Raw genomic sequence first — 72,089 nt, 5'->3', positions numbered from 1 at the left:
ATGACTCTAGAACCTATTATATTTAAAAGAGATGAAAAACAGGGAAGAATTTGAGAGAAGGGGAAAAAGTTAATTTAAAGAGAAGAGGAGATCTTATGAAATACTAAAATGAAATTCCTCAATGAAAAATCAAACAAAAAAACCACTGCATCTGGAACTCTCAATCTTCTGAAAACCAAATACATCTTCAGTGCCATAATCTCATGTAATACCATCAAATCAAACTTCAGTTTTAACCCATGATTTGAAAAAATAGAGAAAAAACAATACCCTTTAGTATAAAGATTTTCCTCTTCACAAGAATTCTTGATAACAGCTGTAAAATTAACAGGGAATCCATAAAACCGATTCTTCATATTGGAAAAGACTAATTACACATACAGGCCAAAAATATAACAGTAATTATAATTATAGACGAAATGTATAAATGTATAAATTAATTTCCCTAGTCTCTATAATACTTTTGGAAACTGCAATAACAGGGAATCCAATGGGGCGGGTGGCGGGGGGGATAACCAGCTTTCAGTAAAATCTATCTCTTATAACTAAGTTCAACCTAATAGCTTCAACAAATAAATTCACCTATATGCCTTTAAAAACAGATTTCCCTATTCACCAATATCATACATTTGCTATTTCATCAGAGGGAATAAACTGAATATGTTCATATTAGATAAGCATATAATAATAGCTAAAATAACAAACTAAACATATTAGTATAAATTGTGATAACCTAAATGTATACATTTTTATCTTGAAATAAAGCAATAGGAATTTAGAATCTCATTAGTGTAAAAAAAAAGGATAATAAAAGTAATGGATTTAAAAGGGGGGGGGAAGGAAAGAAAAACATATTATTTAATTCTCAGGTATCATTTACTTCCCACATCAAAGCAAAATAGTAAAGAGTCCCAGAGGAATTCAGATCGAATAAGTAGATACTATTAAGAGTCTTTCATAGTCCATCAAGGGGTTAAATTGAAAGTCTTAAAAACATTCCAGGTAGAAAGATAAGAGGAAACTCTGCTGGGAGACTAAACACTGCCGGAACTAGCTCCATACGAAAGAAAGCTTGCGCATGGGAAAATGTGTTATCAGGTTACGTGTAGTAAATATAAAAAGCCTTAGGTCTTCTATTTGTGATCATTCCAAGTTCAAATGTCGACTTTCAGGCCAGACTTCTGAATAGGATTTACAATGCTGGGTAATATTATTACTCCATCAGTGGCGGTAGAAGGTATTCATCCAATTAGTCAACAGCAGAAAATAAAGAGAGTCCAAAATTCCCAAAGGATGCCGAAACGTTCAAAGTTTTTTCTTTTCCCCTGTTTTTCCATCACCATAATCCATAATATAATGCAAAGGAGGCATCAAAAGCTCAGAAATTAAGAATCCCCTTTCTATTTGTCTCTACAGTCCCAACTTCAATAATGTTGCTAAAAGTTCCAGGCAGCAAGCAAGAGACATAAACATAATTGTACCACAAGAGAGCTTCTGTATTCAAACTTCCATATACATACTGTATTCAAACCGTTAAAAACTAAAAAACCCTCATTCATTTATCTATTCCATCCTAACTTCAATAACGCTTCTAAACGTTTGAAACAGAGAGTCCCACACAAAGAGCAAAGAACTTAATTACCAGCCATAAAACACTTTTATCAGTGCCAGAATTCCAGTGCTGTGATGACGATGATGATGATGACGACGATGATGATTAATTCGATTTCTACACCGCCCTTCCAAAAATGGCTCAGGGTGGTTTACAAAGAGAAAATGCAAACAAATAAGATAGCTCCCTATCCCCAAAGGGCTCACATTCTAAAAAGAAACATAAGACACACACCAGCAATAGTTACTGGAAGTACTGTGCTGGGGTTTGGATAGGGCCAGTTACTCTCCCCCTGCTAAATAAAGAGAATCACCATGGTAAAAAGTGCCTCTTTGCCAAGTTAGCAGGGAGATTAGAGTTCAAAACGAGAGTAATTAGTAACTAGAGCATCAAACGCTTTGCAAAACCACTCGCAGGAATTCTTCAAGGTAAAACTAAAAACAGACTGAAATAAAATAATGGGTTGTACAAAACAGTAAGCAGTAGAATCACACATTGGTCATGTAAGACTTCATTCCTCACCCAGCCAACCCTCTTCTTAATGCCGTTTACATAATTCCCTCTGGAAAAGTCAGTAGGAGGCTCAAAAGTAATAAAGACAAAAAAAGGGGAGGCAAGAAGAAGTAAAAAGAAATGCCAAAGATCTTGCAAGCTCAAAAGCCATGGTCATCTCAGAGATTTGATAGGAAAGAAAAAAGCCGTTCTTCAGAAGGCATGTTGTTAAGCCTGTCTCCGTTCAGCCTGATGCTTAATGCAGAAAGGTCTCTGCTGAGGGTTCATCCAGGGTCCTCCAGGCTTTTTCAAGCCTGGAATCTCCACGGGTCACCCTCGGGGGGGAAATGCGCCCTGCACGCATTCTGATCTTTATGTAGCCGATGAAAGATAATTAGACCAAACGGGAGCGGAAAGCCCTGGCAGCCAAATTGCCAGGTACTTCCCAGAAGAACGCCATCTTGCTTCTCTGTCCATTCCTCAAACTTATTGGGGGATCTCCAATCTCTATTTGTATTAAAATCGGGTAGCTAAACTATCAATGCTACTATCCATCAATATAGATCTAATTTGAAACCAAACTAGCCATGGTATTTGACATCCCGTTTGTTGTTCAATCTCAACCTTCTTGAATAACCTCTTATTTCTATGGACGTCTCTTATTCTATAGAAATTCTTTCCCTTCAACATTTTCAAATAAGCCAATCCATATTTATCTTCCCCACTATCCAGATATGTTAATAAAGGTGTTAGTGGAGAAATATCTTTCTTATAGGATTAAATAGATTTCTCCTAGGAATGAATCCAGATTGATCTATATGAACAATTTTATAACTAATTAATTTAAGTCAATTTGCCAATAATTTAGTATATAATTTATAATCAACATTAAGTAGCAAAATTGGTCTATAAGAGCTGACTTCCTGTAAATCTCTACCTATTTGAGGAATTAATGTTATTTTTTGAGTCATACCACGAGGGTGGGAAACATGCTCCCTGACGTAGAGCATTCATTAAAATTACAAACTCTGGTATAATAATTTCTTTAAATTGGCTAAAAAATTCCCCTGTCAAACCATCCGGTCCTGGAGATTTGTGATTCTGAATGGTTTTAAAAACCTCAGGCACTTCTGCCTCAGTAAATAGTGCATCCAAAATCTTAATATCCTCTGGAGTTAGTTGTGGGGTAGTAATCTTATCTAAGTAGTTAAGAATTTTCCCTTGTGTTGGGTTATGAGAATTATATAATTGTTCAAAGAATTTGACAAACTGATCACTGGTATCTTTAGTGTTAGTGATGGTTCGACCTTTATCATCCTTTATTACTTTCCCTTAACTCCTTAACTTTCTTTAATAACGACCTTGTTAATAACTATCTTGGCTAACGATCTTGTATTTTTATTACCATATTCATAATAACTTTGTTTTATATAAATGGGTTAAGTAGAAATTTTTGTTGTTTCCAAAACCACAAGCTCCTTCCTTTTCTTCCATATTTGCTGAAAGGTATTAACAGACCCTGTTCTATGAAATATTGCCAATAAGTGTTTAATCTCCAACTCTAGTTTATCACTCATTTGTGTTGATTCTTTTTTAATCCTGCTCATCTGATTAATTCACTCCCCTCTAATAACAGCTTTCATCACATCCCATTTCATTACTAATGATGTTTGCTCCTTATCATTTTCATTAAAAAAAACATTCTTAATGTTTGGGCCAATTGTTGCTTTGCCACCCAGTCCACAAGTAATCTAGGTTTAAAACTCCAAACCGGAGAGAATAAAATTTTCTCCTCTTATTAGATACTGCTTTAATTGTGTTTTAATTGTGTTTTAATATTTTTAAATTTTTAGTTTTAATTTTTGAAATATTTTAATCTTTTATTGGCTGCTTTTATTGTTTGTAAACCGCCCAGAGAACTTGCGTTTTGGAAGGTATAGAAATGTATCAAATAAACAAATAAATGGAATTTAAAGCTCACTGGCGCATGATCCGAAACAAGAATGGGTCCAATTTCTCCCTTATTTCATTTTATGAAATGAAATTGAGTTAACAAAGTATTAGATGCCCATATATAACCCAACCTAGAATAAGATTGGTGTCTTCCTGGAAAAAAGGTTAAACTTTTGCAGAGGGATTAAGCATTTGCCAAGAATCTATAAGCTCATATTTATGCATCAATCTTTGAAAGTTCAACGATAGTGAGGCTTGTTTCTTATAGTGTAAAGATCTTGATTTATTCTCGTTAGATGACTTAGTGGCATCAATATTAAAGTCCTCCCGGCCGCAACACTGTATTAGTACCAGCAAACCTTTTCATTTTCCTCATTGTTTTCTGAAGGAAGTCAATATGTCTCTGATTTGTAGCATAAATAGAGGCCCAAGTAATATCCTTATTGTGCAACTTCTCCTTAATAAAAACAAATCTTCCATCCTTATCTTTCAAAAAAATTTCAATAACAAAATCAATGTCAGCTTTAAATCAAATACCAACCCCTCTTGCTTTGTTTGGCCCTTGAGCAAAAAACTGTTTCCCAAAATATGTATCAGCAATGTCATCTATCTTATAAGTCTCTTGTAAAAAGACCACAACTGGGTTAAAGGATTTAATATAGATATCCTGGCCCTTTTAATTGCATCCCCCAAACCTCTCACGTTCAAGGAAAAAAACATACAGTAATCACTCATTTTTAATTCTTAGTTCTTGCTGACAAACTATATAATTATTTCTCTAAGCCCGAATGCATGGGGATGCCTGGTGGAACGTTCCAGCCCGAAGAGGAGGGTGGCTGGTGGGGAGGACCGCCGGCAGGCAAAGCCCCGCTGGCCTGAGAAGGAGGGTGGCCTGTGGGGAGGAGGACCACCGGTGGGCAAAGCCCCGCCAGCCTGAAGAGGAGGGTGGCTGGTGGCCCAAGGCCGCCCTGAGGAGGAGGCAGCAGCCGAACAGCTAGCCCCGCCTTGCCTGGCCCGGCTGCTGAGGTCAGGAGGAGGTAGCGGCGGGCCCTAGCCTGGCTGCCAGGAGGAGGGGGGAGAAAGTGGAGGGGGACCAGAAGCAGGCAGAGAGGGGAACAGCCAGTCGGCTGGCTGGCCAGCCAGAAAGCTAGCCATGACAGCATCGGGGGGGGGGGGACACGGCTGGGCCCAACTAGCGCACAGATGCTCTGTGTGGTGTCAGCTAGAAATGATTTAATTTCCAAATTCCAGATAGTTCCAATCCTCTCAAATCACCCATTTCTATCTTAGTATATCCATCTATAGAATGCAACATAATGTATTTAACTGTTCCTTTTAAAAATATGCTTCCCCCTTCCCTGAAAACCCTCCCCTCCAACTGCCTCCTCTCCCTGTCACCCCTTTCCCCCCTCCCTTCCCTCCCTGGTGCACTCAGACCAAAAGCAAATATTGTTGCAGAGAAGTTAAATTCTCTAACTTTGGGGGGGGGGGGAGGAGCATCAGCTCACCCTCTCTCCATTCCAGCCCAATATTCCTTATAACCAAATGACTATTTAACTAATTACTTATATTCACCCGGCCCAGCTAACCACCTTAGCATTCTCCTCCCTTCTTCCTAATTTCTCTTTTAAAATTCACGTACTATAGTAATTTATCAAATCTTCCAGCTGCTTCTCGTAGGTTCCATATTCCACAGTTCTAAGGTCAAATGGCCTAGTTTCAAAGGAGAGAGTTAAAAAAAAAAAAAAATCTTGGCAGAGATGCATATCTTAAACGAATTCTTCTGTTTCCCAGTTAACTCAAGGCTAAGTTGCATAGTTCTCTGTGAGACATTTTAGCTCAGCTACTTCTTTTTGCATTTCTTCCAGAGACGTAATAACTTGCTTCCCTTCAGGTTTGAAGATAATTATTTTAAAGGGAAACCCCCATCAGTATCAGATCCCTTTTGAAAAGAGAATCTCAGTTAAAGGCTCGAATTCTTCACGCCACTGCAATGTTGCTGTATTAATAGCTTGAAAAAATTGTACTTTCTCATTATTCCAGATTACCTCTTTTTGACGCTCTTTATAAAGCACTCTGTCCTTCAAGCCAAAATTAACTAATCTCACCAGGACGTCTCTCTGTTTCTGTGTTGAAATCTTATATGATATCCTATCAACTCGTTCCAGATCTCTTTCTACAGTTTGCAAGTCTGAAGACAACTCGTTCATTTTAGTGATAACATAAATAAGCTCATTAAATCCACATTTGGCAACATCGCACTAATGCCCCCAATTTTTAAATTATTTCTTCTATTGCGATCTTGGATAGTCACCATAGTCTCTCTTACTTCCTCCACTTTTTTCTGAGTAGCAGATAATTCTAGGGCATTCATAATCGCCAGATCAAAGGCATTACTACCTGTTTGTCCAATATCAGAGATTTGCAGTGAAAGGTCCTTACATTGCTTATTAATTTGATCAGTTATACTTGCCAAATCTTGACGGACCGTTGTAAATGAGTTACTCCATTCCACTTCTAGTTCTTTATTAAGCTGCATTATCAAATGTTCAATTAATTGTAATTCCAAGGTTCGTCCGGAGGTATCCAAAGGCTTTTCTTATTGTTTTTGTAACTCAGTTGAGCTTCTTCCTGGATCTCTTCGTCATCCACACATCCATTGGGGGGGGGGGGGGACATACCAGCTGGCTTCAACTCATCCAGGAAGGCTCTAATTCCTTTCCCTTTCCGCTTCAACTCTTTCTTGGACATTTTTCCTCCAATATCACTTCAAATTAACAAATGTAGCTGCCAAACTTTCAAGGCTAGGTCTGAAAGAAGGGCTGAGATGGACAGAGCGATTGAGCTAACACATCACCTTGTCTGTGGCTTGCTCTGCCCTCCCTCTGACAATTTCATTCATAAGCCAGCCATTTCAGTGAAATACAATGACATTAAACTGAAATATCTCTTGGAAGAATGTTGGATAGGGCATTTCGCATCTATAGAAGCTATTGCCTGAAGTTACAAGGAACTATTTTATTTATTTTATTTATTGTTAAATTTATATACAGCCTTTCATTAAAACAACCCCAAGGCAGTTTACAGCAAAATTTAAAAACAAGATTATAAAAAGGACACCATTAAAATCTTAAGCTAAAAATATAAAATAAATCTGATTAAAAATTTAAAATGAAAGCATGAAAGCAATACAGAGCAAAAGGAGCAGCAGCAGAAACAATCAAATAAAAGCCTGGGTAAAAAGCCACGATTTAACATGCTTTCTAAAAACTGTGATGGAGACCTAGGAGTGAATAGCTACTAGTACAACTTTTCAAATTCATTGATAGTGACCCTGAATGTGATGCAACCATCAGCACTGAAGCCAAAGGACTACTTCTAAAAAATTACCCACCCATTTTCTGGTACACTTCTTGACACCCCCCCCCCCCGCCCGCCCACCCGCCCCACACACAAATGTCAAAATTGATACAACCAGCTAATGCTATTCTGGAGTTGTTTTCAATAGATATTTCTGTTTCCCATGCCCTTGATGTCATCCTGGCAGTTTCACAAGAAATTGCATCACTACAAAATGATGCCACTCAAAAAGATGATTTTCAAAGCAAAGAAGCAGGACTGCACACTATAGAACACCAACCAAATCATTCAAATGAAATAAGACCAATGGCAAAGAGGATATGTAAGTCTGGCTTCCACGTACAAAACATGTATGAAAGCAATGCTGACCGTGCTGTGAATGAGAACTGTCCTACAGATTATCAAACTTTTACGAAAATATATTTCACTGCAGTTGATACAGTGAAACGTGAAAGGGCAGCTCGATCCGGTGAGAAGAATATGGATATTTCAGCTGCCATACTAGCTTTAAAGAATACAGACAAAGACGACTTTCTCGACCCAAAGAAGCTTCTACCACTGTGTGAAATTTCCAAATGAACTTCAGAAATTGAGGAACTTCAAACATGCAAAGAGGTCTACAGATGAAGTGCAAGCATATGGCAGAATCTCACCAACCCCCCTCCCCCCCCATCATTTCACAAGCTTACCAAACATTGTACCTGTAAAAGGAAGCAGGATAATGCTTTTTGTCCCAGAGGAGGAGCCACAGAAGTCTGAGAGGAAGGGGGGAAACTGGGGATTGAGACAGAACTATTAAAGGAGCTGAGCAGTCTCCAAATGTGACCTCCATCCCTGTAGCTCACATCCTGCTTCCTTACCTACATCTAGAAGGATGGTGTGACCGGACAGATGGAAGGCCTGCATCTGCCTCCACCTAAGAACCCATCCTGCTTCAGCTACAGGTAAATTAGTGCCTAATTACCAGCCTATAACAGACTCAGTAATCTGTGATTACAAGTTGGGTTTATGCTGTGTGCACGTGTGTGTTTATATGTTCTTCATTATAACACCCTTCGTTTCATAAAATACATGGTTTTTAATGTAATACATGTGAAAGGGGCTACTAACTGTTCACGTATTATTACTAGCCTACTGCTCCCCCCTTGCCCTGTTAGGAAATATTATAACTACAGACCTATGTCTTTAATCAATGTTGACATTCAAATCCTGGCTTCCGTTCTGGCCAATAGACTGCAGTCCATTTTATCTTCAATAGTACATCCCAATCAAGTGGATTTCATTCATGGTTAACAAGGCGCAAACAATATCCCAGCACACTCATGGTCAACAAGGCGCAGTCAGTTTACTGAATGATCTCACTATCCCAGGACAAATCTATTCCTGCTGCTGTCTCTCTCTTGTTGGCGCTTTCCAGATTACATGCTACAACAGGGGTAAAATGCTTGAGCTTGTCAGGACCGTATTGGAAATGATCCCCAGAATCTCAAACTCCTACAATGGGAAAATGCAGCTCTTTTTCTGCAATGGACTTGCAATGTTGTAGCACTATAACGCAAAGATAAAATCCGAAGGAAGGCATCAGAAATGTGAACGGCACCCTGATGTCAGTGCGGAGACTGTGGTATCACAACATAGGAAGTATGAAAGCACACTTAGCAGGTCGGTAGTGACACTGTTGTAGGGTTTAATCTGGAAAGCGCCATTGCAAAGAAAGCCTTTGATAAAGTTTCTTGGTCTTTTTTGAATTATGTTCTATTCAAATTTGGCTTTCCTCCTGAATTCATTCACTGGATAGGCATTTGATACTCTGTGCCTCAGTCTCAAAAGTTTTCCAGCGGAGTTTTGTTATTGCCCTTCAGGCTTTCGTGAGCCACCAGACAAGGTTGCCTTTTATCTCCTTTTTAATTTAGCATTAGGTCTTCTGGCTTGTACAGTCAGACAAAATCTCACCATCAAAGGCATAATGATTCATAATAATTAGAGCATAACATAGCCCTCTATGCTGATGATACTCCCTCTTTTAAAGGGTCCTGTTTCTTCTATGCCTGCTTTCCCTCCTAATTCAGAAATGTGGTCAGCTCTCTGGCTACTGCATTAACTGGCCCAAGTCTGAACTGAAGCATCTGAGAACGTGTTCTCCTCTCTCCTTATTTCAAAATTGGAATTTAAAAATTTGCCAAACAGATATTAAATACTTCAGAATTATTGTCACCTGCAATAGTTGCTTGTTAATTAATAGGAATCCTCATCTCATTTTAGGCGTCTTCATCATGAGCCCTATCACCCACTGAAATCATCTGAAGAGGTTCATCTGTGGTTGCCACTAGCACAAGTGGTGGCTACACAGGGATGGGCCTTCTCTGTGGTTGCCTCGAGACTCTGGAATGTGCTCTCTACTGAAATAAGAGCCTCCCCATCTCTGACAACGTTAAAGAAACCTTTCAAGAAACATTTTTCACCAAAGCCTTTTAACTAGACTTGTTGTTTTAAATTGTTTTTAAAATGTCTGTTTTATTTTGTTTTATGTTTTTGTAAACAAAATAAATTTTCACTCAAATGAAACTTGATGTGGATACATGGATCTCCTTAGCTAACAGCATTTGGAGTACAATAAACATAATTAAAATGAATCTTCTTCCCCGTTTGATTTATGTATTAAGGGGTCTCCTCTTATTCATTCCCCGAAAACCCGCCAAACACTTTCTCAAGCTTTTCTGCCACTTTATATGGCATAATGATTTTATGGATATTTTAATCTGGTTTTATGTTTTAACAGTTAAATTCTTGGTTTGTTTTATTCTTGGTTTGTTTTATGCAGTAAACCGCCTAGAGACTTTGGTAGTGGGTAGAATACAAATTTACTAAATACATACATACATACGATCTCAGTTTTTCCCTTCATAGCTTACAGTTACCAATGCTAGAAGGGGATCTTAATTTCTCAGCTATTTCACAACATCATAGAACAAATTGGCTTAGTTGGATCTTTAAATTAAAATATGATCTTCCCAACCCTTCAACATGGTCCACTCTTGAGGTTTGTTTGTTTAGCCTTTATCAATCAGACCTGTGTTGGGCTCCAGATTTTAACAGACTGGAGCTACCTGTTCTCCTACCATCAAGACTTTGAGAGAAGCATGTTTATGCTCTGTGCTGACATAATGACTCTGATCCTTACATGACAAAATGACCCTCTGATATAATCTTGCAGTCAAAACATCTGGTATTGTGTTTATGGAGAACAATGGGGCCAGAAATCATCTTCTAACTCCTGACCATATATTAGACACCAATCACAATTTCCTGCCTTTTGTGCATACAGGATGATCTGCCCCTGACAGCTCAGTAGCAATACCTGCAGCTGAAACACACTATAACTTCCAGATTTGAGCACTCTGCTCTAAGTGCTTCTGAGGTCCCTAAAGTTTTAGAAGATATCATTTGCATTGCTGACCTGCTGAAACCAAACATATCCATATACTGCGGATACGTCACATGATAAGTATGACTTATTGCTCGTATGTGCTGAGCAACATGAGGAGTTGGAAACCCAGATCCTTCCAGTCAAATGGACCAATCTTCTAGGAAGCAAAAAACCCTCTACCAGGGGCGTAACTACTATTAGGCAAGGAGAGGCGGCTGCCTGGGGGCCCCCACGCCTCGAGGGGACCCCCAGAGGCAAGTCACATGACTATATATTGTGAAGTGTGTGTATCAGCGAGGGGCCTATTTTACAATTTTGTCTCTGGGCCCATTCCAGCCTTGTTACGCCCCTGTCCTCTACACTAGAAGATCGTTCACATGACCAAGTCAGCTGGGGCTGGGGAGAAGGCAGGAGCCCACCTGGCCTTCCCCACATGAATGGTGGCTCCTCAGGGCTCTGCCACTTGCATGCCCAGATGATGGCAAAGTGGCCAATGATATGGTCATCATGAGCAGGGGGAAGGGAGCTGGACCTCCTAGAGTCCCACAATGCACTGTGTGAGTAGCATGGTGCATTTGGGAAATTCTCACTGTGGGGCCACTCCCCCCCTCCCCCCAGTTCTATGGAAATGGTGGCTGTGGCAGCCAAAGCACCCCACGGCCTGGGCATGAGGTAGGAAGTGCATATGCCTCCTATGACTTCACTTTTAGCCTGGGAATGAAAGCAGATCTATCTGGGGGTGGAGTGCTGGGATCGAGAGTGATCCTGGCACTGCGCACAACCCACTCTACCTGGGGTAGCCCTGTCCTGTCCCTGTTGGGCTGGTCGTATGAATGATCACTAATTCTTAAACTGAAGCTCATGCAGCAGATATTCTCCACCTAGTGGATACCTGTATGTTTATTTCATAAACATATCACGGCTTCTCCCTTATATTGATGCTGTGATGTTGCTAAAGGTTCTCCAATTCATATGATGTGGTGTTGCAATATAAAGCTCCCTTCTGGCAAGAAGTGATTGCTTGCATCAACCTAGTTTTGAATTCTGATTTTAGATTTTGTAACAACCTATTTATTTATTAGTTCTCTGTGTAAACAGCCCTCAGCCATTTCCGGAAGGTGGTATAGAAATAGAATTCTTCTTCTTCATCATCATCATCATCATCTATAACTAATCCTTCTTCGTCATCTAATAAGCTTCTCTTATTCATTTCTCTTGTGAAACTTCTCTTGTGGTAGCAGATCATGTCTCTTCTTGTGCAGTATGTCAAGCCTTCAGTTTATCAGTAGATGCAGGGGTGGATGAATTGATAGGCAAAGTAGGCACTTGCCAATGGCGGCAAATCAGAGGGGCGGCAAATCAGCCCGACTCTACGACAATAAGGATCTTGTGTTGCCACTGCAAGGCAGGCAGCGTCGAGGTCTGGGGGTGGGGTGCAAAAGACGGGAGGTGCGTGGGAGGGAGGGACGCAAACCCAGAAGCCTGGCAAGGAGGCTCCTCCTCCCGAGTCCCAGTGATACCTCTCGGATGTGCTAGCCTGAGGGGTGGCTGCTGGGGAGGGGCCAAAGGAGACAGGGAAACAGCTTGAAGTCCTGGATGGGGCCAAGCACAAGCTCCCAGCGCTAGAGCAGGGCGGCAGTGGTGCTGTGCTGCCTGCTGCTACTGCTGCTTCCTGAAGGGACTGTCTGTTTGCCTCATGCTGCCGGAGATCGTAGCTGTTGCTGCTTAATCTGCAGTGCGCTACTCCCTTTGCAAGAAGGAGAAATAGGAGGAGAGAAGACCCCGAGTGGGGAGAAGTGGAAGGCTGAGAGACCGCTCAGCAGCCCGTGCCCCACCACCTCGCACAGTTTGACTCCAGCTTTCCCTCCCTATTGCTGCTGCTTCGGCAGTCCCAGCCAACAGCCATGCTGGAGGACCAATGCAAAGGAGACTCAGGAGGAGGAGGAGGAGGTTGAGGAAGCGCTGGGCTGGCTCTGCTGCATTTCATTTCTGCATGTGATGCATGGAATACTATATACAAAGTAGTTTTTTCGTGTTGAGAGTCGGACAGAGAGGGGTGGCAAATCCTTGGTTGCCTACGAGTGGCAAAAAGATTAATGCGCACTGAGTGGATGGAAGATCTCTCTGACCTGGCTACATCTGAAGTCACAAATTACTGTTGTATGCTCAAAAGAGACTCTCATGCCAAGATCTGGCAGGTGTATTTAGATTTGTGTAATTTCTTCCAGACTGATAATTATCTTTATCCCTTCATCCTCCATTCCCATTTCTTGTTTGTTTTGGTTTTTGTTTCATATCCCCACCTTGTCTCTCTCTCTCTCTCTCTCTCTCTCTCTCTCTCTCTCTCTCTCTCTCACACACACACACACACACACACACACACACTTATAAACCGCCCAATCCAGAGGCTCTGGGCGGTGGACAACAACTTTTTAAAAAGACATAAACCCCACAATTCAAACACAATGCTAAAAACAATATTAAAACAACCCAAAAATGATTAAAACCATTTAAAACTAATTAAGATACTTTTAAATATTTTTTTTAACAAGCCTTGGAAGGCCAGGCCAAACAAATAGGATTTTAGGGCTCCTAAAGAAAAGGTTGTGCAGAGCAAGAAGCCTCTTCTCTGCCGCCATTCCCCTGCCTGCATAGGCCAGACACCTATTGGCTGCCCTGCAACAATGCCATGTTTACTTTGGGCAAGCCTCCCCTGCACACAGCCATCCCATTGTCTTCAGTCAGCTGAGCAAGAGGTTTCTTGTTTGCTGGCATCACCTTTGAGGCCATAAATCACGGTGATGCCATAACTAGGGGTGTAGCCTCAAGACCCTTGTTTTGAGAGGCCTGGAGGCTTTCCCCAAAGCTAAGGAGGAGAGAGCAGTATTGCAAAAGAGCTTTTCCTGAGTGTGGAAACCTGAAAAGTGCCCACCAAAGTTAGGTGATTAGTCAGCCTGAGGATGAATCCTATCCTAAAGGAGCTCCTAAAGAAGAAGGGTGTGGAGAGCAAGAAGCCTATTCCTCAGACTAGTCAAGGTTGGCCAGAGAGTCGGGAGGCCATCCAAAGCCCAAGCTTTCAAGCATCATCAAGTTCCCAAGATCCACCCGCCCAGAGAACATCCCCGTGCTTGCCGCTCTAGGTCAAACCTCTTGTGCCAGCATCTGCTGAGCTCAGGGAGCAGTCGCAGCCAGTAGCCCTCCCTGAACTGGTGCAGCCTCCACCCTCTGAGTCTGATCTAGGGGCTAATAGGAGAGACAAGAGGGAGCCATGTCGGGTTCTAGGCAAGCCTTCCAAGGAACAGGTCGTTTTGCCCAAGCTGCCGGCCGCTAAGCTAAAGCCGAGCACCAGACCAATACCGAAAAAGAAACTGCCAGAGGGTGGAGCACCTTTATCATCAGAACTCTCTGATGAGCATTTCTGATATCTGTGGGACAGCAAGAAGCTGCAGAAAGGGAAAACTGTCCGTGAAGCGGTGCAGATGATGGATGAGAGCCAAGTCCTAGATACCCTCCTGGCTCACCTCCAGCAGCCTCTCCAGCGGACTCTTGCTACAGACCCCAGGCAAGCTGCAAGAAGACATCTCTGCTACAAGCCAGAAAAAAGCAGGACCACAAAAGGGACCCAAAGCACATAGCCAAGAGAAGTCTTCCAATTATAAGTACTATGGGGTAAAACTGCGAGAATCGAAGCATAAAGAGTTGGTCTCCAAACTCCTGAATATGCTTCTGCGGTTAACAGGATGAGAAGGGGGCGGAGAGGGAATCGTAGAAGCAGTCAACCGGGTGGCTTTTTCCAATTTGCCTGAGAACATGGCGACAATTAAGGATTATAGGCACTTGATGCTTACAAGGCACTCTTTGCAACGAGAGATGTCTGAGTGACAGAAACATGTGCTACGATTTCGCAGGAGATGTTGCCACAAGAAGAAATCCATCAGAGCTCTTCTCTCAGTACCACTGTGACGACAAGGATGACGCAATAAAGAGATGCTTCCTGAAGTCTTCCGGAAGGAAGATAGCTGTGTCCCCCATAAAACTGAACTGGTCAGATGTGTTATACAAATCATTGATGAAGAGCCGCTGGGGTCCTGCTTCATTAGAGTTCTGCACCAGGCCATCATCACCGCCTTGTGTCTGACCTCCTTGAAGCCCCCACTGAGCTCCGAACTCAGATCTGACCTCGTGTACAAAAGTGTCCAGAAGGTCTTCTCTCTGCCCTCCCTGAAGATGACAAAGCTGAAAGCTGGCAGCCCAACGCACCCCATCCAAACACAGGACTTGTATCAACAGACCGCCCATGTCTGCAACAGCATGCTCAGTGGCTTGCTGTCTGAAAACACCAATATTGGGTCATGACAGGATGTTTTGATTCAAAACATGGGTTGAATCCTCCAAAAAATATGAGCAGGAAAGGGCTGTTAGGTGCACCAACTACCTACTGAAGTTTGTCTGGGAACACCCAGATTTTGATTTGGGCCAGGAGTTTCCCTTGCTTGGACATCTGGTGGCACTGCTGTCCCTTTGCATAGCTGACAGTGTGAAGGACATTGGCATGCAGGCCGCAGAGGCCCTGTACTATCTCCATTGTATTGTCATGGGCAAGTAGGCTAGGGAGATGGAGAAGAAGCCCAAGAACAAAAAAGGGAACTTTGTGAAATGGTTCCAAGAAGATTTCTTGGTTCCTGGCCCCTCTGTCTTCTTCAACAATATCGCCAAAGTGGCAAAGGCTTTCGGAGAGCACCTGGACCCCAGCCAGATCTCGGAGCTTGTGCTCAAAGCAATAGATCATCTCAAGCATGAAGAGGCGGCCATCTCTCGGGGGGCAGGCGTGCTGCTCAGCTCCTTCTTGGAGGAATGTGGGATGGACATGGAGGACATGCCCATGACAGTCAAGGAAATTTACCAACATCTTCCTCACATCACCGACCCTGTCACTAAAGAGGAGACTCTGAAAGCTGTGTGTCACTTGGCTTCCAAACGCCTGAACCGAGTTTTAGACATCCTCCTTGAATGCTCGCTGGAATGTCATCACAGCGTAGCAGAGATCTGGAAGGCCCTGGCCTGCGAGCCACATCTGAACAAGAAGCTTATCAGGCCACTGCTCAGGAGGCTGCAGGATGAAGAGCCTCTTTCAGACGTCTATCAGAGGCGCCACAGTGACTCTCTCATGCCTATTGCAGCTACAAAGGCTTTGTGTCCGATCCTGTCCGTACCTGAGTGTGCGGATGCAATCCAGGGCACGTTTGCCCACCAGCTCATTGCACTGGTCACTCAAATCTATTTTCTCATTGGGGCAGGAAGGAGAGGGTCCAAGAGGCTAAGTAATGGCGAGCTCCCCGTCACCCCGCTGGGCTCTGCCGTCCAAGCCCTGAAGAACCTGATTGTGTGTGCCGGCTACCTAAAGGAATATAACCTTCTGGATATGCAAGGCTGTTGGGACATGCTGGCCGCACCAGACAATTTCTTCGAAGGTGTTTTTTGCCTCATGAGTACTTTGATTGTATCTAACAAGATGCACCTGAAACATACTTTCAAACTAGCCAACGCCTACTTACGCCGTGCCGACATTAAGGAGAGAACGACTGGGATGGCCTGCTTCGCTGAGCTTCTCTTTCATGCAGAGGCTGGTCTATTTATTTCGAAGCAAGGCATTCTGGATGTCCTCTGAGAATGGATGGGACAGGCCTGCCCGCTCATGCAGATCCTCAATATCGGAGGCCGGGGTACCTTCTGCAGCATTCCTCAAAGCATGAGGCTCTCGAGCCCTTCCTCTCTCCCCTGCTGACCTGTGCTTTAGATTCCGACAGGAACATTGCCAAAGAGTCCATTAAGACCCTCCGGGCTATGTTCCAGCACTTTGCCACGGAGGATTTTGTGCCCATGGTGAAGACCCTCATCTCTCACCTCCTGCAGTACATGGATGATGACGACAATGAATTGCGAGATGCCTCCATTGGTCTCTTTGGGATGCTGCTGAGGGGGATTAAAGATGGCTCCAAACAGAGCCTGAAGGGAGAAGTTTCCAAAGCGTATGTTCCCCTCTTAATTCAGCTGACAGACCCTTTGACCAGAGAAGTCTCTAAGGGTGTGTTTGCCAACTATATCAATTATATGAACTGGGTAGATATGCCCAAAGATGTGCTGGAAATGGACCCCAGTGTAAGCCTCTTCTATACATATGGAAACATCAGCAAGTACCTTATGTGGGAAAACCAAGGGAAGTTGCCAGAAATGGCAGCCCAGATGGAGCAATATCTGAAGAGTGGGTTCCCTTCCCACCGACAGGCAGCGGTCATATCGACAGGGTGCAAAGCACAGTACATGAAGCCTGATTTGTCCCCCAAGGAAATTGAAACTATTTATGTGGTTCTGCAGGAGCTCCAGGCAGACCACAAACCCTCTGTGGCCAAGATTGCTGTTGAGGAAATTGAGGAATTCCTGCAACACTGTGGGCGTCGAGTCAATCCAGATCTCATCCCTAGCAAATCTGTCCGGAGATGCAGCATGGCGAGTGAGACCAGGAAGTGAAAGGGCCTTGGGGGAGGCAAGAAGAAAGAATGCTCCTTGCTGAGAGCCACGGTGAGAAGCCACGGAGACAGCCACACGGAGGACGCCAGAGCGGCTTTGCTGCCGTGACTATTGCTGGATGGGGACTTGTGCAGTAGGAATGCCTGTCAGAGAAGCATGGGAGATGATGGATGAGAGAGAAGTCCTAGAGCCCACCCTGGCTCACCACCAGCAGTCTCTCCAGTGGACTCCTGCTACACACCCCAGGCAAGCTGCAAGAAGATGGACTGCAGCAGACATCTGTGCTGCAAGCCAGAAAACAGCAAGATAATGGGATATCTGCCTTATTCTTTTCTCCAAAAGGTTTCATTTCTTCTGGCTTTTGGTAGTGTCAACCTCAACACAAGTATCCTCATGAACTGTGTTTTGACTATTTAACTGGCAAATGTGTATATTAGCCTAGCATTGTTATGGGGAAAAGGTTAATCTTATTAAACATTTATGGGAGCTAGAATTCTCATCCCCTCTAATAGTGAGAGCAGGTGGTTGAATGTCTTTCAAAAAAGGACTATACAACAACAACAACAACAACAACATTTATACACCGCTTTTCAACAAATGTTTCCAAAGCAGTTTAAATAGAGAAATAATAAATAAATAAGATGGATCCCTGTCCCGAAAGGGTCCACAATCTACAAAGGGTTCACAATCACAACCCAAGAATGGGTGGGGAGCTCCCTGGGAACAGATAAGCTTGTAAACGGAAGGGAGAACAAGGGGCGGGGGAGAAATAACAGGACGGAACCCAAATGGACCTGTGATCTTTCAAGCGCTTGCATTTCCAGGGCTTACAGAATGTTGGGAGCTCTTGAGGGTCCTGTCTCATTTTCCAGAACCATTCCCTGCTAGTAGTCAGTCGCAGAATGGATCCTGCAGCTCAGTAGGGGAGGACTACAAGAGGATGGGGGAAAGTGTCCCTTTCTTCTTCCCTGCCCCAGACTCTCCTGCCTATAGCCACTTCCCATGATCCTATACTGAGAGGAAGAGCTTTAAATATATGCTAGATATGTATTGCCTGACTAAGGCTGGGAGAACTATGAGCACATGGAGACATCTGAAGGGAAATACAGTAGAAGGAAATCCTGCTATGCTGAAAAACTCAGACATCCTGGAGTGGCCCCCCTCTGAAGCAACATCAGGCAACAGCCTCAGGTGGTGCACACGTGGGCCCTGCCCCCCCCCATTTCCTGTTGCTCCACCTGACCTTTGCTGCCCTCCCCACGCGTCTTCCCCCTTGACGGCCCTCAGCTCAGTCCCCATCCCCCTCGCCTGACACTGGCCTTCCCCATCTAGGCCAGCCGCACCTTCTGTCCATGTCCACACTGCTGTTTGGGGATTCAGCTGGCAGCTACAGCATCTCAGTGGCTTCTCCTCTTACCGCTGCTGCTTCAGCTCTAGTGGGATAGGAGAAGCTAGTGGGATGCTCAGCTGTCAGCTGTAGACACACCCAGAAGGTGAGGCTGGAGCCAGGGGAAGAGGGGCAATGTCAAGGCTGGCACCGAGGGAAGACAGGTGGGGTTGGCCCTGCATGGAATGGTGTGTCATAGTGCTACTCGTTCAACAGACAATCGGTGGAGAACCAGAGGGGTGGGGATCCTTTCCGATGCACACCCCATTCTCTGCAAGTACAGTGCTGCCCAAACACTGCAGAGGATCCTCATGCTCTCTGACTGCAGAAACCTTCTGGACTGCCCTCCAGAAACTTTACCAGGACCTTTGCACTGCAGTCGTAATAATGATATTCACCAGCTGCCATCAGCCGTGAGCTGTTCGTAGATTTGATCGTCAATACTACTAAAAAAATGGCTGAAGACTGCATTGTTTGGTCGAATCGGTAAGAAAGGATGAAGAGTGCTGTGTCTCACCAAACGGTTTCTGTTCTTTCTCCACTGTCGCTTCCATATCCTCCATCCGATAGAGCAGGACGGCTTGGGATTCTTCCAACGTTTCCCGCATGCTACGCTCCTTGGACAGGTGCTCCTTTAGCTGCGAGCAATCAAAAGATCAGGTTGGCAAATGGATGCTTTATCAATTACCCAAAGCAGAACACGCTTCAGGGCCTTACTGAAAAAACTAAGCATGGCTAAATGTTAGAAATGGGGCTCAGTAACACACCCAGGATAAACTGTAGAGACAGAAAAAGGCTAGAATGTCTAACAGCCTGACTTCCCTGGGCAAAGCTGGCTTTTAGGAGGGTACATCTCCTTAGTCTGACCTCAGTGTTGCTCACTGTTTTTGGGTCGCCATTTCATTTGCATTCTACTGTATTTTAATTTGTCCTGACAGTTATTGTAAGCTGCCTTGCATTGTGAAAAGGCAAGTATACTCAGTCTTCGTCACGATCCATTCACCGGTGCATTCACATATATGGGTAAAGCGCCTGCGCAGTAGCCTCCCAGGTATGGAAATGCATTCCCATTGCATGTATAGACTGTGTTTTTGTGCTGGGACTCTATGGTGGTGAAGTACAAATTAAAAACACACGAATGAAACAACCAGAAGCTTCCATTCAACACACATGCACAGTTAGCATTGTTGTGTGTTTGGAAGTGCAACTTCTTCCTCCCACCTGAAACTGGCCAAGTGTCTTCTGTCCTTACCTTACCTGAACTGACTCTTCTTGACTCCGTTTATCCCAGGTTTGTAAGCCGAGGAGTATATCAAGTCTGTCGATCCTTCAAGTCTTGCCACAGTCCGGCTTCCTCCATTATGTGGGAAACAGTATCTGATTCTCAGGGTTTGCCCAGGGTTGTGAATTATGTGAAAATTGAAATTTAGGCTTTTGTGCAGGAAGAGCTGACTCTTCTGGCACAAGAAAGAGTCCAGTCAGGTGTTTTCAACCCACCACTCTTCGCTTGCTGCCTCAAGACAGCTCTCTGGACTCTGCGTATTGGGGTTGTTGTTTTTAATTACACCACAGGAAGCTGTCAAGTGATTGCTGCCAAACCTTTAACTGTATCTGCCATGCAGATCTGTTACAAATGGTATGTTGAAAGCCAGACATCCTTTTACAAACCTTACACCACCACCACCACTACATAATGGAAGTTTATAACCATTAACTTGAATCAGCTCTTCAGCCTTTCTCACCACGTGTTCAATGGATGACACACCTATAGCCATTTGCATTACAACGGCTTAGATTGGCGCGGTCCGGCAGGGGCAAGGTGGCGGCAGGCTTCTGGGCAGGCCCCCCACATGCAGGTTATCCCCCCCCTTGAAACTTTGCCAGTGGGGGGAGGGGGGCTCCAAAGCCCTTCAGGTCTGGGCTCCCAAATCACCCTGGTGTGCCACTGGGGACGGGGAGGCTTTGAGGGAGGACTAGGCCTCACACTAGCGCAACTGCTGGGAGGGTGGGCCTTCCCCGATCAGGCGGCGAAACCCTGAGACGTCCCAATCCAGAGGACTGGGCAGGGATACAAGGGATCAGGGAGCGTATACCTCCCAAAGAATAAGACTATAAACAGATATTTCAATATTAAAAATTCTCCCTAGGACGACTGATAACTCTGTACCGACAGTGATTTTAAAAATAAACAAAGCATGAAGCTTGAAAGGCAGAGAAATGGCATTGTCACGTGCTGGGTGCCATCAACTGAACTCAGCTCAGCTCAGCCAGCCAGCCACCCGTCGCCCGAGTCACACCACCACCAAAGCTGCAGAGGGGATGGGCAGCTGCAGTGAAAATCTGGGCAAATGAAGAGCTGACCCAGGCGCGGGGCGAGGGGCAGAGCCCAAATCCAGGCAGTGCCCAGGGGAGATGGCAAGCTGACCTACAGCCACCAGATGAGTAGCCACTGATAGACTTTGTCCAAGCCCCTTTGGAGGCCGTCCAAGCTAGTGGCCATCCACACATCATGTGGCAGAGAATTCCATAAGTTAATTACGTGCTCTTTGAAGAAGTACTTCCTTTTGTCGCTCCTAAATTTCCCACCCTTCAGTTTCATGGGCTGACCCCTGGTTCTAGTGTTGTGAGAGAGGGGGAGAACTTTCTCGCTATCAACAAATTGTAGCTGGGGATGATGGGAGTTGTAGTTCAGCAACATCTGCAGTACCACAGGCTGGGAACCCCTGGTTTAAAATAAGAATAGAAAAACCAACTTCCAACTAGCTGAAGGCTTGCTTCAATCGGCGTCTATATCCAGGGAGCGTAGGAACCTGGCTGGAATTGCACTGAAGAGGGTGGACTAAGAATCTAACATGCTTCAGTCACTTAAACAGATTGAGAAGGATATTAACTTTCCATGGCCTGGCGTCCAAGCCGGGAGAGACAGATTTCCAGCCTTCATGGTTGAGGCGAGAAGTCCAAAATGGCTTGGGCAGTTCTTACTCACACGTATTAAATAGCACCGATGTAGCATAGTGGCCCAGAGGCTGACCGACACATCCGGACCTCCCCAGCCTGAACCTCACCTCTGCCTGCTGGGAAGTCCTCCCTTGGCCTCAAGCCAGCTACTCCCTCTCAGCCTATGATCATTTTGCAGGATTGCTGTAAGGATTACAAGATAACACCCGTGAAGTGCTTTGAATGCTTGGAAGCACTATATAAATCTCAAATACTAGTAGGTGAGACCTGCTGTTGCCCAGCAAAGTCATGTTGCATAGATTACACTTACAGGAAAGTTCAAGAAATTAAATATATATCTCATAGAATTTTTAATTAAAATGCTTGCAGAAGAGAAGTAAAAGAACAGTTTGAAATGCGTAGGATTTAAACTGCAAACCTTTCTTGGGCGTAGGCCTGCCACCCATTCTTTCTTTCAAAGAACGGTTCTTTATTTAGCATTAGCCTGTACCTGTCCTTTATCCACTTAATAAAGAACACAGTTTGTTCTATATTTCCAGCACTCTCAGGTAGGCCAGTCACTGGCTGCAGTGGACACACCATGAAGAGGCTGGCTTCATGTTGCAGGCCTCTAGCAAGGGGTCTTCTTCAGCCCTGCAGGCTGGAGAGCAGATTGCACTGTGGGACTACAACCAGGGGCGTAACTACCATTAGGCAAGGGGAGGCAGTCGTCTTGGGCCCCACTGCCTCGAGGTCCCCCCCCCAAGGCACATCACATGACTCCCCACCAGCCCATGTTGCACCCTCTATAGATGATGTTGAGTCTCTTGGAGATCGGCAGGAGCAGAGAGTAAAAAAACTAGATTCAATGTGAACTAGATATTCACCATATTCATAATGGGGATGTGAGTGTGAGTGCACAATATATTGTGAAGTGTGTTTGTGTGTGTTGTCTCTGGGGGCCCAGAGACAACATTTTAAAATCTTGTCTCTGGGCCGCCTCCAACCTTGCTACGCCCCTGACTACAACTCCCACAATGAAGCTTGTTTTGGGAGCCCGAAGTTCACCTTTGCTCCTGCAGGCGATAGGAGAAGGCTGGGCCTTGTGGAGCAGCCAGGCCTGTGAAGGCGAGGCCCATGCTACAAAAGTCTCTCCCTGGAGCTGAGCAGCCTCCTTGTCTGTCGTCTTCTTCCACCCAACCTCCAGCCAAAAAGGCAGGGTGGTGCAAAGACATCGTGTCGAATGGGGAAAGGAGTTCTGTTAGGTGTCTAAACTGGACGATACTGCTTTAAAGGCTCGTTGAAATATATGCAACGTAAACTCTTTAGTTCTGCACGGTGGAGTGTGTGAGCTGAAACAACATGCAGCTGGAGAAGGTCACATTTGCAGCATTCGAAGGAGAGGCCAAAATCAAGCCATACACAAGTTGCTGGAAGTTAATCAGAAGCCCATAAAGTATCTCTTTTTGTCTTTTACCAGTTCAATGCAAGTGAAGGCAATTTGAGGGTCTTTCTCTCAAACAGTAAAGCTATGCTTACTTTTTTTGAAAAACGTTAAGAACGTTTGTATTTCTTCTGTGCTGCTAATATGTGAATATCGCTGTCCTTGGATGGTTGGGTCAAGCCCTTTGTTTTATTTATTCATTAAAACTTTTGTGCCCTGCCTTTCTAGCAAGCTAGAACATAGGAAGCTGACTTAAACTGAGTCAGAGCTTTGGTCCATCTAGCTCTGGATTGTCTGTCTACACAGACTGGCAGCAGCATCTCCAAGATTGCAGGCAGGAGTCTCTCTCAGCCTTATCAGGGAGGAAACCTGGGACCTTCTGCATGCTAATATACTCTTCCCAGAGCAGCCCCATCCGTAAGGGGAATATCTTATAGTGCTCACATGCAGTCTCCCATTCATATGCAAACCAGGGTGGACCCTGCTCAGCAAAGTGGACAATGCATGCTTGCTACCACAAGACCAACGCTCCTCCCAAGCTATTCAGGGCAGCCTACAATACCAAAATTCTACAAATATGGAGTAACCAAAAATACTCATGGAAAAGAAGAGATGCACTCTAAGAGCAAAAAGCAACTTGAATTTAACATGCTGTTTTAAATGGATTGAGATTGTACTGTTATCAGCTAAGTTGTTTTCTTATCATGTTGCTTTTCAAAATTGCTATTGCTTATTATGGGGATAACATTTAGACAAAGTTACTCATGAGAAGCACCACTGGAAGCACAGAGTTATCTTTACTCCCTTAAGGCCCACAAATTTCAATGGAACTTGGTTATGGCTAACTTAGACTGAATGCTACCCATGAATTCTTAGACATGCAGTACTTAAATATATTAGATAAATTTAATACATTACACTACGAATAGATTATTGTTTATGTTCTGATGGACACCCATAATGTCATTTTATTAAGTTCTTACAGTGTGGCTATTCTCACACACTGCCTAAGCCAGGCTAGGAATGCCCAGTCTGGGTTAACTGCGCATTGGGCCCTATCCCAGTGAGGCAGCGCCACCTAGCCTGGCTTTTAGGCCCGGCTGTTAGCCCAGGTTAAGGGAGCTAGAGCAAGTGCTCCCTTAACCCCACCTACCTGCTTGTGTACAAGCACGGTCTTCTTCTAGCCTGGCCAGGGGTGTAGCTATAATTGAGTGGATGGGTTCAAAGAACCCAGGCCCCCATCTCCTGAGGGCCCCGACAGCTACATCCCTCCCTATTTTCTTCATTCTCTCCCTCACTCCAAGGGGCCACCAGGAAGAACGGAGAACACGGGCCCCCTCTTCCCTAGCTACGCCCCTGAGCCTGGCCACGCACAGAGATGGACGCCTAGAACGCCCATCTCTCAGGGGAATCCCCCAATGCATCACTTGTGTTGCATGGTGCATTGTGGGATCCCCAGAGACCGGGACGCATCATCTCAGCCTCTGGAACTTCAGACTGCACCACACAGCTCTGCTTGTCTGGGAGCGTGGTCTGCGCTTCCGGGAGCATGAGACCACTCATCTGGGGGGAAAGTGAGTTTAAGCAGCCTTCCCACCCATTGGCCACCCTGCCCGTTCTTGATTTTGGAGCTCTTCGGGTGGCACACCTACCTTTCCACCACCCTAAAGCTTCTTCTCTGTGCCCTCTGAAGAGGCTCCTTTTCCCGGGCATTCTCACAAGCAGCTGGTGGGTATGGACTCCACTTTCCTTCTTCCCCAAAGCCTTCTCCCCCGACCCCACTCAGCCCTGCCCTGCCCTGCCCCCTGGGCTTTGATGGTGGTGTGTGTGTTGCAGGGGTGTGTGTGTGTGAGGTTGATATTAACAAGCCCTTGCTCAATTGAGACACACACACACTACCCCACCATCTTGGTCCTTTCTGGATGCTGCAGGGGGCTCAGGACCACCACCCCTGCCCTTCCTTTCCCAGCTGATATTTCTCCCCCCACACACACACCTTCTTTTGCCTGTTACTCAGCCATCGGATTGCAAAGATCGCTTCTGACTCAGGGCAGTAAATGCCCCCTCAATTATTTGGCTCTCCTATTGTGGGTGGTTCCTTTTATGTGCCTCTTTTGGGTTTTCACTCTCGTATTCACATGATTCCTTCCTTCCTTCGACTTGCACACCTCTCTCTCTCTCTAACCCTCTCTCTCTCCCTCGTCCCATGAGCCCCAGCATCTCTTTCCTCCAGCTATCCCCAGCTTGGCTTCTTTCTTTTTTCTCTGCAGATCTATTCCTCTCTCTCTCTCTCTCTCTCTCTCTCTCTTTCCATCTTTATTTCTATCTATCCATCTTTATTTCTATCTCAGTTGTTTCTTCTTTTCCCCCATTTGGGAGGGTTTCTTTTGGCTCTTTAAAAATGTCTTTTTAAAAGCCCTTCCCATTGCGCCTCTCTGTTCTCTGGGGTGGGTAATAAAGGGCAGCTCAGTCTTCCAGTAGAGTTTTCTCCCTCCTGCCCCAACTGGGCAGACGATCCAAGTGCCTGGACTCACTCCTGAGCCAATTCACTTCAGAGATACTTTATGGGCATGATAAGTTTGCATGCCTAACTAAAAATCTTGGGGCTGACTCAGCTGTGTCAGCTTTGGAAGTGCACAAGGCTCCTCAATGAGCACTATGGAAGAGTTCTGTGTAAGTTGAAAGTTTGCAGATTGGTCTGGTTTTTATTTTTATTTTTGCTTTATCCTGCAAATTCTCCCGTTTCTGTATCTCTTTCAATGCCAAGGCTTATGTGGTGATAAGTGCCCTTCGATCCTAGATAAAATGTGTAGAAAAAGCAGGTTCTCAAAATACTTATGTCGGGATGGAACTGGGAATGATAATGCTCATATTAATAAGTATTAATACTATTATTAATCATATTAAATGTGCATATCTCACCATCGCACTGATTTCTAAGCAAAATACAGCTATGAAATGTTTCCTTTGCTTAGTCCAGCCTGGTTAGAGAAGAGAGAAACTTTCACTCTGGCTGAGAGAAGCCCCACGGGGTTTAATTTGGGGTAGTGTCATTAGGGTGGAAGATGTCGCCACAACAACATCCCAAATGGCCAGAATGATGTCATTCACTGGCCATTCATAAAAGAAGCTGCAGTTCTTGGAGGAGAGCTGGTCTTGGGGTAGCAAGCATGACTTGTCCCCTTACCTAAGTAGGGTCCACCCTGGTTGCTTTTGAATGGGAGACTACATGTAAGATATTCCCCTTAGGGGATGGAGCCACTCTGGGAAGAGCATCTGGGTTCCAAGTTCCTTCCCTGGCATCTCCAAGACAGGGCTGAGAGAGATTCCTGCCTGCAACCTTGGAGAAGCCACTGCCAGTCTGTGTAGACAATACTGAGCTAGAACGACCTATGGTCTGACTCAGTATATGGCAGTTTCCGATGTTCCTAATTTTGCAAAGTTTTGCTTTCAGGAGAGAATCATGAAGCATGTTTCCAATTTGGCAAATCCTGCTTTTCTCAGCAGTTCTGGTCTCAGTCATCCTGCAGAGAGCTGGTCTTGTGGTAGCAAGCATGAATTGCCTCCTTTGCTAAGCAGGGTCTGCCCTGGTTTGCATTTCAGTCAAGTCAAGTCAAATTTTATTTACGGTCTTAGACCAAAACAGAAAACATATACCTCTGTGAATACAATTACATCTATATGATAATACATTACCATCCTAAAAACGATTCCCCTATATACATCCTGGAAGCAATATAACAAAACTTAGCTACTGAGTTAGAAACTGGGGCACCCTCATCTGAAAGTGAAAATTTAACAAGATGTTCATCAGACTGGTTTGACAATCTACATATCAAGAGGAAAATAAAACATATCCTGTTTTTAGCTTGATGTTTTTACTGTTTTTTACTGTATGTTTTTAATTTTTGTAAACCGCCTTGGGGTTCTCTTTTAACGAAAGGCGGTATAAAAATGTAAAAATAAATAAAATAAAATATCCTTACGTTTGAGTGTAATCGACAGTGCAAGAAAATGTGGTCGGTGGTTTCTATTTCCCCGGATCCACAGCTACAACAGCATGCTTCTATGGGGATACCTTGGTATCTCCCTACTAACGCTGAAGGAGTTAACCCTAGCTCTTGTGAATACCCAGCGGAGTTTACTAAGGAGAATGGAGGACAAATAATCAGCGGGTGAGAGAGCCATCTCAGACCTTTTTCCTTTCTAAAACTCTGGTAGAGAGGCTCAGTTATTTTGCAACTCAGTATCTACCAGACGTTGTCTCACTGCTCTTTTAGCCTTAGTCTGGCCCAACTCCACCAGCTGTTCAGGAGCTATTCCTAAAGAGGTGAGCTTATTGCTTACCGCTGAATACCAAGTCAGCTGAGGAACAGCCACTAGGAACTTGGGAATTAACCCAGTCGGCCGCAAGTGTGCTCTCAGCCAAAAATAAATAATTAGCAGCCAAGCACGTGATTCAATTTTTAGAAAACCAGCCTCCATACGCAAGACCACATTTAGAGTGCATCTTGAAGTACCAAATAAAGTTCTCAGAAACCCAGATTGATTTCCCCCCCTAGCATATCAGAACTTGAGTATGGACCCAATTGAATGCCATACAATAACTGAAGGATTACTTTGGCAGAATATAATCTTAAGGCTGCAGGGATGAAACCTGCGCCTTGCGTTCTAAAGAATCTATTACTTGCCGCCACACTGCATTTTGCCGACTTGGCTACCATTCTCATGTGCGCAGATTTCCTGGCATTTTGTTGAAAAACGACCCCCAGATATTTTCTTTGAGTGACCTGTTCTAATTGAGGTCCATTCAATGTCCATATAAATTTCTTTGCTTTGTTCTTAAAACACATAATTTTTGACTTATCATAATTGATGTTTAACTGCGCCTCATTACAATACGAGGCTAGGACATCTACATGTGAGCACTGTACATTATGTTTTCTCAACATAATTCTCTTCCACTATGATGATGCTCCATCATTTTTTATTTGTAACATTTTTTTAAATATTGATACCCCACTTCTCTTTCTGAGAAGCCCAGAGGTTTCATGGTTATTTTTAGCCTCACAACCACCCTGTAAGGAGGTTGGGCTGAGAGATTAGTGACTGGCCCAGAGCCCAGTGAGTGTCATGGCTGAATGGGGATTTGAACTTGGGTCTTCCTGGTCCTAGTCCACCACTCCCCAATATACTCCAAGGTCTATTACCTAATGGTCACAGAGGGCTTCTGGAGCTCTCCATTATAACTGGATTCCATTCCTATCTGTTTTCAGTACAAGTGATATATTGTGCTCCTTTTGCATATACAGGTGAAACTCGGAAAATTAGAATATCGTGCAAAAGTCCATTAATTTCAGTAATGCAAATTAAAAGGTGAAACTGATATATGAGACAGACGCATTACATGCAAAGCGAGATAAGTCAAGCCTTAATTTGTTATAATTGGGATGATCATGGCGTACAGCTCATGAAAACCCCAAATCCACAATCCCAGAAAATTAGAATATTACATGGAAGCAAGACGACAAGGATTGTAGAATAGAACAATATCGGACCTCCGAAAAGTATACAGTGTACTGTGCTTGATTGGCCAGCAAACTCGCCTGACCTGACCCCATAGAGAATCTATGGGGCATTGCCAAGAGAAGGATGAGAGACATGAGACCAAACAATGCAGAAGAGCTGAAGGCCGCTAATGAAGCATCCTGGTCTTCCATAACACCTCATCAGTGCCACAGGCTGATAGCATCCATGCCACACTGCATTGAGGCAGTAATTGCTGCAAAAGGGGCCCAAACCAAGTACTGAATACATATGCATGCTTATACTTTTCAGAGGTCCGATATTGTTCTGTTCTACAATCCTTGTCTTCTTGGTTCCATGTAATATTCTAATTTTCTGGGATTGTGGATTTGGGGTTTTCATGAGCTGTACGCCATGATCATCACAATTATAACAAATTAAGGCTTGACTTATCTCGCTTTGCATGTAATGCGTCTGTCTCATATATCAGTTTCACCTTTTAATTTGCATTACTGAAATTAATGGACTTTTGCACGATATTCTAATTTTCCGAGTTTCACCTGTATATAAAATGTACACGGTTTCTCCTCCTCCTGTGGTCTGTTATTGTTGCGTTACCCTGTTTTCTGTGGCTTCTTTGTTTTGGGAAGGGGGGGCCTTTCCCCCTCCCATTGGTCTCCCATCCAAAGGATTGGTTGAGTTCACCCCTGCCCAGCTTCAGGAAACATTTGGAGAGCCTTCTTCCTGCCCCATGTCCTCCCTTAGGCCTGATTGTAATGTATTATCATTTGTTGCTTCAAATTCCATGGCTTCCCCAGTATTGTATCGGCTTGAACAGCCTGTAATTTGTGCTTCCCTGCATGGTGCTAATGCTGTCTGGCACTTGGGTTACATCCAATTGCACCTTCTGGGCAACCCTGGCGGGGAGGATCACCAGTTTGGGCAGCAGAACTGGTTCAGCCATGGGATCCGTGAAGTGTCCCTGAGCATGTGGTTTCAGCGCCAGAGCCCAGCAGTAGTAGTTTATATACATACCTGGGCGGAGCCTAAGTAAGGGCAAGTGAAGTCAGAGCCTAGTAAGGGCAAGATGTCATCAAGCCCCACCCACTGAAGGGCAAGACATCATCAAACCCCTCCCCCTGAAGGGCATGACGTCACCACAGCAGGGAGGAGTTGAAAACCCTCCAGAGAACATCTCCAGGCATGCCCAGAGCCTCCTGTACTATGAGGGCTACCCACCTGACCTGTGAGGACCAATAGGAACGAGGTCCCACCCTGCGTGTCATTGAGCTCTTATTGGTTGAAAAGGGATACTGTAGGATATAAGTAGCAGGCTAGGGTGTAGGTTCCTGCAAAAGGGGTTGTTGTACACTTTTGCAGAGAGGATGTCTGACTACAGGACACCCTTATGCCCCATGACCCTACCTTTACCGATTGCACCAGTGAAACCTAGAAGGGGTCGTTCCAAATATGGTGTAATGAGGAGCCTCTCCTACTCTCCACCCTCGAGCCTGAAAAATGGACTAGATCTGGACTCCTGTGCCACTCCTGAAGGTGTGCCTGTGGAAACGGAGAACAGAGACCCTCAAGAAGTAGAGTGGGAATCTGAGAGCCGAGAACCACCAGTAACAGCCCTAAAGCAGAGAAACGTGAGTTCATCATCATCAGATTCTGAAACAGAAGCTCCTGTGAAACCAAAGCTGCGTAGGAAAAAGCAACGGGTTAGGAGCAGACCCCACTTTGATTGGTGTGATGAGCAATGTTGTGATAGTTCATGTGGGGAGTATACTTATTCTGATGAGTGTGGGTGCGGATCTGAGCAGTGGTCATCCAGGCCAAGGGTATCCTATCGTGTGCTCAAGTGCTGCAGTTCGAGCGAAGATTGGTCATCATGTGAATGTGAGACGCCGAGTCCTAGCCAGAATCATTACTCTTATTGTAGGGCTGTGTGTTTCACATCAGCATCTGAGAGTGAGGAGGATGTCACTGATGGCTGTGTACTTACAATACCTACAGAGAAAACAGCAGCTGAGGAGCAGGACGAATCGGTCGAAGAACCATCTATGGGAACTGGACCCCGAGAGTCTGAAGAGGTGATTGTGAAACCTGAGGGGAGAGAACGAGTACCCCCCAATCCCAGAAACGTGAGTTCATCATCATCAGATTCTGAAACAGAAGCTCCTGTGAAACCAAAGCTGCGTAGGGAAAAAAGGGTGAATAAGAAGCATCAGCTGAATAAGGGTGCTGATGAGTGTGGCTCCCTATCTTTCATGTCAAACAGGCCTCGGGAGTACCGGTGTGTCGATCAGAGTTGTTGGATGTGCAAAGATCGTGAGACACCATGGCCATCCAGCCCTACAGAGGATTACTTAAGGGATGTAAGCGTTACATCAGCAGCTGAAGGTGGGGAGGAATGTATGGATAGTGGTCTGGTAACCACGGCCATGCCTGAAGAGCAAAATGTAAATGAGGAGGTTCCCAAGATGGTGAGCCATATGTCTTTTATTTTGTATGATTAGTTTGTTTTACTTAATGCTCAGTTTTATTAAAGTATTGTCCCCTCTTATTTGTACAGGCCAGGACCATTGAGAACATGCATCTAGGCGATGTCAGCGTTTCCTGTATCACATGTGTCTGTACTGAAAACGATCAATAAAAGAATTTTGTTTGAAAAAATGTGTGTTCATACCTGTGTTAAGTAGCACCATGGCGGAACATGAGAAAATCCTAAAGAAAATATATTATACGCCAGGGAATGTAGGGAGCTATGGTGGTGTAGAACCTCGATATCAAGAGGCCTGGCAGAACACTAAAGAGTTGAGTAAAAGACAAGTGAAGACATGGCTGTCAGAGCAGGATGCTTACACTCGGCATAAACCTGCGAGGATACACTTTAAAAGAAACAAGACGGTTGTTTCAGGGGTTGATGTACAATGGCAAGCCGATCTAGTGGACTTGCAGCAGTTTTCTAAATACAACGATGACTACAAGTACATATTGACAGTTGTGGATATTCTATCTAAATACGCATGGTGTGTACCTCTAAAAGACAAAAAGGGTAGGGAAGTGGCCAGGGCTTTTAAAGCTATTTTCAGTGAAGGCCGAAAACCTAGAAAGCTCCAGACGGACAGAGGGGGTGAATTTTTAAATAAGACAGTAGGGGCCCTATTAAAGGAACAAGAAATACACCATTTCATCACGAACAATGATGTCAAAGCTGCTGTGGTTGAACGTTTTAACCGAACACTAAAAACACGAATGTGGAGGTATTTCATAGCTCACAACACCTTCAGATATATTGATGTTTTACCTGAACTCATAAAGAGCTATAACCACAGTTTTCACAGAACCATACAAAACAGGCCTGTGGATGTGAAGCCTTCCAGTGAGTTGGCTGTATGGAAAACTGTTTACGGTAACACTAGCCACAAAAAAGCCAAGACTCTTACGCTAAAAAAAGGTGATCATGTCAGGATTTCAAAGATTAAAGGAAGGTTTGAGAAAGGCTATGAACAGAACTACACCACAGAATTCTTTATAGTGGACCAAGTCATCAGAAGAAGGGAAAGACCTGTTTACCTGTTAAAAGATTACATGGGGGAAGCTGTTCTCGGCAGCTTCTATCCTGAAGAAGTGCAGAAAGTTAAAGAGGGGGTGGACAAGGTGGACAGGGTTGAAAAAATTATAGATACAAAAGGCTGTGGAAGAGTAAAACAACATTTAGTGAAGTGGGCAGGTTGGCCTGATAAGTTCAACAGCTGGGTGCCTGCTTCAGATCTATGCAAACCGGTGTAGAATGGCAGGCAGAGGGTTTTCTGTTACTCTGCCCAGTAATGCCAGCCATAAGGCCTTCCCACAGAACACTAGTTCTGCCTACACTATCCAATTAGCAAAGCCCCTGGATCTTCCTGGAGAGTGGGAAGTGGGCCTGGTTGAGATACAGTACCCGCACAGCTGGAACACTATTACGGAGGAGACACCCTTTGAATAGACCAGGTGGCCAAGGACGCGGCTCTTTACTGTACGAAAGGGGTATTACCCAAGCATTACAGATTGGGTTGACAATAGTAGTAGAATAACCATACTTGATTTCAAAATGATTAATGACCCTAGGGTCAGGAGGTCAGGCTTACGTCAACAGTGAAAGAGGAGCATGTTTATGGCAGATACTGTTTTAAGGAGGTACAAGCAGACAGCTATAACTCTATAGAAAGTGCAGCTGTTTTGAAAGCTGTATTTCCTTTTGGGGGAAGTAGAGCAGAATTCTGAAAAAAGCACTATAATGTATACATACATGTATAAAATATATATATTGGCGAATAGTACCGTTTTGATTATATTGATTTGTCCTTCAGTTTCTTTTGGATTAGCAAAATGCCCATAGCTTCTTCAGCTGCAGTCCCTTACCCCCACATTTCTTATTGTGTGTCTATGGCTGTACAGTATATGTATGCTGAATATGAATCTGAGAGTTCCAAGATAAGTCTTCTGGATCATGGTTGAAGCATCTTCATTTGTTTAGGGTTTGATTCCCCTGTATCACCTATTGGCTAAGTCTACCTGTGCAAGTCTGTGGTAGATGGTGAGAATTGAGTGCCCATGTAACTTTACTCACACTGATCAACAAGATTTAAGGTCACAGCCAAACTCACGTGCATAGGCCTCCTTGAGAAAGATTTGGAATTATTCGACACAGTCTGCTATAGAAGTGAATAGTTTCTTAAAATAGCTTTGTGCCACCATCCTGTATCAACATTCTCTTGACATCAGAATTGGCAACATGGAATTTTTGTGAATTCAGTCTCTATGTAAAACTATATATTACTTTATTTTTATTTTTTATAATTACATTTTGAATTTTCATTACAAAAAGACTCAGTACAAAATACAAAAAACCCTGAAACAACACATTTCCTAGCATATCAACATAGCCATACAAAAAATTTCAACATTCATAATACTAGCTTCATATAAACATTAAAATCCATATCAAGTTTTCTCTTCCAGATACCCCAAAGTGGATCCCACCAAATTAAAAAAGAAAAGAAAAGATAAAAGATGATCTTCTTTGCCTCCCTTCTTCCTATCTTATGAATTCTGTTATTTTTATCCTTTATCACTTCATCTGTAACAAAGTAAATGGTACAACATAGATGTAAAATCATACACTTGGCAATCATTGCTAAAGTGTTTGGAATAAACCCGTATAAATTTGAACCACCCCCCAAACCCTTCTGCACCATTCAGTTACAGAGAGAGATTCATAGTCTTTCAAGTGTCTTGAAATTGTCTTTTTAGCAGCAGTCAGGCCCTATTGTCAGAGTTCCCAGTTTACAGGGGATATTTACAAACCATCCCATCAGAACCACTTATTTATTATTTTATTTTATTTTATTTAACATATTTTTATACCGCCCAAAACTTATGTCTCTGGGCGGTTTACAAGAAGATAAAAACAAAGGTAAAACATTAGTTAAAAAAACAAAAACAAGAAATTTAAAACACAATTATTTAATTTAAAAACAAACAAACAAAAACAATATTCTAAAAACAATATTAAAACAACCAAAACAATATCAGTTAAAAGCCTGGGTGAACAGATGTGTCTTTAAAGACTTTTTAAAATTTGTCAGAGATGGGGAGGCTCTTATTTCACTAGGAAGCGCATTCCAAAGCCGCGGGGCAGCAGTGGAGAAGGCCCCGTCCCTGAGTAGCCACCAGAACACTTAGATGTTCTTTCAATTATTATGTTTGTTATTCTTTCTAAATTATCTAATACCACCTTCCAAAATTTATGAACCACAAGGCAATTCCATTTCATATGGGAAATTTCTGCATTTAAATCTCCACACTTCCAACACCTCACAGAGCTTTTGTATATCTTATTAAGTTGTTTAGGTGTCATATACCATTGATACAATACTTTAAGAAAATTTTCTTTCATATTAATACAAATAGCTTTCATTGCTTGGCTGTTGAAAATATTATGGGATGCTTTTTAATTGGGTAATGGGGGGCACATGAGAGTAGGTTGCTTATTTAGGAGAAGGGGCAATTTTGGAGGGGCAGCACTGTTGGGGAGAAACAAAATGATTTCAAAAAGACCACATACATGAGAGTTATAGATTATTACTGTTGTTTTCTAGATGTCATTGTGGTTTTGCACAATTCTTATCATTCCTGCTCCCTGTAGTACATGTGTACGACAGACAACCAGCTAGGGCATCAGCACATTTAATGTCAGCATGCCAGTCACCTGCAAAAGTATGACTGCTAGCAGCAAAAGCAGTTATCTAGAGAAATTCATGGTTACTGCTTGACTTGTCTGAGTCCCCATTTCTTAAGGGTCAAATTCACACATGATATTCATTAGTGCCCCAAACTAACATCAAGTGATGACTTGCATACATGAAAGAGTTATCACAGCTCAAACACAACCGTTTTTAGTTATAGCAATTCACACAAGGTCAAGTAATGGGCATCTAGTGATGCACGCGAACGTGTGAATCAGCCACCAGGCAAGCCTTGAAGAGAAATTCTTAAGAGTTTGAAAGTAACAATTCCGGCTGTTGTTGGCTTGTAGTCTTCCATTGTTTTAAAAATCAACACACACACACACACCCGACAAAAAATAAAAATTACCAGAAGTGAAATTCACAGACAAGAAATACTTTAATTCAAGATTGTGTAAAATGAACATTTTTATACAGTTAAATATCTGTAAAAATGTACAGATAAAACAATCTTATTGTAGGGTCTTTAACAGTAAAATCTACCATTTAGTGCAGTTTTCTGTTTGGAGACAATGAAGCAATGAGTGCATTGACCAATTAATCTAAAACACAAACAGATTGCAATTATGAAGAAATGTGCAAACTTTCTAACATTTGGAGGGGCAGAAACAGGGTGTGTGGCCACTCTACAAACATGCCCCACCAGTTGGCATGAGTTTCATGGCTTTGAATCACTCCATGCTGCTTGTGTGGAAAAGAGTGGTGCTTGTAGTCCCACCAATGTAAATTCATTTTTGTTTACCTACTGTAACACAGAGCTTCAGAAGATGAGCTTTTTAGGGGACAAGCTTAGTATATAAGACATGCTGATGGAACCAGTATCTTCAAAACACATTGAAATGCTACAAAAACTTTGTTTAAAGATTTTATTTAAACTGTTAAGAATCAACCGACTGCTTCATGAACAATTCCATTTTATTTCCTGATCTTCTCTCATATTTTCACATTTCTTGGTCCTGAAGAATAAGGAAAAAGCGATACCTACTTTGTATAAAGTTTCTGATTACGTCTTGGCTATGTCTAGTACTTGCTATGTATGTGTCGGGGGAAACTCTGCGGATGCACCATTTTGATTATCATGAAACACTGATGAAAACGCCTCCAAAACATTTTTCTGTACTCATAACTAGATTCACAATGGTGGTGTATCTCTATAATGTGATTTTTATTTTTTAATTTAATTTTATTTTATTTATTTATTTTGTGGTATAAAAAGGGGGGCCAAGGAGGTATGAGCCAACAAAACTGGGAGGAAAGGATGAAAATATGATTTGGGATAATTTTGGGCGTTGGAGGGTGGGAGGGTTTTTCATTGCTTAACTTCATCTTAATGAAATGAAACTTTGTAACTTATTATAGTTAGAAATTGTAACTTTGATACTGAATTCTCTTGCCTTCAACAAGCACACTGACAGAGACAGAATGCTACAGTCTGTTGGTTATATATATTTCCACTGCTAGAGCTTCCTGTTAAGCAAGTGCGATCTGCAACATTCCCCCCCCCCCCCAAAAAGTTTGCTAGCACTATATAATGTTGCATTCTTAGGCTACTGTGAAGTCTATGTTTCTTGTACCAGAAAATTGCCCTTTTGACTTCTAGATCCTGCTTCCCTAATGTGTTTTGTAATTGGTTATAAAATTGTAGACTTTTGTGATTTTGCCAAAGTTGTAGCTAAATTTTTATACACTTGTCTTGATTTTTCCCCCCAGATCCACTTAAATATTTAGAAAAGTAAATTTTATTCCTTAAAAAGATAAGGAATAAAATAGTCATACTTTGCAACACTTTCTTTCACATAAACACTTGCAATCACCAGGGGAATGTATTTTGTAACATATCAATTATAAATATCGTATTTACCTTTGAAATTTTGTATATTGCTTTTCATCATTTTTTCTTGTATGTATGTTTTTGGTCACTTGACTGGTATTGTGATGTTGTGAAAAGCATTAAGCCAAGAATAATTGCCGCTCGGCGTTGGGGGAGAGTCCCGACATCCATGCTAGGATCTTTAGGAATTATATTATCTCTCCATACCATGCATAATTTTATAGACTTCTATCATGTCTCCTCTTAGTTGCCCCCCCCGCCCCTTTCTAAACTAAAAAGCCCCAGAGGTTGTTCTAGGCTTGCCTTGCCTTGTAAGAAAGGTGCTCTAGGCCCCTAAGCCTTTTGGTTGCCCTCTCCCGCAGCTTTTCCAATTCTAAAATATAGTTTTTGAGATATAGTGACCAGAACTGTACATCGTACTCCCAGTGTGGTTGCACCATAGATTTGTATGAAAGTATTATAATACTTATAATACTTGTTATAAGTATTATCAGGGTGCTGATGAAACCCAAATCTATTTCTCCTCCTCGTCCTCGTCCTCATCCTCATTATCATGAAATTTGCTGGTCAATGACTGAATAAACTTATAACTTATAACTCTTCATGAAATGGCATTCACTCCCTAAACGCCTGCTTAAAATTGAGCTTCAGGGTAGAATTTCCCCAGTGTGCCTCAGTGTGCCTTGTATACATATGCATCTGTAAAACTGTGATAGTAAATAAATGCTTCAGGTCATATAGCTCCATGTTTCACTATTTCACTAAATTCACAAAACATACAAGGACATTTCTTAGCATACTATTCTTAGCATGATATGCTGACAGTCTACCATACTCTGTGAATAAACTGTGTCTTTTGAAACTCCTTTTATTCGAACTTGGAAACAAATCAGTTTATTCATGGATCGCTGTAGTTTTTGGGCAGATGGCACTAGGAATACCACACAATCGTCTTGTACATTGTGTGTATTTCTTGTTTTATTTAAGTTGAACTATATCACCAATGTAGAAAAAAACCCTGATCCATACATTATGGCTGAGTTCAGAGATGGCATGAAATTGGAGTTAAATGGGGATTGGTTGGAACTCCAGTAATTGAAAATCGAATAAATAAATAAAATAAATGTCTGAATTCGTGAAACCATGTTTTTGCAGCAAAAATGATCTGCAGTTTGCCTTGACAACCTCCAAATTGAACCTTCAGTTTGCACAAATGTTTGCCACCAAGACCACTGGTTTGGTCACTAAAGGGTTATGTCTGAGCCCAAAGGCTGCTATAATCATGGGTTTGTGCTGATTTTCAAAGTGGTGGTGGCACAAATGTGCCAGGGATTGCAGCCGCTTCATTGCTTCTGTGATTCTCACTGGTCACCTCTCTGAGCACCAGCCCCACCCCTCCTGTCACCTATCCAGCTATAGAGTTGCCCCCCAACAGGGACACCACCATATCCCACCCCCAGATTTGTCAGCCTCACAAGCAGTGTAGTCACACAAGGGCATTCCTCTCTTCCCACTTTGTCCCTTGCTCCCCCCGACCCACAACCTGGCAAGCAGGAGGAAAGGGGACGGGGTGATAGGATGGACACTAAGTGCTTTGCTCCCCAAGGAGGAAGCAGCAATGATATATGTTCACAAGCACAAACACTCTAGGTGGCAACATAAGCAGGGCACCCCATCACAGCACTGGGAGGGGAACAAATGGCTCGTGGTGTGGTGCCTGGGATCAGGTTTAAAAAACAGCCCCAACCAGGAATTCTTGAGCAGCCAAATTCTTTTTTTTTCCCCACAGAAAGGTTGGGGAAAGGGGGGCCCCAGAGTTGGCAGATCCCCTTTCCCAGCAGATCTGCATATGATGCAATGCCAGGCCAGGCCTGACTTAGGAATTTTGAATAGATTAAAAGATCCACCCACTCACTCAATGCCCCCCCCCATCTATGTGCACGGTCAGGCTCTGACATATAGAGTGTCAAAATCTCCTTTGGGTGCACAGAAAAAGGGGTGGGTGGGGTTGCAGGGATTCTTTTTGTATATATTTTTTTAACCATGGAGAGTTGGGGACCCCACACAAGCTTTGTTGGGTTAGCTTCACTCATGAGTATGTAGTCTACAGGGAGACCTAGGGGTTTCAGCTGCATGGTCCTCCCTAGTAGACTGAACCTCTAATGAGAGGCCTAGCTTACCAGCAGCAAGCTGCCAGAGGAGCAGGATTTTGGTTTGGTCTGCATGGACTGCTTTGACAGGGTGATCCCTTGCAACACCATCCTAGGTCACAGTGGAACAGATACCCCCACCCCCACCCCGGCAGCAAGGACCCTTTGCCCTTCCGCATACACATGTCCCCTCCTAGGAAGTCTTCATGTTCCCTTCACTTTCCTCAGAAACCGGGAAATTATGTCCCCCATAGACCCTCTGCAACTGGAATCGCACTTCATTAAACCATTTCATTAAAATCAGCTAATAAAGTTAAACACGTTATCTTACTTGTATTCACACTTCTTCTCCTTTGCATTGACTTACAATGGCCCCTGTTGCAATTTGGGGGCCATTTTCATTGCACCAGACATCACAGGATGTCTGTTTGGACAACACCATATCATATGAATTAGAGAACCTTTAGCAACATCACAGCATCAATATAAGGGAGAAAGCAGTGATATGTTTATGAAATAAACATTACGGTATCCAATAGGTGGAGAAAATCTGTTGGATGAGCTTCAATTTAAGAATCAGTGATTGTTCATACGACCAGCCCAACAGGGGCAGGACAGGGCTACCCCAGGTAGGGTGGGTTGTGCGCAGTGCCAGGATCACTCCCGATCCTGGCACTCCACCTCAGATAGCTCTGCTTTCATTCCCAGGCTAAAAGTGAAGTCATAGGAGGCATATGCACTTCCTACCTCATGCCCAGGCCATGTGGTGCTTTGGCTGCCATAGCCACCATTTCCATAGAACTGGGAAGAGGGAGGGGGAGTCGCCCCGCAGTGGGAATTTCCCAAATGCACCATGCAACTCACACAGTGCATTGTGGGACTCTAGGAGGCCCAGTTCCCTCCCCCCTGCTCTTGATTCCCGTATCATTGGCCACTTGCCACCATGCCATTCTTCTGGGCATGCAAGTGGCAGAGCCTTGCGGAGCCACCATTCATGTGAGGGAGGCCAGGTGGGCTCCTGCCTTCTCCCCAGACCCAGCTGATTTGGTCATGTGAATGATCTTCTAGTGTAGAGGATTTTTTGCTTCCTAGAACATTGGTCCATTCGACGAAGGATCTGGGTTTCCAACTCCTCATGTTGCTCGGCACATAGGAGCAATAAGTCAGACTTATCATGTGATGTATCTACGGTATATGGATATGTTTGGTTTCGGCTGGTCAGCAATGCAAATGATATCTTCTAAAACTTTAGGGACCTCAGAAGCACTTAGAGCAGAGTGCCCAAATCTGGAAGTTATAGTGTGTTTCAGCTGCAGGTATTGCTACCGAGCTGTCAGGGGCAGATCATCCTGTATGCACAAAAGGCAGGAAATTGTGATCGGTGTCTAATATCTGGTCAAGAGTTAGAAGATGATTTCTGGCCCCATTGTTCTCCGTAAACATAATACCAGATGTTTTGACTGCAAGATTATATCAGAGGGTCATTTTGTCATGTAAGGATCAGAGTCATTATGTCAGCACAGAGCATAAACATGCTTCTCTCAAAGTCTTGATGGTAGGAGAACAGGTAGCTCCAGTCTGTTAAAATCTGGAGCACAGTCCAATCCAGTCCAATTTGGAGCACAACACAGGTCTGATTGATAGAGGCTATACAAGCAAACCTCAAGAGTGGACCATGCTGAAGGGTTGGGAAGATCATATTTTAATTTAAAGATCCAACTAAGCCAATTTGTTCTATGATGTTGTAAAATAGCTGAGAAATTAAGATCCCCTTCTAGGACTGGTAACTGTAAGCTATGAAGGGAAAAACTGAGATTGTATGTATGTATGTATGTATGTATTTAGTAAATTTGTATTCTAGCCACTACCAAAGTCTCTAGGCAGTTTACTGCATAAAACAAAAATAGAATAAAAGAAACCAAGAATGTAACTGTTTAACATAAAACTAGATTTAAAAATCCATAAAAACATTATGCCATATAAAGTGTCAGAAAAGTTTGAGAAAGTGTCTGAAGGGTTTTCAGCGAATGAATAAGAGGAGACTCCTTAATACATAAATCAAACAGGGAAGAAGATTTATTTTAATTATGTTTATTGTACTCCAAATGTTGTTAGCTAAGGAGATCCATGTATCCACATCAAGTTTCATTTGAGTGACAGTTTATTTTGTTTACAAAAACATAAAACAAAATAAAACAGACATTAAAAAACGATTTAAAACCACAAGTCTAGTTAAAAGGCTTTGGTGAAAAATGTTTCTTGAAAGGCTTCTTTAACGTTGTCAGAGATGGGGAGGCTCTTATTTCAGCAGAGAGCACATTCCAGAGTCTGGAGGTGGCAACAGAGAAGGCCCGTCCCTGTGTAGCCACCACTTGGGCTAGTGGCAACAGCACTGCTCTAGGGCTGGGAGCTTGTGCTTGGCCCCATCCAGGACTTCAAGCTCTTTCCCTGTCTCCTTTGGCCCCTCCCCAGCAGCCACCCCTCATGCTAGCACAACCGAGAGGTATCACTGGGACCCAGGCAGAGGAGCCACCTTGCCAGGATTCTAAGTTTGCATCTCTTCCTCCCACACACTGCCCATCTTTTGCACCCCATCTCCGGACCTTATTTCATTTGAATGATTTGGTTGGTGTTCTATAGTGTTCAGTCCTGCTTCTTTAAGAATGCTTTGAAAATCATCATTTTGAGTGGCATCATTTTGCAGTGATGCCATTTCTTCTCAAACTGCCAGGATGACATCAAGGGCATGGGAAACAGAAATATCTATTGAAAACAATTCCAGAATAGCATTAGCTGGATGTATCAATTTTGACATTTGTTGGGCGGGGGGTGGGTGGTGTCAAGAAGTGTGCCAGAAAATGGGTGGGTAATTTTTTAGAAGTAGTCCTTTGGCTTCAGTGCTGATGGTTGCATCACATTCAGGGTCACTATCAAAGAATTTGAAAAGTTGTACTAGTGGCTATTCACTCCTAGGTCTCCATCACAGTTTTTAGAAAGCATGTTAAAATGTGTCTTTTTACCCAGGCTTCTATTTGATTGTCTCTGCTGCTGCTCTTTTTACTCTGTAGTGCTTTTATGCTTTCATTTTAAAATTTTAATCAGATTTGTTTTATATTTTTAGCTTAATATTTTAATGGTGTCCTTTTTACAACCTTGTTTTTAAATTTTGCTGTAAACCCCCTTGGGATTGTTTTGATTAAAGGCGGTATATAACTTTAACAATTAAAAAAAAATTAAAATAGTTCCTTGTAACTTCAGACAATAGCTTCTATAGATGCAAAATGATAGATGCAAAAATATAGATATATATAGATGCAAATATATAGATGCAAAAATTCAACATTCTTCCAAGAGATATTTCAGTTTAATGCTACTGTATTTCACTGAAATGGCTGGCATGAATGAAATTGTCAGAGGGAAGGAGGAGCAAGCCACGGACAAGATGGTATGTTAGCTCAATCTCTCTCTCCATCTCAGCCCTTTTATCAGACCTAGCCTTGAGAGTTTGGCAGCTACATTTGTTAATTTGAAGTGATATTGGAGGAAAAATGTCTAAGAAAGAGTTAAGCAGAAAGGGAAAGGAATTAGTGCCTTCTTGGATGATTTGAAGCCAGCTGGTATCCCCCCCCCCCCCAATATCGGAACGGAGGACGAAGATGACGAGATCCAGGAAGAAGCTCAACTGGAGTTACAAAAACAATAAGAAAAGCCTTTGGATACCTCCGTGCAAACCTTGGAATTACAATTAATTAAACATTTGATAATGCAGCTTAATAATGAACTACAAGTGGAACGGAGTAACTCGTTTACAACTGTCCGTCAAGATTTGGCAAGTATAACTGATCAAATTAATAAGCAATGTAAGGACCTTTCACTGCAAATCTCTGATATTGGACAAACAGCTAGTAATGCCTTTGATCTGGTGAATAAGAATGCCCTAGAATTATCTGCTACTCAGAAGAAAGTGGAAGAAGTATGATAAAATATTATGAATATCCAAGATCGTGATAGAAGAAATAATTTAAATATTCGGGGCATTAGTGCAAACTTGCCAAATGTGGATTTAATGAGCTATGTTATCACTAAAATGAAGAGGTGTCTTCAAACTTGCAAATTGTAGGAAGAGATCTGGAACTAGTTCATAGGATCTCATATAAACTGAGAGACGTCCTGGTGAGATTCGTTAATTCTGGCTTGAAGGACAGAGAGCTATATAAAGGACGTCAAAAAGAGGTAATCTGGGATAATGAGAAAGTACCATTTTTTCAAGATATTAATACACCAACATTGCAGCGGCATAAAGAATTCAAGCCTTTGACTGAGATTCTCTTTTCAAAAGGGATTCGATACCAATCGGGGTTTCCCTTTAAAATAATTGTCTTCAAACCTGAAGGGAAGCAAGTTATTACATCTCTGGAAGAAATGCAAAGAGAAGTAGCTGAGCTGGAAAGTCTCACAGAGAACTAAACAACTTGGCCTTGAGTTAACTGGGAAACAGAAGAATTCGTTTAAGATATGCGTCTCTGCTAAGATTTTTTTTTTTTAACTGTCTCCTTTGAAACTAGGCCATTTGGAATCTATGAGAAGCAGCTGGAAGATTTGATAAATTACTATAGTAAGTGAATTTTAAAAGAGAAATGAGGAAGAAGGGAGGAGAATGCTAAGGTGATTAGCTACGCTGGTTGAATATAGGTAAGTAGTTAAATAGTCATTTGGTTATAAGGAATATTGGGCTGGAATGGAGAGAGGGCGAGCTGATGCTCCTCTCACACCCCCCCCCCCAAATCGTTAGAGAATTTATCTCTTCTGCAACAATGTTTGCTTTCGGTCTGAGTGTACCAGGGAGGGAAGGGGGGGGGAAGGGGTGACAGGAAGAGGAGGCAGTTGGAGGGAAGGGTTTTCTGGGAAGGGGGAAGCATATTTTAAAAAGGAACAGTTAAATACATTGTTTTGCATTCTATAGATAGATATACTAAGATAGAAATGGGTGATGTGAGGGGATTGGAACTATCTGGAATTGGGAAATTAAATCATTTCTAGCTGACACCGTACAGAGCATCTGTGTGCTAGTTGGGCCCAGCTGTGCCCCCCAACATGCTGGCATGGCCGGCTTTCTGACTGGCCAGCCAGCCGACTGGCCATCCCCGTCCCCCACCCTCTGCCTGCTTTTGGCCCCCCTCTACTTTCTCCCCCCTCCTCCCAGCGGCCAGGCCAGGGCCTGCCACCACCTCCTCCTCACTCCAGCAGTTGGGCCGGGTGAGCCAGGGCCAGCCATTCGGCTGCTGCATCCTCCTCATGGCGGCCTTGGGCCATCAGCCACCCTCCTCCTCAGGCCGGCGGGGCTTTGCCCACTGGTGGTCCTCCTCCCCAGTGGCCGCCCTCCTTCTCAGGCCAGCGGGGCTTTGCCCGCCAGCCATCCTCATCCCTGCCAGCTGCCTTGCTCCTCTGGCTGGAATGTTCCACCAGGCATCCCTGCGCATCCCCATGCATTCTGGCATAGAGAAATTAGTTCTTTGTTCTTGCTGACAATCTATATAATTGTCAGCAAGAACTAAGAATCAAAAATGAGTGATTACAGTACGGTTGTTTCCTTGCATGTGAGAGGTTTGGGGGATGCAATTAGAAGGGCCAGGATATCTAAACATATTAAGTCCTTTAACCCAGTTGTGGTCTTTGTTCCCAGACCCTAGCCCAAGAAGACACGGAGACATGTATATGGTGAAAAGGGCCACAACTTTATTAAAATTACAACATGGCGAACTGGAACTTTAGGTGATTAATCACCGCTAAACAACAGTGCGGGCTCCTAGGCATGAGCAAGGACCCAAAGCCCTGCACATAGCCTGCATGGGCGACACACCCTGGCTCAGGAAATAGGGCAGGAATGACCCGCCCAATCCCTTCACAGCCAACCACCCCCTTTTCAGGAAGTGATCTGGATACTTCAAGGACTTCAACCACCCCGGACCGCAGAGCCCAAAGGTTGGTGAAGTCCTGAAGCTGGTTTCTTGGCAATCGTTCTCCCCGTGCCGCACAGGCAACAAAGGAGCGATTAACCAATCAACCTTAGAATACCCAAGGGTGCTCACCGAGATCTAACCTCAATTTCCCTTAGCCCGCACTGCTACTGCCACACAGGGAGGTTAGCCCACACTTGACCTCCCTGCCCCATAAACCTCCAAGAACTCGGCAAGCCCCCTCCGAATATTGCTCAGGTACAAATCGCACCAAACCTCGGACAAATGAACCCCGTCGGGTCGGTACAGCTGAGGTAGGCGTGCAGCTATCCCTGGTTGGAGTACAACTTTACCTCCAGCAGGCCTAACCATATGGCCTATGGCCGCTGAAGCCTTGCGACGGGCTTTCTCCACCCCAAGACCCGAAGACACCCCCCTCCAGACTCTACGCTGGAGCCAGTTAACCCAAAGGATGTATACCCCCAGGATCCAGCTCCGAAGAACCTTGAAATCGGATGCGGCTTGCCGAATAATTGAGAGGCCAGTTCGCCGGCCCAAGTCATTCTCACCAAATTGTAAAATTACCACTTGAGGGGCAGGAAAAGTATCTAAATGGTTCCTAACCGTGGGGAGCAGCTGGCCCCATAGCATGCCACGCATGCCCAACCAATATATATAGAGGCCCTCCGGCCGAAACCCAACTGTGTGCCCCACTGCGAGGTGCTGGCCCACCTGAAGGCCCAGAAGACCAGCGAATGGCCACACACCAGGACCTGGACTGGAGCCGCCGCTCCACCAGCACCTGCAGGGAGAAACACAGAAGAGAAACCATGAGACGTTGGCCACTGTCAGCGCACATACCGCCTGACCGCCACGGACCTCCAACGCCCAATCCGCCGCACGGCATCCTCAGTCATGCCCAATCCGGAAGCAGTAGAGGCAGCCCCTATCCAGAAGAAATGAAGGGTGAGCCCAGCTGTGGGGATCCTGGCTTCCTTAAGGACCTTCCTGATCACTGTCAGAAACTGATATTGCTTCAATGGGCAGCCGCTCCCATGAAGAAACAAGCATCCCCCAGGCCGGGGACACAGTCCAATGTAATGCCTAAGGGCTGCCACCGGGCAGAGCGCAGAACCAGTAGCCTCTGCTAACTTGACCAAGTGACCCTTGCCCCTCTGATCCGTCTTAGATCGACGGAGGCACAGGTTAGCCGTACCGGCCTCAAATGTTAAGTCAGAAAGTTGGAGACAACAATCCCGTGGGGAACAGCTGCTACGTGGCAGCAACTCAGAGGGGCGAAATGCGCCAAAAAAGGCAACCAGAAGCGCTGCCCTAAAGAGGGAAACTTCCCAAGGGCTGGAGCAACAGCCGTCCAGGCGACCCAAAATGGAAGCCAACATGTCCAGCATAATCGGGCGCCTGCTGTCAATCAGCGCCGGAGACATCCTGGCCCATCCCTCCAACATACGCCTGATACGTGGATCGGAGGAGGAATCCCCGACCCCCCTAACCTGAGCCTCAAAAGACAAGGCCGACAAGTAACCACCCAAAGTAGACCCAGATCGCCCCGCTTTGTGTTGTGAGACTAAAAACTGCTGCAGGTGACCAACCGGGGCAGGCCAAGACTCTGCCAAACCTTCAGCCTTCCGGAATTGGGCAAAAGCCTCTATCTTGGCCGCGTAACTCGCCCTGGTACTAGGTGCCAGTGACGCTGCTATGGCCTGCTGGGCTTCCAATTGCCAAGCTGCCACAGGACTGCTGGCATGGGGTCCGGGAGCCGCGCTGCCTCGGGAGCTAACGCCCTGAATCTGTCTACCTGAAAACGAGACAAGGCGTCAGCGATCTCATTTTTTATCCCCGGATCATGGCAGGCCTGAAAGACTATATTCCCCCTCAGGCATTGGAGCACCAGTGCTCTGACCAAGCACATGACCCTCTGTGAGTGTGAGGTTTGGGTATTGACAATGTGCACCACGGCCTGGTTATCACACCAGAACCTCACAGAAGAGTTGGCAAACTCCCCCTCCCAGATGTGGACTGCAACCACAATGGGGAACAACTCGAGAAAAGTCATGTCCCTAACTAACCCTCGTTCGACCCACAATGCAGGCCAGGGGGCAGCACACCACCGGCCCCTAAAATAGATCCCAAACCCGGCCCCTCCAGCCACATCCGAATGGACCTGCAAGTCGTCTTCTAAAAGATGTTCAGACCGCCAGAGCGAGGTACCATTAAATGTGAGAAGAAAGGTTTCCCACAGGGCCAAATCGGCCCTGACTCCTTCGGAGATCCGCACCCTGTGGTGCGGGGCCCGAAGGCCTACCATGAGATCGCAGAGTCTTCTCAGAAAAGCCCTACCAGGGGCAACCACCCTGCAGGCAAAATTCAGGTGACCGGCTACCACCTGCAGTTCCCTCAGGGAAACCTTGCGGGCCTGCCCTAGGGTCCTAACCAAAGCCAGCAAGGCTTGCAACTTGTCAGGGGGCAACCTGGAGCACCCTGCTACTGAGTCAAGCTCAATGCCTAGGAAAGACAACCGGGTAGCCGGGCCTTCCGTCTTATCTTGCGCTAGAGGGACACCAAGTTCCGCTGCTAACTCCATGAAGGAGCACAGCAGGTGACAACATTCCCCAGAATTGCCCCTCCCTACAAAGACAAAGTCATCCAAAAAATGGGCCGTTGACACAAGCCCCGCCCTCCGCCGCACTATCCATTCTAAAAAAGTGCTAAAAGCCTCAAAGGCCGCACATGAAATCGAGCAGCCCATGGGCAACGCTCGGTCAAAATAGAACTGACCAGCGAAGGCAAATCCCAAGAGCTCGAAATCAGCTGGATGGACAAGCAGCAGGCGGAAGGCGGACTCGATATCACACTTGGCTAAGAGAGCTCCCACCCCTTTACTGCGAACAACCTGGACCGCTTCATCAAAGGATGTGTAGCGGACGGAACACAAAGTGTCGGGGATGCCGTCATTGACTGACGACCCTTTGGGGTAAGAGAGGTGGTGAATTAGCCGGAATTCACCTGGCACCTTCTTGGGTACCACCCCAAGCGGTGAAACGCGCAGCCCTGGGAAGGCAGGGGTCTGAAAAGGCCCCGCAACCCTACCGGCCGCGACTTCCTTTGCGATTTTCCTTAAGACAACCTGCTCCTGACCTATAACGGACTTGAGGTTACGTGTTGTGATGGACCCCTGCCTAGAAGATGAAGGGATGCGAAACCCATCCCGGAAACCAAAAAACAAGTAGGAAGCCGCCGATCCATCGGGATAATCCTGCAACAGGCGGCCCAACACCTCAAGCTTGATGGGGCTGGGCCCCTTTACCCGCAGCGGGTGGAGGGGGGCCCCCTTCCTACCACCTCCCAACTGAAACTTGCCTCCCGAACCAGAGGAATGGGTCCGAGAGAAGCCTGAACTGGGGTGTTTGGACCCACAGAGGCCACACGCGTGCCTGTAATGGCAGGGCGACCGGGAGCACCTACCATTTGAGTTGTACTCCCAGCAGACCAAGTGGGATTGAACCCACTGATGGCCTGACCCAGTAGTAGACACGGAGCCAAGCGGCTTAGACAACAAGTGTCTGCTATCAGATCTGTCCCCTTCAACCGGGCGGGCCGGGGACATTATCACAAGCCACAATTCCTGTAGCAGGGCATCCCAGGGCAAAGATGGATCAAGGGCCGCTCTCATCCTAAAACTTTCGTCATAGCGGATCCAAGCGGATCCTGCAAAATCAGAGACGGCCCTGTGGATAATATCCATGTATTTCAGCAAGGAGGGGCCCCTAGCCGGCTGCGCCTGCACAATTACCCCCATGTATATGGTAAAGCTGGAGAGCCAGTTGCTCCATGTCTTTTCAACCGGTTTCCGCTTCGTAGCCTCATGTTCCTTGCAGGACTCTCCTTTATGTTTAACTTCGGGTTCCCTGAACAGCAGGCTAAAGATGTCTATGTACTCTCCCTTTAAGATCTTTTCCTTTGTGGCAGGGAGCAAGTGGTCTCCTAAAGGAAGCCCCATCCTCCCATACGGGGCGTGTTGGGGTGTGGGGGTAATGCCCATAGGATAGAACCCCGGGCCGCTAGGCGCGGGGACCGGGGCAGTAGTGTTGTTCGCAGACGAGATGATGGGCGCGCCGGAGGGCCTATTGACACCCCAAATCTGTTTGGCCGAGCCCTGGAGGCCCAACACGTTACCTATCATGGGTGGAGTGAACCCTGAACCCCAAGTGTGCACATAGGGGGACCAGTATGTGGCTGGTCCCCATCCCCCCATGGCAGGCACAGGCCAGGGTATAGAAGGCCACTGGCCGGTGCTGCCGGGGGGTGTCGGTGCTGCTGGCTCACCCGGGGCCAAAGGGAGAGACGGATCCCGAAGAGGCTGCTCCGCCGGCGCCACAGGCTGAGGTGAAACAGGTCCAGGCAGTGCAGGAACCGGGTCCGGAGGTCGTGCAGGAGCCGGCTGCCCCAGCAGATCTGGCGAAGGCATCGATGGACCAGAAGGTTCAGATGGAGTGTCGGGTCCAGCAGGGCCACCAGCCTTCTCAAGGGCCTCCAACCTGCTGGAAAGAGACTGGCTCCTAGCAGCCCCACGAGTCCTGCGAGGGACCTTGGGGGGCGGAATGCCCCCGCCGCCAGATGGGCCAGCCCCTGGATCCGATGGAACATTCCTGGCCCTTTCCAACGCCTCCATCCTCCATGTTAGGGCCCTAATAACACCCATTTCCTCGTCCTCATCCTCGGAGGAAGACGGAGGAGGAGCAGCAGGTCTCTTGGGTGGTCTGATGGGTCTCCCACCCTTCTTTTCTTTAGCCTTCCTGGGCATGACTCGCACTGCAATCAAACCGACTGCAAACCAGTTAGCCAACAACCAGTACACTCACACACTTGGCAGCAGGCAGGAACACCCCAATCCACCCAAACTCAAGAAACGCTATGTTAAACAGCCAGGAAGATAGAACCCTGTGTCAGCGTAAAAAAACCACCCCCCCAAGGCCAAGTCCCGATCCCCCACCCAGCTGGGCAGACCACCCACAGCCCCAATCTGTCACCAGGGGACCAGGAAGAAGCCAGGAGAAGAAGAAGATAATGCACGAAAGAAACAACAACAACAACAACAACAACAACAACAACAAAAACGGGACTTCAACCACCCAGGAGAGTGAAAGGGGTTATCCCCCATGAGCGCTACTGCCTTAAAAGGCAGGGCCTAGTCCGGGAGCCGGAGGGGAGAGGGACCAAACCGTGCGGGCCGAAGGCCCAGAGAAGCCGAAAATGCGCCGCGCCCAGCCGGGCGGAGAACGTCGTCGCCGCGATGCCGAATGCTGCAGAGAGGACTCCCCTGCGCCGTACGCCCCTTCCCGGGCGAAACCAACCACCCTCCCTTGATCCGAAGGAGCACGCAAACGGAGCTCCTTCCTGCAGAAGAGCTGAAGGCCAACTGCTAGCTTGGGGCGTGGATCGGCCGATTTCGGCCGAAACCACGCCCCCTCTCGTGCTAAGCAGCCAATCGGGCTGCTTCTTGGGCCCGTGAAGGGCTGGAACAAACTCCCTCCCCCAGCACGAGGCAGAGGGGAGGGGGATTTTGCAAGAGACTTATAAGATAGATGGTATTGCTGATAGATATTTTGGAAAACAGTTTTCTGCTCAAGGGAAAAACAAGGCAAGAGGGGTTGACATTTTATTTAAAGCTGACATTGATCTTGTATTGAAATTTTTTTGAAAGATAAGTATGGAAGATTTATTTTTATTAAGGGGAAGTTGCACAATAAGGATATTACTTGGGCCTATATCTATGCTCCAAATCAGAGACATATTGACTTCCTTCAGAAAACAATGAGGGAAATTATTATTATTATTATTACATTTATTTCCCTCTCTTCCTCCAAGGAGCCCGGATCGGTGTACTATGTACTTAAGTTTGTCTTTCACAACAACCCTGTGAAGTAGGTTAGGCTGAGAGATGTGTGACTGGCCCAGAGTCACCCAGCTAGTTTCATGGCTGAATGGGGATTTGAACTCGGGTCTCCTCTGTCCTAGTCCAGCACTCTAACCACTACACCACGCTGGCTCTCGTGAAAAATGAAAAGGTTTGCTGGTACTAATATAGTGTTGGGGGGGGGGGGCTTTAATATTGATGCCACTAAGTCATCTAACGAGAATAAATCAAGATCTTTACAATATAAGAAACAAGTCTTACTATAATTGAACTTTCAAAGATTGATGCATAAATATGAGCTTATAGATTCTTGGCAAATGCTTGATCCCTCTGCAAAAGTTTTACCTTTTTTTCAGGAAGACACCTATCTTATTCTAGGTTGGATTATATATGGGCATCTAATACTTTTTTAACACAAATCCATTTCATAAAATTTCATAAGGGAGAAATTGGACCCATTCTTGTTTCAGATCATGCCCCAGTGATCTTTAATTCTATCTTTCTATTTATTTATTTGATACATTTCTATACCGCCCCAAACGCAATTTCTCTGGGTGGTTTATAGACAATGAAGGCAGCCAATAAAAGATTAAAACATTTCAAAAATTAAAATTAAAAAGTTAAAAATTTTAAAACATAATTAAAACACAATTAAAACAGTATCTAATTAGAGGAGAAATTTTTATTCTTCCCGGTTTGGCGTTTTAAACCTAGATTACTTGTGGACTGGGTGGCAAAGCAACAGTTGGCCTAAACATTAAGAATTTTTTTTTAAATGAAAATGATAAGGAACATACATCACTAGTAATGAAATGGGATGTGATGAAGGCTGTTATTAGAGGGGAGTGAATTGATCAGATGAGCAGGATTAAAAAAGAATCAACACAAATGCATGATAAACTAGAATTGGAGAGTAAACACTTATTGGCAATATTTCATAGAACAGGGTCTGTTAATGCCTTTAAGCAAATAGAGAAGAAAAGGAAGGTGCTCGTGGTTTTGGAAATGACAAAAATTTCTACTCAACCCATTTATTTGAAACAAAGTTATTATGAATATGATAATAAAATTACAAGATCGTTAGCCTATAAATTAAAGAAAGTTAAGGAGAAGAGGCTTATAAAAGTAATAAAGGATTATAAAGGTCGAACCATCACTAACACTAAAGATATCAGTGATCAGTTTGTTAAGTTCCTTGAACAATTATATAATTCTCATAACCCAACACAGGGGAAAATCCATAACTACTTAGATAAGACTAGTACCAAGGTATCAAATACCATGGCTAGTTTGGTTTCAAATTAGATCTATATTGATGGATAGTAGTAGTAGTAGGGGGGAGTCCGGGGAGATTCCAGGCTTGAAAAAACCTGGAGGACCCTGGATGAACCCTCAGGAGAGACCTTTCTGCATTAAGCATCAGGCTGAATGGAGACAGGCTTAATATCATGCCTTCTGAAGAACGGCTTGCTATTTATCTACTTTTTTCTTGCCTATCAAATCTCTGAGATGACCATGGCTTTTGAGCTTGCAAGATCTTTGCCATTTCTTTTTACTTCTTCTGGCCTCCCCCTTTTTTGGTCTTTATTACTTTTGAGCCTCCTACTGACTTTTCCAGAGGGAATTATGTAAACGGCTTTAAGAAGAGGCTTGGCTGGGAGAGGAATGAAGTCTTACATGACCGATGTGCGATTCTACTGCTTAATTTTTTGCAGAACCCAGCATCTTATTTCAATCAGTTTTTAGTTTTACCTTGAAGAATTCCTGCGAGTGGTTTTGCAAAGCGTTTGATGCTCTAGTTACTAATTACTCTCATTTTGAACTCTAATCACAGCACTGGAATTCCGGCACTGATAAAAGTGTTTTATGGCTGGTAATTAAGTTCTTTGCTCTTTGTGTGGCACTCTCTGTTTCGAACATTTAGTAGCATTATTGAAGTTGGGATGGAATAGATAAATGAATGAGGGTTTTTTGTTTTTAAAGGTTTGAATACAGTATGTATAGGGAAGTTTGAATACAGAAGCTCTCTTGTGGTACAATTATGTTTATGTCTCTTGCTTGCTGCCTGGAACTTTTAGCAACATTATTGAAGTTGGGACTGTAGAGACAAATAGAAAGGGGATTCTTAATTTCTGAGCTTTTGATGCCTCCTTTTCATTATATTATGGATTATGGTGATGGAAAAACAGGGGAAAAGAAAAAACTCTGAACGTTACGGCATCCTTTGGGAATTTTGGACTCTCTTTATTTTCTGCTGTTGACTAATTGGATGAATACCTTCTAGCACCACTGATGGAGTATAAATATTACCCAGCATTGCAAATCCTATTCAGAAATCTGGCCTGAAAGTCAACATTTGGAATAGGAATAATCACAAATAGAAGACCTAAGACTTTTTATATTTACTACACGTAACCTGATAACACACTTTCCCATGCGCAAGCTTTCTTTCATATGGAGCTAGTTCCGGCAGTGTTTAGTCTCCCAGCAGAGTTTCCTCTTATCTTTCTACCTGGAATGTTTTGAAGATTTTCAAGTTAACCCCTTGATGGACTACGAAAGACTCTTAATAGTATCTACTTATTTGATGTGATTTTTTCTGGGACTCTTTACTATTTTGCTTTGATGTTGGAAAGTAAATGATACCTGAGAATTGTAGTCCCTTGATGGGGGTGGTTTGATTTGAACCGGTTTGAACTGGTTTGAACTGGTTCAGACATCAAAAAATTGGTAGGATGATAGCTGGCACCCAGGGGTACCTGCCACCCAAACCCCAAAGCAATCGGACACTCGTACGGTTTTTAATGAATTTTTGAAATTTATTTATATTTTTTTCTTAGGTATAATGGGACTCGAACCAGCCCATTATTCCTTATTGTGGAGCAACCATTGGTGCCAACAACCATTGAAATCCTGAAGCAATTGGACACCCCTATGATTTTTTATGAATATTTGAAATATTTTTAATTATTTTTCTCATAGGGTATAATGGGACCCAAATCAGCCCATATCCCCTATTGTGGAGCACCTAGGGGCACAAAGGTGGGATGGGTGGTAGACAACCAGGGGTGCCTACTATCCACAAAGTTCCAAGGCAATCAGACACTCCTCTGATTACTGGTGAATTTTAAAATTATTTTGGAATTCCTCATAGAGAATAATGAGGATTGCAGCAAATGTATAGCTTCACGTCGGGGAGAAAGGGGTGTCCTAGAGTGGAGTGTGGCGGGTGGTAGTTCCCAAGGTGGGCAAGGAAGCTATCAGAATTATTTGAAAGGAATTGGGCAAAGGGCTGATTTTAAAGTGATTTTTGAAGTTTACGTGACTTTAAGGTTTTTCTCCATAAAGAAGCATGGAGGTGTCAGCAAATGTATAGCTTCACGTCGGGGGGAAAGGGGTGTCCAAGAGCAGAGTGTGGTGGTGGTAGTGCCCAAGGGGGCCCAGGTAGCTATCAGAATTATTTGAAAGGAATTGGGCAAAGGGCTGGTTTTTGAAGTTTATGTGTCTTTAAGGTTAGCAATGAGAGTGGATTCAGTTTGTCATTGAAAATCTTATATGCTACCAAAGAATCTACACTCAGAACACTTCAGAAACAACAAAACCCAGTACCCCATGGGTTAGCAACCCATGGGGGTGGTTGGCACCCTCTTTGCACTAGACCACCACTCACTCTGGGCCACCCCAGCACCTCACAAGTGGCTTTAAGGTTTTTCTCCATAGGGAAGAATTCAGGTTTCAGCAGCCCCATAACTGCACTTGGGGGTGCTGGGGTGGCCCAGAGAGAGGGTGCCAACCACCTTCATGGGTTGCTAACCCATGGGGTACTGGGTTTTGTTGTTTCGGAAGTATTCTGAGTGTAGATTCTTTGGTAGCATATGAGATTTTCAATGACAAACCATGAATCCACTCTCATCTGCTAACCTTAAAGACACATAAACTTCAAAAATCACTTAAAAATCAGCCCTTTGCCCAATTCCTTTCAAATAATTCTGATAGCTTCCTGGGCCCTCTTGGGCACTACCACCCACCACACTCTGCTCTTGGACACCCCCCCCCCCCGACCTGAAGCTATACATTTGCTGACACCTCCATGCTTCTTTATGGAGAAAACCCTTAAAGTTGCATAAACTTCAAAAATCACTTAAAAATCAGCCTTTTGCCCAATTCCTTTCAAATAATTCTGATAGCTTCCTTGCCCACCTTGGGAACTACCACCCACCACACTCCACTCTAGGACACCCCTTTATCCCCGACGTGAAGCTATACATTTGCTGCAATCCTCATTATTCTCTATGAGGAATTCCAAAATAATTTTAAAATTCACCAGTAATCAGAGGAGTGTCTGATTGCCTTGGAACTTTGTGGATAGTAGGCACCCCTGGTTGTCTACCATGAACCCCACTATTGTGCCCCTAGGTGCTCCACAATAGGGGATATGGGCTGGTTTGTGTCCCATTATACCCTATGAGAAAAATAATTAAAAATATTTCAAATATTCATAAAAAAATCTTAGGGGTGTCCAATTGCTTTGGGGTTTGCGTGGTTGTTGGCACCCATGGTTGCTCCACAATAAGGAATAATGGGCTCATTCGAGTCCCATTATACCCTATGAGAAAAAAATATAAATAAATTTCAAAAATTCATAAAAAATCGTACGAGTGTCCGATTGCTTTGGGGTTTGGGTGGTAGGTACCCCTGGGTGCCAGCTACCATCCAACCAATTTTTCGATGTCCAAACCAGTTCAAAATTGTTCAAATTCAAACCGAACCAGGGGGAGGTTTGAGCAAAACCAAAACCAAACCACCCTCTCCTGGTTCTAACCTGGTTCGAATTTGAACCGAACCGGGCAAACCGGTTTTGTGCACATCCCTAATTTTTAATTCCTATTGGTTTATTTCAAGATAAAAATGTATACATTTAGATTATCACAATTTATACTAATATGTTTAGTTTGTTATTTTAGCTATTATTATATGCTTATTTAATATGAACATATTCAATTTATTCCCTCTGATGAAATAGCAAATGTATGATATTGGTGAATATGGAAATCTGTGTTTAAAGGCATATAGGTGAATTTATCTGTTGAAGCTATTAGGTTGAACTTATAAGAGATAGATTTTACTGAAAGCTGATTAATTTCCCCCCATTGGATTCCCTGTTATTGCAGTTTCCAAAAGTATTATAGAGACTAGGGAAATTAATTTATACATTTATACATTTCGTCTATAATTATAATTACTGCTATGTTTTTGGCCTGTATGTGTAATTAGTCTTTTCCAATATGAAGAATTGGTTTTATGGATTCCCTGTTAATTTAACAGCTGTTATCAAAAATTCTTGTGAAGAGGAAAATCTTTATACTAAAGGGTATTGTTTTTTCTCTATTTTTTTCAAATCATGGGTTAAAACTGAAGTTTAATTGGATGGTATTGCATGAGATTATGGCACTGAAGATGTATTTGGTTTTCAGAAGATTGAGAGTTCCAGATGCAGTTTGTTTGCTTGATTTTTCATTGAGGAATTTCATTTTAGTATTTTATAAGATCTCCTCTTCTCTTTAAATTAACCTTTTCCCCTTCTCTCAAATTCCTCCCTGTTGTTCATCTCTTTTTTATATAATAGGTTCTAGATGCCAGTCATGAACATTTGCCAAAACGTCTCGTATTTGGTGTGCATGGGTTGGGAATTTTGTCTTGGCTCTGGGTTTAAAATATCCATACTTCATGTCTTTGCATGGTCAGTTTCTTCCTCTCTAATAATTAACTTTCTTCTTTCCTAAGCCCTTGGATTATCTGGACAGTCGAATGGGAAGTTCAAAATCCATTTTTAAAATCTTTTTCATTAGACTTTAGATCTATTTTTGTCGCTATCCCTTTTGTTTTAAATGACACTCCCACAATTGAGAATACCTTTTGAGCTTATAAGTACTAACAGGATTCCTTGCATTTTTGTTCCTCAGTATCTGTGTTTCCATCATTTTTGAACCTCCCATGGACTTTTTAGGAGGCAACTATGCTGTATTGTGTATTGAGAAGAGAGCCAGTAGGAAGGGATTAATGTGATCTGCTTAAGATCTTGCTGCATAGTTCTGGCACAGAGTTCTGCATTTATGTTAATCAGCTTAAGTTCTGCTTGAGGGATCCTCCTGCTTTATTTGGTTTGCATTATGAAGGGTTTTATGACCAGATAACTACATTCTCACTTTAGAGCTTTCACTACCAGCACTGAACCTATGGAGACGAAATTTACAGCTTTCATTGGGGAAGTCTGCTGGCAGGAGCTTTTCTTTTTCTTGATCTTTTCTTATTAGAATTATGCTTCTTAAAAGACTTTGAATTTTTCTAATGTTTTCTCGATTTTTAGTCCCCCCCCCTCCCCCTGCCGTCTATTAGTTTAGCACCACTAATGGAGCTTGCATTCATTGCCTATACTACTCAGTATTGAAACCCTGATTGGAAATTTTGTCCAAATTCCTTCATCTGCTATTCACAGAATGAAACTATGACTGGAGAGATAGGTGTGTCTGAATGGAATTTATAGCTTTTCACTGAAGCTTTTTTATGTCTTTGTGTTATCAGAATAAGGATTTTAAAAGACATTGAACATTTCTGGCATTTTTCTAGATTCGTGGATTCTTTTTGTCTATCTTAGACTCTATCCCTCCATTAGCTTAATAAATAGCATTATTAATGGAATTTGTACTCATTACTTATATCATTCAGTATTCTACATGGATTTTTTAAATTTGATATTCAGAGCTGCTGGGACAGAAAATATTAGAAGATTTATGACTTTTTATAACCCTTTTAAAAATTTAGCACTGGAGAACATTGTAAGTTTTTTTAAAATTCATCTCTTTCTGTTAGACTCAGGATTCTGAAAGCTTCAGAATAATTCTGAATAAAAAAAATTGGAGTGGGGAAATTTACATTCATTGATTTTATTGATCTGTTTTGTATGCGGACCATTAAGTGGTGGATTTCTTATGTGGATACTCTATGAAGGTTTTATTTCAGTGGGTTTGAGTATTTCTTTATTATGTGACAGCCTTTAAAAAAAATCTATTTAATTAATTATTATTATTTAACTAATCAATTTTTCTCTTCTTTCTTTCTGGGTGCTTGAATTACTGATATTGCCTATACCTGCAGTACTTCCTGGCAAAAAGACTCCTGTGTGGATGGAACAAAGGGAAAATGATGCAGCAAGAGAAGCTGTAGGTGTGGATGTCCCATGGTGGCTCCTCCCATTATCATTCATCATGATGTGTGTGAGCACATACAGTTCATAAGATGGCAATGAAGAATGTCATGTTAGCAGAGTCCAAGGGCAAGTGACAAGAAAAGAGTGATGGCCAGATGTTGCAGATGGATGAAAGGTGCTCTTAGATCTCCATATCATTGAGGCTATGGTGACCTGAGTTGAAATATCTGCCCATAGGTTGTTCTTTGTTGAGATGGCAGATTTATGGTTCCTGAAAGATGGCTTCAGGTCTGAGGATGTTTTGCCTTCATAGCGCATATGGCAATATGGATGTTTGCACTCTTTAATATATACGACAGGTGGATGTATAGGTGAGTTTCCCCCAGATATAATAGGTTTTCTTGGTAGTGGTACTGCTAAAAGTGATGATATCCCTTAGAAAAGTGAAAGTAATGAAGTGGCTGGATTGACAGTGATGTGATCCAGGATTGCTGATGAGTGATTTTTGGACAACTCTCAGTAATTGCCTGTACAGATTAGGTGGTTGATGGAAAGCAACAGCTTTAGCTGTAAGCAAATTCTGAACTTCTGGGAAAAGCTCTCAGGGTGGTGGCTGTCTTTTTATTGCCTGGTGATAGTCTGGTGAGGCAGGATGAAAGTCTACCAAAATGGGACCCTCTCTTCTTTTTGCATATTTTGCCTCTGTAGAGAATCCCTTGATATGGTTGATGTCCTATTAATGTTGTAATCTTTGAGGGTATCCACATTTTCAAAGGTGTCATTTCAGTTTCCTGATTCCTTTGAAGAATTTTGATCATGATGACTGATACATTTAATTCAGATGATATGTGATCTTTCTCTTGATATGTTTAGGGTGGAAGGATGTATAGTTCAAGTATGAGTGTTTCATATGGAAAGGAAGGAAAGGTGTCATGGGAGGGAAGGAAGAAGGTTTCATGGGAGGGTAGTCGGCTTAGCTACACTGCCAAGGTCCATCAGTAAGTCACCTGAATGGAAGAGAAGAGAAGGAAAAATATAATGATGCCAGCACCATTTGACTAAGGAAAGTGTTAGGGATGGGAATCGCTGTAGAACTCCTAATGTAATAAGTGGAGGAGTTGTATGTGGAGCTGGTGTTAGCATTTAGGCTCTCAAAGCAAATAGTACCATCTGCTTCCAAAGCAGTAGGTTCTTTCGCAGAAAGAACTCTGTTGGAGTTATGTCATGGCTGGTATTTTTTTCTAGAATAGTCCTGTGGTAGTAATCATTTGAGGCCACAGCATATAAAAGATGCAGCTAGAAAGCAAGTCATAGGTGTAGCTTGTATTAAGTGCCATGGAAGTTAGGTGGGCCGCTGAAAATTGGCTCTGAAAATAATCCCGCATTAGTGGATTCATTTTCTAGATAAGCATCCACGTTCATAAATTCCGCCCGAATTCTGCATTAGGTCCACATTGAATTTCTGGGTCCTGGCAACAGGAGGAGAGGGTGACTAGGAGGGTGACATTCACAATAGGATTACTAGATTTAGATTTGAGGTCCTTGGATGTTGCCTTGAGCCTGTAGCCCCTGAAAAAGCAAGGAACTATAGGAATTTCTCTCCCAAAAGTTCCATCTTCCCAGGATGCACTGCACATGTGCATGTGGCCTTAAAAGCAATGACTTAATGCAAGAACTTGGATAAGGTTTTCTGACTAATCAAGACATGACCCCTTGGGAAGTCCGGGTCACACACATTACAGCAATATGTTTGGGACCTTTAACTCCTGAGACCAGCTATGGTACAGGGGATGGGTTTCGGTGGGTGAAAGTACTTGCACTGTGGCTCCAGGGATGTGGTTTTACCAGCTCCAATTCCTTGGAAATAGAGATTACCTTGGTTTCTATAAAGACCTTGGAGTTCTTCAGGCAGCCCTTTGCTCTTTTTAAATAAGCGGAGACGACACCAGATTTTCCTCCTGATTTCCTCCTCCTGTGGAGATGGGGGAAATGCCCACCCCGCCAGAATCAGAGGCCCTTTTTGATTACAGGAAAGGGCTGGGGCTGTGTGCCATCCCCCACCCCCACTGCCATGCAGCTTAACCAGTGGCTCACCTCATGCCCCATCAGTGCATCGGCCTTGCCCAGGAGGGAGTACAGCAGAATCTGACCAGCCTCTTCAATCCTGTGGAGGGGATGATCAATGGCCCAAAGAGTGGTCCTCAGGAAGGATCTTCGCTGATCTTTGTTAAAGATCTCCCTGAAAACCTAAAATCAAGAATCAGCCTCAATTAATTCCCCTGAAGCCCAAAGATGTGCAACTTGATTCACATGCATTCAGCTCATAAGCACTGCTTCTCCTATTCTCCCTCTTCATTCCTTCCTTCTTTGATCTCCTCCACAGTCAGAATTGAGATGACAAGCTGCTTGGGGAAGGACCTGCTCTTCTGCTCAGGCTACTCAGGAAAGGACCATGTGCATTGATAGATGCAGATATTCCAAATTAATCATCATTATCTTATCAAGGTGTCATGCCACTACAGCAGGTTGAAAGTTGCGTTTCCATGAACTAACATGCTCTGCAGTTATTTAGCCCGTTGTGTCTCTGGAGAGTGTTCTGTCAAGATGTCCTAATGCTGATTCTGGCACTTCTTGAATGCAGAAAGTGATGAGGACGCCTCTGCCCATCTCACACTCTCAAAAGGAGGGACAACGGGCCATTCTGGAACCCAAGGGAGCCACACAGAGGGATCTTCTTACCTCCCCAACTCTGGCTGTGTTGAGATAGGCCAGAATTCTCTCATCCTGCTGCCATCTCTGGCTCCCCAGCTCCCCAGCTTCTTTGCTGCTCTGGCCTGAGAAGGAAACATCAGGGGCTAAATAGTTATACATCCTGATGACATAGGGGGTTTCTGACAAAATGGCTGGAAGTTTTTCCGGATTCCCCCCCAAGAGGAATTGCTCATTGCAGCAGTGGTCCGAAGCCAGACTTGAGAAATAAGAGGTTCGAGTCTGGTTTATGAGAGGGCCTGTATACTCATTGTCTCCATGTTTGCTTATGGGATGGGGTCTAGTGGAGAAGGGGAGATGAGGAAATCCAGCTGAATCAGCTGCTGGTCACTCACTAGTAGAGTCATCTTTGTGGAGGACACATCCTTATTGAAGAACCTTTCAAGGGACTCGGCTGAAATCAGTAGATATAAATGGACGAAGCCAAAAGACCAGGGGCTATAATCTTATTTACTGGTATTTGAAACTAAGGCATTTGTTATAGAACACATAATAATCTAGAAAGCAGTGTTGGTCTCACCAGCTTCCTTACCTTTGTGGTGGAGAAGCACCTCTAGGAGCCGGTAGATTCCCTCCCTGGCGTATCTGCTCACATCCCTCCTGGAATCCATAATGCAGATTCCCAGTTTGGGCACATTGTGGCCCAAACTGGGGAGTTCTGCAGAGTTCTAGCAGGAAGGAAAATGAGAGGGATCTCTGTCATCGACATTTCTTTGTCAGCCCTTCCCCTTCTTTCATTGGCAATTGATATTCCTGGGTTGGGTAGACCAGTCATCTCTTCCCTTCCTAACGTGAATAGACAAGTAGGTCCCTCCAAGGGGGTGCATTTTCCTCTCTGTCTTGGCAAGGGGTTGGTGACAGGATGAACTTGATACCTACAGGTATATTGCCAGAAGAGTAAACTTCTCTAGTTTCATTTGCTTTCTATAGATATTATATAATCTAATGAGATCTATGGTTTTAAATTTGTAATGTTGGTTTTAAACTATTTTAATGTTTAAATGATTTCCATTGGTTAATTGATTTAGTTTTGATTTTAATTGTTAATTGATTTTCTTTGTTTTGATTTTGATGTAAACAGCCCTGAGCCATTTCTGGGAGGGCGGTATATAAATCAAATCAATCAATCAATTTTTTTTAGTTTTTGTGTTTTTTAATGTTGCTTTCAACCATCACAAATTCTAACTTCCTTTTGCTCTATACTAGTTCCCAGCCTATACTAGTGCAGTCATCCCTTGCCAACTGCAGTTTTCCCAACGGTTCCCGCAGTTTCAGTCTCTGCGACTGGGAAATGGTGTCCGGTCTCACCAACCGCAAACCAAGTATCCGTCCACATGGGTTTTGGGGGGGAATCGGGTGGTTTCAGGGGTTCAAACTGTTCATTCCTCTTGCTGGCCCTTGATTACCCTTGCCCATTTAAAGTACATTTGAGTGTTTCGCCGCGGTGTGTGTGTGTGTGTTGTCCAAAAATTCCCAGAGGTTGCCTTTTGCAAAAGGCAGAGCATCGGATGTGGCAAGGAGGGAAAATGTGGAAGGGCAGTAGCAGTAACTGGCAAAGCAATGTTGGGGTGGGGAGACAATGACAGGTCGAGGAGAGCCGTAGTGGCTGAAGGCAGTGGCAGGTCTGTGGAGGCAGCCAGTCTGCTTGTCTGCCAATCCACCACTGTAAGATGGACTGCCACCCTTCATCTCTTGGGAGCCAGAGACCCCTGATGTCAGGGATAATCCTGGGCTGAACCCTCCTCCTAACCTATTTTGTCTATGCCTATGGACTATTGCCTTTCATTTTTATCCCTATGGAATCCTTTAAAACATTGTTATTGTTAAAGAGGAGCATGAGGATTAGTCCAGTTTTGAAGTTCCTTTTGTCTCTGTCACGGCTTCTGAACTCTTGACTATCCCCAGGTCTCATCACACAACTGCCTCACGCATGGACTTAGTCAGGGACTCCAGTGAAGCCTCTGGTCTGGAAAGAAGGAGTAGGATTTCCTCCCATTCTCACCTCTCCTCCTCTGCCCTCTGTTTTTCTGTGGGAATCTGTCAACTGCTCATACTGAGGTGTCGGAAGCCTGTGTGATGCACCTGTGAGGGACCTATCTAGCTTTCTCATGCCCCTTTGCCTGGATTTGAAACTATTCCTCCAGCCACTCCTGTACACGTATAGCAGAATTTCTTCACAGAGCTGGTGTCAGTTCTTCCCCTATGCCCTTATATTGGCTAAGAGTCAAGTTGAGAATCCTTTTGGGGGGAGTCAGGGTCAAGGGCAGTACTGATTTGCCACAGGGAGCATTTAAGTATCTGCTCAGCCACCTGCTCCCTAAAGTGGTGCTTTCAAGGAGAAGCTTTACCTCTTGAATCTGTGCATGTATAGTCTAGCCCTTTGTGTCCAGGAGAGGAAGTGAGTGGCTTCCCAGAGATCTCTAGGATGGAACAGGTGAGTCTGCTCAGTTGTTTCTCTCCTGCGTCTCTTTGATTTGGGGATACTGTTCCTGATCAAGCTTTTATTCAGAGATGTGTAGAGCATATGTGATGCTGTTCAACAGCATGTTGTATGAGATTGCGCATGATGTTCCTGCCTTTTCCGTTGGGCTGCCAATCACAGAAGAGCCACAGTGGTGCATGGCGGGCATTCCCGCTGACTACATGTGGCCCAGGTGTCCATCTCTCCCTGCCGGGCTCTCCTTCCCACCTCACCACCTCTTCAATGTTCTTACCTCCAGGAGGGACAAGAGATGCTGTGTGGTTGGGGCCTCTGACAAAAAACCCCTCAGCATCAGCTCCAGATTGTCTGCTGCGAGTTTGTGCAGAGCCTGAAAGAAAAGAGAGAGCCAGTGTGTAATTGCGGCACTCCCCCCAGGCCCCGCCCTCCAGCATGTCAACAAAGAGGAGCTCAGCACAGTCAAGGCGAGAGCCTTCCATCAAAGCCATTCCATGGATTCCGGATGACAAAAGAGACCAGTGACCTTCACTGGTTATGCGGCAGAGGCTGCCGGCACTCGCCCATTCTGCTGCCACTTCCACATCTCCTTCTGCCTTCTGCCACAGGCCTGTGATTGGTCCAGTGCCCCCACCCCTAGCAGCATGTGACCCAGTGGCGAGCGGGGAGTGTGCACACTGAGGGGGCTCTCCAGGCACCTTCCTGGCTTTCCCGTCTCTCGCTGCTACTCAGAAGGCACAGCAGAAGGCATGGGGGAGCATGCGCCTCGTCGGCCGGGAGTGAGGACAGGAAAGTCGAGGCCACCAGCGGCCCACGGGCCATGCAATGAAGGAGATGGAAAGAGACTGTGTCAGCACCCGTGAATCACCTCCTCTGCTTTGTTTGCCCACTGCACCCCTGAAGATAGAAGGTATCTCAGGGAATTAGCAATCATGGCTCCAGGAGGTGTGTTTGATGAATTCCATAAGAATGTACCTGTTTGTGGACATGTCCTGCTTGCACCTCTATGACCCCGCGAACAGCGAAGCGCAGGATCGCAGACTCTAGCTCTGGGTCAGTTGGAGGCTTGATTTTGCTGGCAGGGTAGAGGGGGAAGTTAAGTTATGCAGGGTGGGGGAGAGGCTGTCATCCTCAGGTGCAGCCCAAGGCATTTGGGAGCCTGAGGTGAGGTGCAAATTGCTGCCTCACCTTGCTCCCCCCCAAGTCCTACCTGGAGCTTTTACACACATGGCTTTTAGTTTGAATATCCTCCAGAATAGAGAGCGTGAGTCCACATGTCAATTGGATTTACCCCAAAGTCGTTGCAGGCTATCGGGTCAGTTCAGACACGACTCTGTTGCCTCCCGAATAATGGCTCCGCATTCTGGCTTAGCCCGAATTACTGTATGTCCAGCAATAAAAAATCCTTGATTTTCAGCAGCTTCCAGAGGAATCAAAACTCCTCTGGGGCCCATCACAGAGCCAATACATCCCCGTTCTTTTCCCAGCCACTTGTACTGATAGTGTTGTGGGCGAAAGGGAAGACCCCTTCTTTTTTATAGGCAATTTCCATTTCCTTTTCTGCCCGAGTCTCTCCCCTTTATTTGAACTGCTCTGGTGTCTTTTGTGCAAGTCTGAAGGTTTTCTCCCCTCACTCGCCACTTTCACTGCACCCCTTTTTGCCAGCCATCTTGGCTTATTGTGAAGAGAGATCCCCCTTCTCCCAGAAAAGATAACTGAGGCGGGAGACGGCAGCCATGGCATAAAGCAGGAGAATGGTAGGCCCAGACTGCACAGGGGACTTCTCCATCACCACCTGAGAAAGACCAAGGGCCAAAACAGAGCAGAGAAGCATCAATTCATGGGGGTTCCTAGTGTGGCTATTTCAGCCCACTCTTGAGCTTTCCTTCCAACCTCACACAACCTTCCAAGCAGAGATCCAGACTCTCCTGGCCGCTCTTATATGAAGCCTTGCAGCAAGCACAGATGACAGCCAGGAAATGGACATCCTCATCCTGATTGTTGGCTCTCTGAAGTTGCAAGAGAGTCAAGCAGTTAGGTAAGAGAAGACATTCTGATAGGGTCCAGCACCCATCCCACGGTGGCTCTGAATGGAGAAGAATTGAGGACCTTCCCACCCTGCATAGCATTCTGCTAATGCACAGAGAAATGGCAGAACTGAAAAGGAGATGGAATCAAAAGGGGTGGGATCCTGTAGGCCACCATGGAAATTGTTCTAGGCTCCGTGGCTGCTTCTGCTCCAGTCATTTTGTCCCGGAGGCACACATTTCATCCACTCAGTGTTTTCAGGGGATCCAGATGACACGGAGGGGAGAGCAACCCAGCACTTTCCTGTATTTTCAATGATGCCCTCTTGTCTTTTTCCACACCCTCTTTGTGGTGCAATTTGGGAGTTAAAATGCAAGGGCAGTGCCAGAATATCTAGGCAGGGCACTCTGGAGGCTTCCCAGGACTAGCGTCCCTTAAAGGAAATCCTTAAATAGGCTTCTGTTCTCCGCTTCTGCCACTTGTCTCAGTTGTTTCCTGTTCACTTGTGTGCCTCTGAATCAGCCCAAGTTGCAGAAGCCACTTGGAAAGAAAGGAGTGAGGACTGAGGAGGCAGAAATGAAATAAAGGAGCAGGTGCTGAATGGGGCTTAATTCTGAGTCTCATCATGCAGTAAGATCATGACGGTAGGGAGAGGCATTGCTGATTTTCACAGGGAATATCACCGTGACAGTCCTATATGACATGTCATGTGGAACCACCGTTCGTGCCCACCCCCCTCCCTTCCATCTGATGGCAGAAAAGCAATTGGAAAGGTAAAGGTCCAGAACATGGAAGCAACCTGTGGAGGAAGCACCTGGGATGTGGGGTTTTGTACCTCCTCTCTGTCCTCCATATGCCTGTGGATGATTTTGATTAGTTCTTCATCCACTTTGCAGTCCTCCACCTCAGACTGGTAGGAGCTGGAGGAGAAAAGGGAGCAGTGCATGCTGCTGACTGATGAATCTGGGGGAAAGAACAGGAAGAATGTGCAGACATATTAATGCACCCATCTGTGTCCTTCTTCCAAAAAGGACCCAGGTTCTTCTCACTGAAACCCTCTTTGTTTAGGAAGAGTATAGCAACCTTGGAACCTGCTCTGCCTCCCATCCTCACCTATTGGCCTCAATTTCTGAGATTTTCAACCGCTAAATCCTGAGCATCTCCTCACCTCCAGATTGGTTTCCAAGTGCTCTGGAGCTTTGCCTCTCAGTATCGCTCAGGTCTTCCCAGACCCTCTGTGTGGAGCGGTCCACCATGAGCTCCTCACCCAGTTTTAGGTCCTCCAGCTCTGATTCATCTGAGGAGATGAGGGTGCAGTGCATACTGCTGACTAATGAATCTGGGGGAAAGAACAGGAAGAATGTGCAGACATATTAATGCACCCATCATTGTCCTTCTTCCAAAAAGGACCCAGCTCCTTCTTACTGAAACCCTCTTTGTTTAGGAAGAGTATAGCTACCTTGGAACCTGCTCTGCCTCCCATCCTCACCTATTGGCCTCAATTTCTAAGATACTCCATTCCCAACCCCTAAATCCCCCCCCCCCAATCCTGAGAATCTCTTCACCTCCAGACTGGTTTCCAAGTGCTCTGGAGCTTTGCCTATTTTTGTGTGCATCTCTCCCATCCTTGACAGCGAAAGCCTCCCTCCTCCTGCACAGATGGTACCATTTGGTTCTGGGAGGGGCTGATGGAGTGCTGATGCCAAAACTCCCCTGCCGTTCAGGATCCTGGTGGTCTCTTGGCTTTCTGCAGCAGGCTATCAAGTGCCAGCTCTTGGGATAAGCAGCCATGGGCACTGTGGCACCCTCTTCTTATCTTTTGCTGCTTCCTTCTGGTGGACCAGACTTGGGCCTCCGCTTGCGCAGAAGGGTCCGCAGCCTTTGCAGCCTAGAACCGAGTGGAAAGAAGATGAGAGGTGGGGCTTGCAGGGTCCTCCTGCTCTTTGCCCCTAGACTGAGCTTGGGCCACCTGTTTGGAAATGTTGCTCTAATATGTCCAGCCAGTAGGTGGCACTAGCCTTTGCTTAAAAGGGTCAAATGAATGGTCCAGCACCTGGAGTCATGAAGATACACACACAGGTGTATTGAAGCATCAGAGCATGCCCTGAGGACAATCTCTATTAAAAAGATGCTTGCCTTAGATAGAGAAGAGGAAGCCCCAAGGCTCTCCTGAAATCACAAAGAGAATGATAGAATCAGAAAGTAGAAACCTCTATGAAATCCTACTTACATCTTGCTCCCTTTGTGTTTCTCTGACTAACAGAAAGCTCAAGCACAAACACAGATGCACGTGTGCACGCTTTCTTTCTCTCTCTTTTTGTCAATATAGTGATCCAACACTATAACACGGCAGAGAAAAGCATATGCTTCTGCTCCCAGAAAGCACCTCTGCTCATGTGACCGATGAGTGAGCAGGGGGAGGTGTAACAAGAGAGGTCATGGCCCAATGGACCATTTTTCCTCCTGAGTCCCAATGTTTCATTTCTCTGAGTGGCTTTTGATCTATGTTGAGCCTCTGAATTTACTTCTGATTTTCTAGATATGTTTTCAGTGGCTCTTGGACAACCAGTTCCATAATCAGAGGGGCACCTAGGGAATTTTGGAGCATGGACCTAAAGGTTTTTGAAGGCCCCTCCCACACACACAAACAGTATTTCACACACACTTTTAGTGTGACCACACCACCCGGGACAGACTAAAAAGGATTTGGGGTCCCCCAAGGGGACTGGAGGCCCTGGACTTCAGCCTGGAAGTCCAGGGGTAAGAGCGCCTCTGTCCATAACCATGATAACCAAAATACTTTAGACTTATGACTAGAGAAATAAGAATGAGAAGGAATCAGAAAACCCTCTTTCTTTATCTTTGGAAGATTATTAAAAGTAACTCCTCAGTGCTAACTGCAGGGCCGGTGTTACCATCAGGCCAACTAGGCAGCCACTTAAGGTGCAGAACTCAGAGGGGCGCAGAGTACAGAACTCAGAGGGGTCACAAAATAGTCTGGCACCGGCCCTGGCTATCTGGCCTTCCCACAATTCTAAGTTGGCATTTCAAAGTAGTGCTAATGGACTGACAAGGCCACCACACCTATTTGCATGGCATTACTTCGTTTTGCATTCCCTTTGGGGTTTATGATTAGTGCCGCTTATAGCAGATTCAAGCTGTATGCAGCATTGTGCAACCCTCTTTTGAATGTAACATGGTAATAGCTTTTCTTTTCCACCGAGAGTTGAGAATTAACTTGAGCACAGAAAAGCTTTCAAAGCAGTTATTAGCAAATTAGCAAAATAATTGAGAAAATGGCTCCCTGTCTAAAAAAAAATCCATGAATCTAACAAAACCAAAAACGAGTTCAGTGAATTTTAAAATCCTTGTTCTATCAAAACAAGGGTATAACAGGTTTACTGCAGGAACCTCAGCAGCAGACCACCACCAAATGTTATAAAGTTCAGTTGCACCTATCTTCCACTTAAATTTCAATGTTATAAATAAGAGATGAAGGAATCTAAATGGAATTCACGAATTCAATCCTGCTAATAAGAACTCTAAAATAGAGATGTAGTTTTAAATGTATCTCAAATGTACGTCTCAAATATGTCTTAGTATGTAATTTTAAATGTGCTTCAATGCACTATATAATTCCAATAAAATAAAGGGGGAGGATCCCTCAGACAGAAGATAAGCTGGTTCTGCATGGTTCTGCGCCCAAAGCACACCATAGATCACATCAGTCACTTCATACTGGCTGTCTTCTCCAAACGCAGTTCAGCACAGCTACCTCCTAAAAAATCCATGAGAGGTTCAGAAGACAGCAATACAAAAATCATATTAGTATCTGTAAGCTCAACTATAAATCTAATCGTCAGAGAAAATAGAACCTAAACCTCTCACAGAACACTCCCCCTGAGTTTAATTAGTTATTAGGCAACTATATATTCAAACGATTCCAAACAAGATTGATCAATGGAGAAGAAAACAATTTTTAAAAAACACGCTAGTTTTGCCATAACAGAAATAGTATGTGTATTGTAAATACAAAGCCACATATCCACCAATAAATAATCAAAATTCCCATCTCGTCCTAAACAGGTGTACAAAACGCCACAATAAAGTAATTGACAGAAATCAGCTAAGCCTTTAATAGTCCCCCTCCTTATATAATGAAAAAATAAACAAACCAACCGGAGAGATAAATGGAAAGATATCCTTTCATGAAGAGGGAGACTAAATTCAGCCATAACTGATCTTTATAACCTACAACTGGGAGCATGAGCTATCACACACTATGACAGTGAGATCTCCCCCCTATAGGTATATCTAATCCTTCACAATTTCCTTCCAATTGTTTGCATCACAAACTGTTCATTCAGTTAAGCTTCTCAAAGTATTGTTATAAAGTATTCATAACAAATAATAAAACCATTGGAGAAGAGAAAGGAATATCATCATCATCTTGAAAGAAACCGTGGAAATAATAAAGATATATATTTCTAAAAAATTGAAGATCAGGACATTTTAGTAGAGCATACTGTCAAGTTTAAATGACCACCTAAGTCTCCTTGAATTGATATTTCCAAGAGCTTTAAGATAGGCTCACAATACTTTTTGTGGAAAGGGAAGACCGGCACATTCATTCTTAATTCCAATGGTCTGCTGATGGTCACTAAAGACCTGGGTACTTATTGTAAAGCTATTGACACTTGTTTGACTTGGAGATTAATATCTCATCAATAGATCAACTTCCTGCTAGAGTGCTGTAAGTATATTTGCCAGTAAGGTCTCCACAAGTGGAGCCATATAAGTGTCTCAAGCGACTCCTCAATTTAAACTGAAATCATGTAAAACCTGCAGCATTGATAATATTGTCTTTAGAAACTCTTTACTCCAAAGTCCTCATCATTTCCTCCTGCTTTATTAGACTTAGAGGAATAAAAGATATAATCCGTTCAAGCATTGAAATCTCCAGCCATGACCACGTAAGCTGATGGGTGTTGAATTCCTGACTTCAATAGACATTGTTCTTGATTAGTCCAGCAGGTCCCCTTACAAATTTGAATTGGTGGGTTGGAGAGATATAACTAATAATCAGATAAATGTGTCTAATTTTAACAATAAAAGTTATTGCTACTGCCTAAATAAGCTAGTGTGGCATTTAAAGTAGAAGCTAGAACGCTGGCATCTCATCCACATGGTCTACGTTTCTGCTCGGCTGCAACTGCTTCTAATGTCAAACCCTGATGCCTATTTAATTCTATTCTATTTTGGGCCCAAGTTTCTTGAAATCATAATATATCAAACTGATGTATATATTCCAAGAATCATTGAAGCTATTCTCACGAGCAGCAAAGACCAGGCGAGGGAAGCCCATCCCGGTTTTTGCTGCTCGTGAGAATCGCTGGGAGGTACACGACTCCCGGTGGTGGCGCGGCAGTGAGGCCTCTTACGTAGCCCACCACTTCACTCAGGTTTTGGCTGCGAGTGTGCCCAAACACCGGGCTACCTGATCGTGTGCCTGCTGCAGCTGCTTGCAGCCGTGGCGGACAAACTCAGAGGGGAGAGGGGCTCCCAGGAATGCACTGCGCACTTGCACAATCGTGATTGGGGCTCTGGGGGTAGGACACCATGCAGCAGTACTTCCATGCGCCAGACCCCCGGAGCTGCTGGGCAAGTCCTGGCGAGGTTTGTAAAACCTTTATCTATTTCTATAAGTAATTTAGCTAAACAACCACCTAGCATTACTAAAACTATCAAGATTCCTCCTAACATGAAAAGAATGTCACTAATTAATCCAGGTAAAGAAGCAATTCTGAGTCCAGAAACAAGTTCTGTCAAAAAGGGTTTTAAGTGATAGATCTTTGCAAATAGAAAGCCCAGAACCTGAAGAACAACAACTATTTCAATCCTTCTCCATCTTGCTTTAATTGAACAACAAGCTATTATAAATAGATCAGTGTCTTTAGAATGCATTAGTAAAAGAAATGAAGAGACAACTGAAGAGGATTTGACCGTTTTTTCAGAAAATCCACAAACACGTGCAGTAGTACATCCACAAATTACCATTGATAAGAATAATGAAGTAAATTGAAGTCAGTAGCCATTTTTCTCCAAAGGAAATTGACTCAGTATTAGTTAATTTAAAATCAATGCTCCTTCAAGAATAGCAGCCAAAGTCCCCAACATAACTAACCAGGTTGAGCTCAAACCCTACGAAATCACTTACTGAAATGAAGGCTCAGAAATCAGAATAAACCCCAAAACTCAGAAGAATGGCAGTACCTACGTTAATCAGCTAGGAATAACTGAACCTACATGTAGACAATCTAAGATCCAAAACATATTCCAGTTATTTCTACTTTCTTTCATGGAATTAGCTGGATGGGCTAATAAGACAGCAGATAATGAAGCCCATCTCACGATGAGCGAGAAGGGCTACCCTCTTATGTGGGGAGGAAGCCTGAAAACGCTTACCTCCCCACAGAGGATCACAGTGAGGTCTCTGGGCGTGCAAATCGCCCTCCCAGATGGGTGTTGGCTCTCCTGCGGGCCACCTGTGCTTCGCCAGGCCTTGCCCAGCAGCTCCGGGGGTCTGGTGCAGGGAAGCACTGCCGCATGGTGTCCCACCCCCAGGGCCCCAATCATGACTGTGCAAGTGCGCGGTGCATTCCTGGGAGCCCCTCTCCCCCCTGAATTTGTCCGCCGCGGCTGCAAGCAGCTGCAGCAGGCACACGATCAGGTAGCCCGGTGTTTGGGCACACTCGCGGCCAAAACCTGGGTGAAGTGGTGGGCTACCTAAGAGGCCTCACTGCCGCGCCACCACCG

General features: G+C 44.3%; 1 protein-coding gene and 1 long non-coding RNA gene across 4 annotated transcripts; one reads left to right on the top strand and one right to left on the bottom strand.

The window, feature by feature from the left end:
• The first annotated feature begins 30,760 nt into the window (after window positions 1–30,760).
• LOC128339962 (uncharacterized) lies at window positions 30,761–31,342 on the top strand. The gene is made up of 3 exons (XR_008313361.1): window positions 30,761–30,810; window positions 30,948–31,152; window positions 31,242–31,342. It is a non-coding gene; the product is annotated as an uncharacterized LOC128339962 (long non-coding RNA).
• Window positions 31,343–41,077: 9,735 nt separating this feature from the next.
• LOC128339575 (basic proline-rich protein-like) lies at window positions 41,078–50,295 on the bottom strand. 3 transcript variants are annotated; one of them, XM_053283735.1, is made up of 3 exons: window positions 49,242–50,295; window positions 45,630–45,699; window positions 41,078–41,703 (listed from the first exon to the last, which is right to left on the bottom strand). In XM_053283735.1, the coding sequence occupies exons 1-3, from the start codon at window positions 49,717–49,719 to the stop codon at window positions 41,679–41,681; spliced, it is 573 nt and encodes a 190-aa protein (XP_053139710.1). In that variant the 5' UTR covers window positions 49,720–50,295; the 3' UTR covers window positions 41,078–41,678. The 3 variants fall into 3 exon arrangements, 2 of the variants coding, with proteins under 2 accessions (XP_053139710.1, XP_053139709.1); XR_008313101.1 differs by having other exon boundaries at window positions 45,630–50,295; XM_053283734.1 differs by lacking the exon at window positions 41,078–41,703 and having other exon boundaries at window positions 44,655–45,699.
• Between the last annotated feature and the right edge of the window lie 21,794 nt (window positions 50,296–72,089).

Source organism: Hemicordylus capensis, chromosome 1, assembly GCF_027244095.1.
Source record: "Hemicordylus capensis ecotype Gifberg chromosome 1, rHemCap1.1.pri, whole genome shotgun sequence".
Lineage (NCBI taxonomy): Eukaryota > Metazoa > Chordata > Lepidosauria > Squamata > Cordylidae > Hemicordylus > Hemicordylus capensis.
The sequence above is the reverse complement of the archived record's forward strand: the minus strand, read 5'-3'. Positions and strand labels throughout refer to the sequence as shown.

Coding starts and splice junctions, on each gene's coding strand:
- LOC128339575 (XM_053283734.1), bottom strand. CDS start 49,719: ATGCCCAGGAAGGCTAAAGAAAAGAAGGGTGGGAGACCCATCAGACCA. Junction 45,700..49,241: donor GTCTCTCCCTTTGGCCCCGG/GTGAGCCAGCAG, acceptor TTCTCCCTGCAG/GTGCTGGTGGAGCGGCGGCT.